Source organism: Dromiciops gliroides, chromosome 1 (genome assembly GCF_019393635.1).
Source record: "Dromiciops gliroides isolate mDroGli1 chromosome 1, mDroGli1.pri, whole genome shotgun sequence".
Taxonomy (NCBI): Eukaryota; Metazoa; Chordata; class Mammalia; order Microbiotheria; family Microbiotheriidae; genus Dromiciops; species Dromiciops gliroides.
Window position 1 is genome coordinate 670742108 of NC_057861.1, and position 63635 is coordinate 670805742.

A 63635-nucleotide genomic window follows, 5' to 3' on the forward strand; every position below is an offset into this window, starting at 1 on the left:
TGACATGCCCAGGATCACATAGCTAGTAAGTGTCTGAGGCCAGATTTGAATCCAGGTCTTCCTGATTCCAGGTCCAGCAATCTATCCACTGTGACATTTAGCTGCCACTTATTACCTGTGTCATCTGAAGTAAGTGACCTTTATTCTCTGGGCCTCAGCTTCATCTGTACAATGAGGGTGTTGGGCAGCACGACTTCTAGGTCCCCTTCCACCTCTAAAGCTATGATCCCAGGACTCAATAACTCTGTTAAAAATGGTAGCCTAAAACATTTTGTTGGGACAATCTTCCCTCCTTCTCTCACCTGGAACCTTATAATTAGGCCCAGACCTGTTCCAAAGTAGCCTGTTGGGGAACACAGACAGAGGACAGTGTTTGCTGGTTCAGATTCCAACTTTGTTCCTTGTTACCTATGAGAGTTTGGATTAATTATTTCACTTCATCATTAGATTGTAAGCTCCTTGAAGGTGGGGACTGTCTTTTGCCTCTTCTTTCAGCCCCGGTCCTTTAGCACAGTGCCTCTTAACGTAGTAGGCACTTAATAAATCTTTACTGGTTGATTGAAAATGAAGGGGTTGAGGGGACAGCTAGGTGGCACAGTAGATAAAGCACTGGCTTTGGATTTAGGAGGACCTGAGTTCAAATCCGACCTCAGACACTTGACACTTAATAGCTGTGTGACCCTGGGCAAGTCACTTAACTCTCATTGCCCCCAAAGAAAATGAAGGGGTTGGGCTATATAGGAGCTCCCTTTTAGATCTAAATTGATGATGATATACAAAGTGTCCCGAAAGGTTTTGTTGTTGTTGTTCAGTAGTATCTGACTCTTATTGACCCCACTTGGGGTTTTCTTGGCAAAGATACTGGAGTGGTTTGCCATTTCCTTCTCCAGTTCATTTTACAAAGGAGGAAACTGAGGCCAACAGGGTTAAGGGACTTGCCCAAGATCACACAGCTAATAAATGTCTGAAGCTGGATTTGAACTCAGGAAAACAAACCTTCCTGACTCCAGGTCTGGAACTCTAGCCACTGTACCACCTAGCTGTGCCTCCAAAACTCTTTGTTACTTTTAAGTTTTAGCTTTAAAAAATAAATAAATAAAAGGAAAAGGGGGGCGGGCTGCACTAAGACTTTTGGGATACCCTGCATGATTCTAATTCCAGAAGGTCCTTTAATCTTTCATATTCAATTTGTATCACTAAATGAACAATAAATTGTGGATTGACTCTTCCCCAGTGCTAAGCTCTGGTCAATGTCGAAGACTGTGATGTTATGATATTGTATATTACATAGTATTATAATATTAATCACGAATATGATGATAATGATGAACCATCGATTAAGCCTAGAGGTGTCACATGAGAACCGGCTCAGGGGAGACTTAGGAAGGGCAATTGACTGCCCAGTTGACACCACCCCAGCATATGAGCATCTTGGGGGGAAAAGTTTCCCCCTTTAAAAAGATAAACTAAGAACCGGGAGGGGGGGTGAAGAGAAGCATTGCTTTCCTAAATCATTTCCCCAGGGAATCAATTAATAAACGAATCAGCACGCAATCTAAAAGTGTTTTTGTTTCTAGAGCTTCGATTTACGAACAACTTTACGTGGCGAAAAACGAGGCCGACCGTCACCTGTCCTGGCCCACATAGAAGCCCCCGCAAAGTAGAGCAGGGAGCGCATGCGCAAACCGCGATCTTCAGGTGCAGGCTGGCTCGAGTCGGGGCAGAGGCCTGATATAGGCAGGGCTGGGAGAAAAAGAGGGGCACGCACGCGTGCGCATAAGAAAAGTGGAAAGGAAGGGAAGAGCATCCAGTGAGCGTGCGCATAAGGCGGAGGACGCGTAGGGCCCCGGGAGGAAGAGGAGTGAGGTAAGAAGGAGCCGACCGGGGCCCGAAAGCGCTTCGCCCGCAATCTAGGGGGAGGGAGGGGTCAGGGATAGAGAGAAGGGTGGGGCGGGAAGTAGAGAAGTGGGCGGAGCGAATTGGTGACGCAGCCCGCCGATTACCCAGCCCCCCTCACGGCCTTCCCTGGCACTGACGTGGCTGCCGTCGGGAGCCGCCATCTTGTGGGAGCGAAACCAACGCCTGGAGAGCCGATAAAAAGAAGGAGCGGCAGCCGCTCGCGGGTGAGGAGACGGGAAGCCCGAGGCTCAGGAGCGGGAAGGTAAGGCGAGGCCCCCCCCCTTCCACCCCGGTCCTCTGCCCTGTAGCGCCGCGCCCCTTCCCGGCGCCGGAGGCCCGAGCGGGGGAGGCGACGGGAGCGGGGCTCGAACAGGCCAGGCCCGAGGCGGCCGGGCCCAGCCGGGGCGGCCCGTAACGAGGAAGGCCGCGGCTCCGGCTGAGGGAGGCTCATGGGGTGTAGGCCTGGAGAGGGGGCGGGAGGGTAACCCGAAGCCTGAGGCCGGGGCCACAGGGATTGGGGAAGGGGGGGCAGGGAGGCCTGGAGCTTCGGGCCTCCCTCGACGCTGGGGGCTTGGGTCCGGAGGAAGCGAGAGGCCCGAGACGGAGAAGCTCCTTGAAGCGCCTCCTCTATGCGAGGCAGGAAGGCCGAGGGTCGCCCGCCCCGAAAGCCTCCTTTTCCCCCGCGAGCCCCAGGGTGCGAGTTGGGAGGAGGCGGTTGGAGGCTGGGGGTGTCTACGGACCTTTTGTGAATATTATTATAGCATCTGTGCGGAAGGGGGAGGGAGGAGACTTTTGAGGTCCACCCCCGCCTCCCACCGATAAGGAAACTGAGGCCAGAGGGATAGTAAGTGTCGGAGGCAGGGTTTGAACTCGGGCTTCCTTCTCCATACACTCTGCAAAGCTTCCTCCGTTCTCCTCCCCGCCCCCCTCCCAAAAAAGTCCTAATACAGGTTCCCCCCAGGGCGGAGACCGTGGATAAAATGCAGCTCCGGGTTAGGGACCTGACAGATCCCCTCTTGGGATCCTTTTATTTTAGAGGGGCCATGTTGAACTGAAGCCCAGGGCGGCCGAGGGCTCCCGGTGAGGGTCAGTGCTCTTCTTTTGGACAGGGAGCCTCCTTTTCCGCCTGCCCGGGCCCGATTCTGACGGCCAGAGGGGTGAGGCAAAGGTGGGGAAAGCCTTTCTCTTCCTGCCCACGGGCAGATTACAGTGAAATGAGAGGCCGGAGCGGGGGAATGAATCGGGAACCGGAGTGTTTGAGTCATTTTTGCGGTGGAGGAAGAAAGGGAGGAGGAGGAGGAGTTTTTACCAGCATATCCCAGTTTCTGTTCCTTATCAGGAGAATTGGGACTGGAAGTGCCCTCCCTGTTTAATAACGGCTCGCTTTTATCTATTTTATGGAGTGGTGTATAAACTCATTTTAACCTCACACCCCCTATAAGTTTAGTTAGGAAGACTTATCAGCCTTGTATTTTCGGATGAGCACACCGAGGACCAGAAAGTGAGGTGACTTGCCCAAGGTCACACAACCAAGGAACTGGGACTTCAACCCAACTTCTCGTTCCACTTTAAATTCTCACCCCTCTCTCCACCCTCATCCACCCCATTCCACACCTTGGGTAAAGGGAATTACCTTCAAAATTCATAGAAGAACCTAATTTAACAACACTTGAAAAGTAAATATCTTACCATAAAATTTAGTGTTTGGCCAGTAATATTGCAATCTGAGGCAGACCTTTCAGGGAATATAGGGAATATGGTGTGTAGGCTGTTGTCCTTTGCTGCTAGTTAGTCCTACAGTTTAACAGACTTTTTCTCCTAAATGTCAGAGCCCCGATGAGAGAGAGAGAGAGAGAGAGAGTGTGTGTGTGTGTGTGTGTGTGTGTGTGTGTGTGTGACCATTTAAGTGAATCTTCTTTAACCTGAATGTAAAGACAGGAATGAAGGAACAATTTTAGTCACTCTGGAGGCGAGCATTTCCTATTGCATAATCCTAGTTGTGAATAGCATGTAAAAATTTAATTCCAATAATAACTTAATTGCACAGTACTTAATATTAACTAATTTATTCAAACAACACCTTGAGCTAGGTGGCAATCTCTCCATTTCACAGAAGTGGAAAATAAGTCGGAATTTAAGTGAATTTGAAAATTCAGTAATATTTGAAATGTTTGCCGATGATTTTCAGATGCCACTAGAAATAATTCTTTACTTTATCAGCATCGAATTTTAGACACAAAGCAGTCGCTGTGATCATGTAGTCCAATTTGCTCATTTTATAAATGAACAACATTTAGTAGGGGAGTTGTGACACACCCAAGGTCATACAGCTAGCCTAGTGCTAGTAGTGGAACCATTGAACTGATGAAACAGTTTTCTAGTTGCTCTTTTAGAACAAGTCATCAGCAGTTTGTAAAATACTAATTTTATCCTCATATTTTCAACAGTGTTTCTAATCGAGTATAAAACATATGCACACATCTTAATGACTTGTCCTAGTCTTAGGTATCATGCTTTGCCTATGTCAAAATTAAGTTTTGACAGTTACCTTTAGTTTTGAGTAATAGTGGCTCAAACTGTTAGACCTTGAAATACCAAGTGTTAGTTGGGGCTAGAGTTAAAAATAATTTAATGGCTTAAGAATTCATCACAAACCTAGTTTATTTATCTTCACGTTATTGAAACATGTTATCTCAGGTACTTGGTGAATACACCTTTTAATGATCTTAAGGAAATATATGGAAAAAGTAGTCTATACATGTAACTTAGTTCACCAATTACAACTCCTGAGTCTTAAGGTATTTCTGGTTATCTTAAGGGATGTCACAGATTTCCCCCTTCTATTTTAAAAAAATTGTTTTGGCATACTTTCAGAAATATTATTCAGTCGGGAATAACCAAATTAAGGTTTTTAGTCAGCAGAACAAAAAGCAGTTGCCCTATACCCTAAAGTTCTGCATTTTAAATCATGTGATCTAGCCATTCACTTTACCTCTTACACAATATGACAAGGGCATTCCACACACCCTAGTACCTGCTAACTCATACTTAAGATAAGAGTAACTTGGAACAAGGAAAGTTACAATCCTAATTTTTTCGTTCCCCTCTGTAAGTGATTAACAATACATTTTGATTTGGAGGGGGGAGTACTTGCAAAAAAAAAAAAAAAGGTTGGTTACCTTGGTAAGCCTTTTTTTTTTTTAAAGACAAAAAATAAGCAGTTATATTGTGAGCTATGTTGTGTGCTTCTATTTTTGTTATAGGTGTACTTTTGCTTTTGTTAGAGACAGACTTGATAATTTTTTACATTTTGCAGGTAAATGGATGTTTTTCCCTTTTTATTCCTTAATTTTTTTGTAGTTTGACTTTCTTATCCTTTATAGTTACATTACTGAAATTGTGTACTCATGTACTCATCTGCATTTTCAGCTGTACCTCCTTGAGAAGGCATCGTTTTTATTAATATTCTAAAGTAATTTAGAAATCGAGGTCATAAAATGTAGACTATAATGTGAAATGAAAGAATTCTGTTATCAGTTAAGAGTTTTGACAATCTCTGTTGTACTTTTAATGCAGAGATGGAATTTCTGCAGGATACAATGTGGAGAGTACTCAGATCAGAATGAGAATTTTCATACTTAGATGGTTCAATTTCAAGAGCTTATAATCAGAATTTTAACTAAACTTTTACACTATTCTGACATTTGTTTTAACAACTGTATTAATCTCATAGTGAATTTCAGAGCTACTACAGTTACAAATCAGTTAATTCCCATTCAATCAGAGCCTGCCATCCTATTTGTATTGTGTGACTGACTACATGTTTGGAAATAGAAATAAAGACAGGGATTAAATCTCAGTTTTCTGGCTTTTTATATTATTAAAGTTTTATTGGAAGGGTATTTTAAAATTCATTCCTATTTTGGTTTATGAAATTTATTGTGGATTTCTTGTTACAGCTGTTCCCTATTAGCGTAGGTAATTGAGAGTTATGTTTTTCTAGCTTGCCTCTGTTTGAAAAATGAGCTTTTGGTATTTTAAAAAAACAAATTAAGATAGTACTTTGATTATATTATCCTTTCCACTTGCAGAAGTAAAAGTGTTTACAATAGCAGATTTTTAAACTCTCTTCCCAGAATTTGTAAATATGAAATACAACACTTGCTTTTACCTGATCCTAGGTTTACACGCATCTTCTAATTGTTACAGATGTTTTTATAATACAATAACATTTCACCTCTCCAGAAATATAAACTTGTGTTTGTGGATTTTATTTATAGGATAGACCCTCACACAAACAAAGATTGTTTTAACTTTACAAGAGATTCTAAATAGCTTTCTCTAGTATCCAGGATTTTGGCCAAAGTAGCAAATTGGGAGGGGAGGGCAGACCAGAAGTTATAGCCTGACAGTCAAAGAGGAGAATGAAATACTTTCTGAAAAGTAAACATAGAAACTGGAACAGCACAATTGTCAGGGGCCACTTCGAGTAGGGGCAAATACCTGTTCGTTATTATCAATAATTGATTACAATATAATCCTGAATCAGTGGTTGTATTACATTGTATGCCCTGCATGAGAAAGCAGGTAAATTAGTTAACATAGATTAATATAAGTTTTTCATTTTATTTTTTACAACATCCCTATGAAGTGAATGCTCTCTGTTTTACATATTAGCTCATTGAAGCTCAAATGTCCTTCAGCTTACAAATGAAACTGAGGCCAAGAGATGAAGTGACTTGCCCATGGATTATCCCTTAACACTACATAGTATTCCCCATTGACACAGCCACCACCTTAGTTCAGACCCTTATCACCTCTCACTTGGACTACTGCTGCAGCAAGTCTCCCTCTCCCCTTTCCAATCCGTCCTCCACATAGCTGCCAGTGATACTTCTTTTGTTTGTTTGTTTGAGGGTTAAGTGAGTTGCCCAGGATCACAGCTAGTAAGTGTCAAGTGTCTGAGGTCGGATTTGAACTCAGGTCCTCCTGAATCCAGGGCCGGTGCTTTATCCACTAAGCCACCTAGCCACCCCAGTGATATTTCTAAAGCACAGGTTTGATAATGTCATACTCGAGGCTCCTTATCTCTAGAATCAAATATAGACTCCTTTGTTCAGCATTTAAAGCCCTAGACAACCTGTTTCTTACCTTTTCCAGTTCTATATACACACTATGATCCTACCAAATTGGCTCTCACAAAAGAAATTACATGTTTCCAAGTAGCTGGTGGTGCAGTGGATAGAATGCTGGGGACTGGAGTTTAGGAAGACCCTAGTTAACATTGAACCTTGGAGCACTTACTAGTTGTGAGATTCTGAAAAGGTACAGTACCTATCTCCCAGGGTTGTTGTGAGGATCAAATGAGATAATATTTGTAACTTAGTACAGGTTTACAAAGCATCTTGATAACTGTGAGATAGGTTATAATTTTTCTCAAGGTAGAAATTATAAAACATGGTACATAGGATCTTAGATCCAGGATCTTGAAAACATGTACTGTGGTCATAAGATCTTAAATTCTTGAGCTGAAAGAGACCTGAGGCCATCTAGTCCAGCACCCTAATTTATGGAAACTTGTGACTTGCCTAAAGTCACATAGAAATAGAGGTGGTATTGACTCCAGAGCTGGTGCTTTTCCCTCTGTACCATGTTACTCTTTGTGTATTTAAATCTGACTACTAAATGTTTTCCTTTGACAGGTTTTCTTTAGATCTACCAATTTAAATGCATGGGTTTAGATAGAAAAGGCCAATTTTTCCCCCCTGAAAATGAAGCTGAATGCTAAAAATGCAGGTATAGTTATAAATGTGCCAACAGAAGAACAAAGAATGTTCTTTTAAAAATTGCTGTTAAAACAATTTTCCTATGAAGTAATAGCTTCTTACCTTTTTTTTTCCTTTTTTTTATGGGGCAATGGGGGTTAAGTGACTTGCCCAGGGTCACACAGCTAGTAAGTGTCAAGTGTCTGAGGCCGGATTTGAACTCAGGTCCTCCTGAATCCAGGGCCGGTGCTCTATCCACTGCGCCACCTAGCCGCCCCCTGCTTCTTACCTTTTGCAGATAAAAGAGAATACATCTTGGCATTTAACTGATTGAATCCAATAATTTATTTTTAAAATACTATGTCAGTTAGTAATTTAAGTTAACTTTTGGTATTTTCAACTTAGTTGAAGTGACATAATCTCTTCAAAATTATAGATATAGTTAAATGAAAATATGTACTTATTCAGCAGTTGATGGTGGCTGAAGCCTTTGCTTAATAACTTGGCTGCTTTGTATATTAGTAGAAAGTAGAAAAATCTTTCTTTGACATGTCTTAGGTTTGTCTAAAATACTTGCCTTAAGCAAAAAATATTAGACCTTGTCTAGGTATTTGTTACATATGCAAGAACATCAGTGCATTATTGAACTTAAGTTATCATTCTGGTAATGGTTAATCTCTTGTGTTCCTTGACAAAATTGTCTTTTGATAACACTGATTAGAAGCATGTATAGCTGGAAGGGACCTCAGATGCCATCTAGTCCAACTTTGTCATTTAAAAACATTTTTTAAAAACTACATAATAAAAGTTCAGTTTCACATACAGTCCTATTTTTCTGTTCTTTGTATACTAAAATTTTTTATGTAGTTTTGTTTGTTTTTTTAGTGAGGCAATTGGAGTTAAGTGACTTGCCCAGGGTCACACAGCTAGTAAGTGTTAAGTGTCTGAGGCTGGATTTGAACTCAGGTACTCCTGAATCCAGGGCCGGTGCTCTATCCACTGCACCACCTAGCTGCCCCTTTTATGTAGTTTTTTAAGGCTATATTTGAAGTTTAACAGGATACTAATAAATTGTCCTTGTCTGTCCCCCATTTTGGAACTTTTTGTATTTTAATATTTAATTGTTGGGGGTTTTTTTGTGGTTTTTTTTTTTTTTGCAGGGCAATGAGGGTTAAGTGACTTGCTGAGGGTCACACAGCTAGTAAGTGTCAAGTGTCTGAGGCCAAATTTGAACTCAGGTCCTCCTGAATCCGGGGCCTGTGCTTTATCCACTGTGCCATCTAGCTGCCCCAGTTCTTTTCTTTTTAATCATTGCCTACCAACTCTCCCCTCTTCATCCCCCCACAATATCTCCCTCTCAGACAGCCCTCTCTTATGACAAGTAAATATGGTCAAGCAAAACAAGTTCACTTACTGTCTGGAAATAATAGAAAGCTTGTTTCATCAGTGTCTTCTGACAAAGTATTTAAATTTTCCAGTTATTTGTTCTTCATATTATTGCAGTAATTGTGTAAATTGTTCTACTGATTCCACTTGTTTCACTCTGGATTAGTTGAATCTGCCAGGAAACATTTGTTAAGCACCTACTATGTACTAGGTTCTGTGCTAAGTTGCTGGGGATACAAAATGAGGCAAAAGACAATCCCTAGGGCAGCTAAGTGGCGCAGTGGATAGAGCACAGGCCCTGGATTCAGGAGGACCTGAGCTCAAATCCAGCCTCAGACACTTGACACTTAATAGCTGTGTGACCCTGGGCAAGTCACTTAACCCCAATTGCCTCACCCCAAAAAAACCAATCCCTGCTTTCAAGGAGCTTAGAATCTAAATAAAGTTCATACAGGTTATGTCTTAATGTGGGTGGGCACCAACTTTGTTTTTAGTTCTTTGCAACAGAATCTACTCCTATAAATATTTTTTTACATAAGAGCCCCTTTTCCCTAACTTTGACATCCTCAGAGTATGTGACTTGTAATAATATTGTTGAGTCAGTGTATTCATATTTAGTGATTTTTTGGGTCTACTTCTAATTTGCTTTCTAGAATGACACACCTTCCTCCCATTTTATAGATGAGGGAACTGAGGCCCAATGTGGGTAAATGTATGCTCACGGTCACACTAGTAGAATTGAGTATGGATTTGAACCCACATCCTCACTCTCCAAATCCAGGACTTTTTCCCATTGTACCATACATGTTATTATTCATTGACACCACTGTAATCTTTTATGTTTGGGAGCACATATAAACATAAATTCTCCTGTAATATTTTTACCAGATTTATTGGTTTGGCATCTCCTCGTCCTATTCTAATCTAATTTAAAAGAAAACATTTTATTGAGTGTCTTCTCTGTCAGGACCTTGGGCCTTGGGTTCTGGAAAGTAAGACAAGAGTGAAGAGTCTTTGCCCTCAGAGAGTTTGCATTCTACCTGGGGTACATATAGCATATATGAGTATATACTAGAGAGAAGAGAAAGAAAGCCCTAAACTAAAGGCATCTAAACGGGAGATGACCCTGAAGACAAGGAGAAGGAAATGTATTCTGAGTATTTGGGGAGCAGCCTCTAATATGAGAATATAGAGGGCTTAGAAGTATCCTGGTACATTGAGAAGGTATAGAATTCAGTCAGAGAATCTTGGTTCAAATCCTGGGTCTGCCATTACCAGTTACATTGGTTTAGGTCACTTAAACCTCTTTGGGCCTCAGTTCCTCCTCTGTAAAATGACAAGATTGGATTAGATTACCTCTAAGCACTTTTTTGGGGGGGGGTGAGGCAATCGGGGTTAAGTGATTTGCCCAGGGTCACACAGCTAGTACTTGTAAAGTGTCTGAGGCCGGATTTGAACTCATGTCCTCCTGAATCCAGGGCTGGTGCTCTATCACTGCGCCACACAGCTGCCCCAGCTCTAAGCACTTTTTAAACTCTAAACCTTGAATCTTTGAGTCCATCCCCAGATTTAACAAAATGCTGTGACTCTTTGTTATAGCTAAAGCCCTTTCAAAGAATGACACACCCCAACCCACCTTCTACACTTAGTTGGGGTTTTTTTTTTTTTAGCCATTTGAGGGTTCTGTTTGCTAAGCTCTTGTGACCCTGGCTACCTCACTTAAAAGCTCCCTGTGCCCCAGCAACTTTCTAAGAATATAAGTTGAAAAGCACTTTTCTCTCTACTTTGGCAGGGTGAATTTTCCCACTGGGATTTATCATTGTTTCAGTCTCCTCCCACCCCCAGAGGCCTTGGTGGTTCAACTAGCAAGTAGTTTGAAAGGGGAGGAAAGGCCATAATGATTTTATAGGAAAGGCACCATTCATTCTTCATAGTCTTTCTGGGTTAAATATTGCTCCAAAAAGATAGGAATACTTCAGTACTTCACTGTGGGTGTTTATTGGCATTAAAAGGATATAGAGGAAGAAATAAACTAAGACTACAGAAATCCTTTATGTTGAATTATGTGGAGTTTTGGGGATGGAGGAAGCTGATTAAAACTAACCTTGGGTTGCATCTTAAACTTGATTATTTTCTGTAGTCCTAGCAGCTCAATCTTTGCTTGCCTATTTTTTTTTAATTAAAAAAAATTCTTTTTCGGGGCTATGGTGGTTAAGTGACTTGCCCAGGGTCACAATAGCTAGTAAGTGTCAAGTGTCTGAGGCTGGATTTGAACTGAGGTCCTCCTGAATCCAGGGCTGGTACTTTATCCACTGCGCCACCTAGCTGCCACTTGCCTATTTTAATAATAGCTAAGATGACCCAGAATACAGCATGTTTGAGAGACCCTTAGGAAGAATTATTTCTCCAATCTAGTTTTCCCAGTTACTTTGGCGGGGGGGGGGGGGGGGGGGGCGCAATGGGGGTTAAGCGACTTGCCCAGGGTCACACAGCTAGTAAGTGTCAAGTGTCTGAGGTCGGATTTGAACTCAGGTCCTCCTGAATCCAGGGCCGGTGCTTTATCCACTGCGCCACCTAGCTGCCCCCTTCCAATCTAGTTTTTAGCATACTTTTGATGTTGCAAGTACTATACTTTTTCTGTTTGGTTGTCCTTAGAGTTGAGGATCCTAAAAGATCTTGATATTCTGTACAGTGCTTAAAAGAGAAGGAAAAGCATGTAGTATTAAACTTTGGTGCTCTTGTTCAGATAGACTGACTTCCTTCATGCTTTCCATTGGAAATGGCATTTTCACTTCCTTTTGTGTAAGTTCAGGTTTGTGTGGTGGTGTTAAATATTTGCCACCTTCTCTGGAGGAAGATGAAGCCGAATTCATTAAAAAGGTGTGGTTAGAGTGAACATGAATTTGAGACCCATAGAATACTAAAACTAAAGGGTCTCCAACTGAAGCTGAAGAACAAAGTTTTCAGGCAAATAAAAGAAAGTGCTATTTGTCAGTATGATATAGTAGGAAAAGTTTGGTCTCCTTTTGCAGATGGAAAACAGACCCAGAGGGAGTGACATGCCCATGGTCACACAAAGGAATGAGGGGGGAGAATTATATCATATGATCCTATCCAGTATTTCTATAAAGTTAAGAAATGAATTGAGATAGCTCTAGAGTCCTGAAATTCTTGATTATGTTATAGAGCAATTTCTGACAATATGTCTGAACATACCACTCTTAAAGGAGAAGGCTATATGAACCATTGGTGTGTTCCTTTGTGAAATTTGTTAAGATCCATTGACATGCTTTAAGGAACAAAGAGTAGAATTCCTTCCATAGACCTGATTCCTTTTTTGGGGGGTGGTGAACTAGTTGACCAAATGGACATAATAGAAACATGTAGGAGGAAAATGAGCCCAAATCCATAATGATGGAGGAAAATGCCTGGTTTGGGAAGACATTTCACTTGAGCTTTAGAACAGATTTTGAAACATTTGAGGAAAAAATAGTTAGCTTGTGGCCAGAGAATAAAAGAAAATGTGAGATGGATTAAAGGTTCTCAACAAAATCCTGATGGTTCAGTCGTTAGTGAGCCCAAAGAAGAAAAAATGTTAAACATGTTTAATATTACCTTTGTGACTTTACAGGGAGCTTTCCCGAGTGCTCAGATTTTAGAAGAACAGTTATAAAAATGGAAGCAGCAGGGCAGCTAGGTGGCACAGTGGATAGAGCACTGGCCCTGGAGTCAGGAGTACCTGAGTTCAAATCCAGCCTCAGACACTTAACACTTACTAGCTGTGTGACCCTGGGCAAGTCACTTAACCTCAGTTGCTCCCCTCCCCCAAAACAAAACAAAAAACCGGAAGCAGGTCATTTTAATCAAGGAAAGAATATAAAAGTGACCTATACTTGTGAAATTAGAGTTTGGAAGGCTAAAGCCCTGAATGAACTTATAGCTTCTGAAAAATGCTAAGTATAACAGGGTGTTTATTTTTAAAGTTGTTCAAAGCACGAAGATAAATTAAGTGGAATTATTTATCAACTGTTCTTTTGTTTTGATGTTAAGAATAACATTTCGTCTGGAAAATATAGAACATTGGAGAAATTGGATCCAAAGTATAGCAACTAGAGTTGCATGCACCCAACAAATCTTAAATTACTTAAGATCTAATGGCTTCAAAAAATAATATGGCAAGGTACCAAACCACCATTTGTGATCTTCATGGAATCTTGGAGAAATTTGAAAAGTTTTAGGAGATTAAAAACTTTTTGAGGCAAAGAGGAGTGGAATTAGATTATGTAAATCAAAGACCAGTAGACTTGATCCTGAGAAATTCTAGAGACTCTCAAACTGATAAATTGTGAGTATTAGAAGGGGATGTACCAAATCTTTCCAGATTTATTGTGCATCATTATTTCTGACAAGGTTACTACGTGAGGATTACTAGACCAGGAGACTCCTTGTAGCCATAGTATACCTCATGTTTGTGAATCTTAAGTATAACATCATTGTGGATAGGATGGAAGAACTGATGGGAAGAGGTGTTCAAACTTGAAAGTGATGAGAGAGTATGTGGGGGCGTGTGTGTAGAATCAGTGTATTGGTTTGTTCTGTTTAGCTGCAATTTGTTACAAAGGAGGGTTTTTTGGGGGGTGGTAGGATGGGGGAATAACTGATGTAAGGAAAAAAAACTTCAACAAAACGTGTTTTTAAAGAAAAACTTGTTAAATAATGGTCCAGTTAGATGGATTTGTTACCGTTTGACCAAATCCAAAGTATTGATTAATGGATCAGCTTCAATCTACAGGAAGGTATAAGGGTCCTGAGTGACATGCTAAAGAGTTTTATCTTTCACTCCATTCCTTTAGGGACTTTTATCAATGATTGACACATTGCTTGATGTCTCCATTCTCTCCTGATCTTTTAGTTCCCCACAGCCTTCAAACATGCCCAAATTCCCATCATTAAAACACCTTCACTTTTTCTTACCATCCCCTTAAGCTATTGCCTTGTTTTTCTCCTCCCCTTTTTTAAGCCAAACTCCTCAGAAAGGCTGTCTACATTCTTTGGAATGATAATGCTTAATCAGTTTGAAAATAGGTGTTGATTTCGGTGTCACAAAAACTTTTTTTTTAAGTGAGGCAATTGGGGTTAAGTGACTTGCCCAAGGTCACACAGCTAGTAAATGTTGTGTCTGAGGCCAGATTTGAACTCAGGTCCTCCCTACTCCAGGACCAGTGCTCTATCCACTGCGCCACCTAGCTGCCCCACAAAAACTTAATTGTACCCCTTCTTGATCCTTGTCCTTGTATTTTTTCAAGTTTATATAGATCTAGATCTATTTGACTTTTTTCTGTAGTTGAAATCTGAATACAGACCTAGTTTTGCTTTTTTTTTGCTTTGTGTTCATATAAATCTATATATATGTCCATGTGTTCATGTTTTTGTACAATCCTAAAATCATAAAAATAACATTATTACATTGGTGTTCCATAGCCACTAGCCATCCTCCAGGTTATTTTCAGTTTTTGTTCTTATATATAACAGTGCTTTAAATATTCTTCTATAGTTAACTTTATTCTTTTCTTTGGATTACTTTCTAGAAATAATATTTATTCCCATTAGTGGTATTACTTGGTCATAGTTATGACGTATGCTTTTTGTGGCTTCTATATTTCCACATAGCCTTCCAAAAAGAACATGCAAATAAATTGCCTTTTAAGCTTTAGTTTTATTTTCGTGCCTTTTTTTTTTTTTTTGTCTTATAAAACCAAATCAGTCACCTTGTCCCAAATAATTTTATCTATTGCTTTTTTTTGGGGGGGGGAAGGTAGGGGAGAAGTAATTGAGGTTAAGTGACTTGCCCAAGGTCAGACAGCCACCAGTAAGTGTCAAGTGTCTTCATTGCTTTGATAAAGAATTGTATTTCTACATTTGGGATAAGTATATGATGCTTTTCCTTTTTTTTTTTTTTTTTTTTTTTAGTTCTCTAGAATTTGACATGGTTATTGTGAGTATGGATATACATATTTTTTTCTCCATATTGCTTTCCCATTTTTTTCTTTGTGTTGGTCTAATTTTCTCAATGTATGCCTAGTGCCAGACTGTTTCGATAACTGGCCTTTCATAATTTAAAATTGGGAAGTTTGTAACCCTTGATCAACTCTTTTACCAGTGTGTCCTATGGTATTCTTATCTTCTTGGTTTCATGTTATTTTATAAAATATTATATTAATGTTTTAATATGGAAATAAATCCATAAATTGGAACTTTTAAAAACTCTCCTTTGTCATTAATGTCTAGAGTTTGGTAGGTGTGTATTTTGATATTGTAAGTGGGAACCTTGTTTCTTCTAGCTATTTGTTGCTATAATATAGGACCACAATTGGTGTTTAACAGGTTGAACATCAAAGTGCCTACTATATATATAGTGTCTAGCAGCTAACATTTGTGTAACACATGATATGCAAAATGTTTTACATATTTCTCTCATTTGACTGCTGTGAAGTGCCACCCGTTTTATAGATGAGAAAAATGAGGCCCTGAGAATTTGACTGTTATAAAACTGGTGTTAAAGGCAAGGTTCAAATCCTAATGTCCCCAGAAAGTGCAGTCCATTGTTCTTTTCACATTACCCCTTGGTCACACTGATTAACATTTTATTACAGGTTTTGAATTTACATGTTACAGAATTTTCATTTTAACAGACAATAAGCATCTACTATGTGTAAAGGGTGGGTAACTTTAACCTCTAGGAGCCTACAGGTTATCATTGGTAAAGACATGCAGTATGTACATAGATAAGTATAAGTAATGTTGGATGCAAATTAAAGACCCAGGCTGAACTATTATAGGGATATTTGAGAAGGAGAGAGTACTTTCATTTCGAGAGATCAAAAGTAGCACCTGAGGAGATTTGAATGAAGTGTGTGATCTAGAAGTTGGGAGGCAGATGTTGGGTTCAATTTAGGGATCAGCTAGTAGTATAATTTTGCCGGACTGTAGCATGTATGAGAAAGGAGGTAATGTGACAACATGAAAAGATAGATTGGAGCCTTAAGTGCCAAATTAAGAAGGTTTTGTTTTAATCTTAGTAAAATTTGGAGCCATTGAAGATTTTTGAGCAAGGAATTTTTAATCTGGATTTATTTTTATTGTAGTGATATAAAGAAACTACTTGTTGAAGGACTTTAATAAATCTCTGTTAAATTCATATAGTCTTAGTGGTCAGAGAGAATTTTAATATTTTAGCAATCTAATGTTGGGGTTATGAAATGCAGGGTTAGGTGATAGTAAGTAGTTAGGTGAATTTGTGGTTACTTGAAGTGCCTTCCCCAAAGAACAGAACAAGGAGTTTACAAGGAGCTCAATTTCAGTTCAGGATAAAGAAAAAATATCACTTTAAGAGCTCTGTGATTTTATCATTGTGGCTGTTCCTACCCTGGAGACTGGAAACCATCCCTTCACACATAAGTGAAATGCTTGTCCATATTCTTCCGTAGAGCCACTGTAGGGGATCTGTGCTTCTTAGAAACCTTCATCTAGGTGTTTTTATATTTTAAAGAGTCCCAGTGGAGCTAATAGGCTGTTCACCTGTTATTTCTGTGTACTCCCTCCCCCTCCCTTTCTCTCTCTTTCTCTCTTTCTTCAAGGCAATGGGGGTTAAGTGACTTGCCCAGGGTCACACAGCTAGTATAAGTATCAAGTGTCTGAGGCTGGATTTAAACTCAGGTACTCCTGAATCCAGGGCCGGTGCTTTATCTACTGCGCCACCTAGCTGCCCCCCCTTCCTTTTTTTCAATTCTGGGCCCAATTAATTTTCCATTTGTAGTGTGTATTTCAAATATGTATATTGATGTACTATAATTCAATGGGTTGCATTTTATAATCTAAACCAAAGCTTCTTAAACTGTGGGTCATAATGCCAAATGAGATCACATAACTGAATGTGGATCTTGCAAAAAAAATTGGCAGTAAACATTTGATATATAGACCTATTTTATGTACCTTTATGCCTAGGGTCGCATAAAAATTTCTCAGGTGAAAAGGGATTGTGAGTTAAAAAAGTTTAGGAAGCCCTACTCTAGACAATGGGCATTTTAAAATCCATTTAGTTTTTTTCTGTATAGATTGTTAGGCTCATCTTTTCTGAATAATCTTGAATCTCATTGAGGTACTCCTGTGAAAGTACATTCAGCATGATCTTCCTAAGAAGGAACTTCTAAAGGGCCTCACTGGTTGACCTCTGGTGGTGGACACCTTTTGAAAGTATATGTCTCAGTTGTTTTATGCCTGCTCTGCATTTGAACTATTCTTTTAAGAAAATCATTGAACAGTATAATCTGTGGTTGCATTTGTCAAAGAATATTTTATGGTCCAGCATATCTCTGAAGATTCTATTGGAGAAGAAACTTTAATACTGTTTTACTCTGGATCTAATGCTTTATTACAATCAGTTAATTCTGGGATTTTGTGTTTTATAATTTTCAGTCAGTTCAATGTCATTTGTAAAGAACTGATCTACTATGTACAACTGTTTCAAAGATGCTTTCTTGTTCCTTTCTCATACTTCCATCAAGCATACATTTGATCACTTCTAAAAATGAGACATTGGGCGTTTGGGCCACTAGTTATTGATATCCTCACCGTGTAGTATCATTTGTGATTTCTACTACCACCACTTCCATTATTTTATCATACCTTCCTTTAAATAAGTTGTGACATGATTCTTTAAAATCAGAACAGGTTTTCTCTTTGTGCTTGCTTAGTAAGTGCCATTTCTACTAGGAACATATACAGAGGGGAAAACTGCTAATATACATCCACCATAATTACTGTACATTGGCCACATCATAGCAAGAACAATAAACCCATAAGTTCACCAGAGACAGAATTTTTGTGTGTGTGTGTGTGTGTGTGTGTGTGTGTGTGGTTTTTTTTGGTGAGGCAGTTGGGGTTAAATGACTTGCCCAGGGTCACACAGCTAGTAAGTGTAAAGTGTCTGAGGCCGGATTTGAACTCAGGTCCTCCTGAATCCAGGGCTGGTGCTCTATCCACTGTGCCACCTAGCTGCCCCAAGACAGAATTTTTAAAAAAGGATTCAGCAATAAAACCCATTACCTCAGATTTCTACACACAAATGTACAAAGTTTGAGTATTAAGAAAGATGAGCTAAGAGGTCCTATGCAGATTTTACCTTGTGTTACTGGGACTTGGGATAAAATCCATGTCTGGAATATGGATCTGGAAAAGTATATCTCAGTCAAAAGTAAGATGATGGGGGGGGGGGGCTAGGTGGCGCAGTGGATAAAGCACCGGCCCTGGATTCAGGAGTACCTGAGTTCAAATCCTGCCTCAGACACTTGACACTTACTAGCTGTGTGACCCTGGGCAAGTCACTTAACCCCCATTGCCCCCTTAAAAAAAAGGAAAGAAAGAAAAAATTTAAAAAGTAACATGATAAGTAAATGGAGGTGGGGGGTAGGGTAGAATTATATAATATAAAGTTATACTAATCAAGGAAATCTGGGGATCAGAAGGAAGCAACTGTTTGGGTAGAAGATCAGAGGACGTGTAAACTGAAGCAATATTGAATTTGGAGCATACTACAAACCCCCTGCATAGAAAGAGAAAATTGAAGAGGAGCTTGGGAAAGTATCACAAGCTTGGCACAAAAACAATACAGTAGCAATAGGAGACTTCGAGTTTTGGACACCTGATGTAGCTCTCTGCCAAAAGCAGAGCAAACTGATAATTTGTTGACTTGCTTTGAAGATAATTTTCTCTTTCAAAAGATAAATACAAAACCAAAAAAGAGAAATCACTTTCTTGATATAATTTACATCAACAAAAAAGAATGACTTGCTGGGGTGGAAAAGATGGGAACTTTGAGAAGTGGCCTTTCCATTTTAGATTTTGATACAGGAGACTTAAGCTCAGCATAATTTGACATGTACCCCAGATTTTGGGAAAGCAGATTTCAAAGGGTTCAGAGAAAGAGTAGGTGGACTTGGTGTACTAAAATCCTACAGGCGTAATTAATTAGATGAGGAGGAATGGGAAACCCTTCAGGATGAAATTCTGAAGACATAAAAACCCAATTCTGATGAGAAGGAAGAAAGAAGACCCTTCTAAAGAGACCAACGTACAGGGAAGTCACCAATCAACTTAAATTTTTTAAAATGCATGTACAGAAAGTAGACTCAAGGGCTAATACAGAAGTATTATACAGGTCTGTAAGAACAGTATCAGGAGGCCTCATAGCTCCTGGACTGAAGTTGGTAAGGAAATCTAAGGATAACAGCAAGCAGGCTGGTTTTTCTTCTGGTTTTGTTTGTAAGCTATATTAGGGAGAGGGAAAGATCAAAGAAGGAATTAGATGCTTGGAGTGGGGAGGGATAATGATAACTGATGGTGAGACTGGAAAACTAAGCTATTCTTTATTTTCTTCTCTTTCCTCTGCCATAGATAATTTTTGGACTGGAAAGAACAGAGCAAATAATGGCTAATAGGTAGTTGACACATAAGATGAGTAAGGAGATAGTAGGAAAGCACCTAGCTTGCTGGCCCTTTGTGGGTTCAAGTCACCTGTCCCAAATGAACTATAACTTCAGGTAATGAAAGAACTTGTAATATGGAAGAGTGCTGAATTTGCAGAGAACTGTGGAAGTTTATTTTGATTTGGGGAGCCTACCTTTACGCTGATATTAGAAAACCTTAGGCCCTCAGGGTCTCTTCTGTGTGGGAGGGGCTGGTGCCCCTCCTCCTCTGCTTCAGCTGAGCCAAGAAGGCCCCGTACACGAAGGTCAGACAGCTGGGGGAAAAAAAAAACCTGAGCGGAGCTATCCGAGAGATCTCGGACTGGTCCAGGCCCGGCTCTGGCATAGCCTGAGGCACGTGAAGCTGAAGCGCCCCCCCCCCCCCCAGCCCTGGCTAGCGGATTAGCTTGGTGTGTGGGTGCAAGAAAGCCCCGAGATTTGAGTGGAGAGAAGAAAAGGTATATATAGACCTGGGAGTTAGACAGCAAGGGGGGTGGACAAGGACGGTTCCGTGGGGAGCGGACAAGAGAGGCTGAGAAGAGGTTCGGGGGGACAAGAAGAGGTCAAGAGGCAGCTGAGGAGACAGCAAAGATTGGAGACTAGAGACGGGTCTACAAGGACGCAGGAGAAGACAAGAAGGACTAGGAGCAGAGAAAAGAGAGGCCGAAGGGCAGACTGACAGAGGTCAGTGAGAGAGAAACGGGTTCAGCGGTGGCAGTAAGGAGGAGAGGAAAGTTAGAAGCAGGGGGATTTACAAAGTGAAAGGGTACCAGCAGAGTTAGAAGAAAGTAGCTGAGCAAGGAAAGTATAACGGGCTCTGAGGCTGGAGGCCACTAAGGCCCTTAAATGTATTTAAAAAGTTCAAGGCACAGCAGGTGGGAAAGGGACCCAGTGGAAAGAGACACACTGCAATGCAGTCAGGTTGTACATTTTATCTCATAAATAAACTCTGCATTAATTATTTAGTTGAGTCTTCTTAATCTTTAGTTTATCAATTTGGGAGTAGAGTAGTGTGGTGGAACTTTATAAACGGCCCATATTAAATTAAACACAGTCAGATAGCTAAACAGTCAGAGGTCCCCAGATTAGTCATCCACAGATTAGTCCCCCCAAAATTAGCCATAGTCATTTAAAATATCCTACAGAACTTAGATTCAAAACTTCTCTCTGACTGTGTGGCAATTTAATTTTCTTCACTTATAAAATGAATGGTTCTGACAGTGGCATCTAAAGTCCTTTCCAGCTCTCTGTCTTAGGTGAGAATTGAGCCCACTGTGTGTGTTTGTTTTTTTTTTTTTGCAGGGCAATGGGGGTTAAGTGACTTGCCCAGGGTCACACAGTAAGTGTCAAGTGTCTGAGGCCAGATTTGAACTCAGGTACTCCTGAATCCAGGGCCAGTGCTTTATCCAGTGCTTTATCCACTGCGCCACCTAGCTGCCCCCTGTGTGTGTGTGTTTTTTTTTTAAGTGTATCTTGTTCCACCACAAAACTCCCCTGACACCTGGCGCCCCCCCCAACTCGCCCAATAGTAAGAAAATTTTTATAAGTACCTAATGTAAAAAAGCAGTAGCAGGAAATAAAATTACAAAGGGGAACATGGAAGTCACAAAGATCAAAGGAGAGTATAATTTATAAATTGTAGCATGTAAAAATCACATGCTGTTAATAATGGTAGATTCAGAAGATAATTAATTGAGTATCTGTTGTCAAGGTTTTTGATCCTGTGATGTATAAATCTCAAGAAGAGTTTCATACATCCACAGAAGACCAAAAGGTATTGATAATTTTCACAGGATACGGACAGGTTAACTTGATAGTTTTAATAGCTACTTTAAGATGATTTGAATATGTTAATGAACTAATAACCTCAAAGTGGCACAGATAACAGTCTGTGTCCCTCAAAACCCTATAAAAAATGAGACCTCTAATTCCTGCTCCCTCCCCCAAGCACTCCTCCATCTCCATTGGGTACATACTGCCTAGTGCTCCCAACTTTAATCCATGGTTATATGAGTAATATTTTCTGCCTTTCCTCCCCATCCTTGTCCTCTTGCCCTCTGCCTCTGAACTTCTTTGACTGCTTTCTGTACTTTCTATTAAACACTGCCCCCCCCCCCCCACAACACACCCTCTGTGGTTATTTAAGTGTGATTACAGCTCCATGGTCATGGTCTTTTCCCTCCGAGTACGCAGAGAACTGGGTGTGCCTGCCCCCATTTCATAATTTCATAAATTAATTATCAATTCACACTTTGAAAGCTCCTGGATCATGAAGAACAGTACATAGTGAGCATCAAACATCGCCCCCAAACTTACTAACTTCATTAGGAATGACTGTTTACTGTTATGCCAGAATCAGGCTAGTGATATGAGAATTAGACTAGTTAGGGCAAAAAATCAAAATCAACATCAAACTGGTTAGCCTAGATTGTTTAACCCAGAGAACAGACCAAGAGTACCACTCAGCTTGGGGACAGCTGTCTCCAAGTACCTTGTTATGTAGAAGTGAAATTTTATTTGTTCATTTGGTTCAGAGGGCTGAACCAGAAGGAATGGGTAGAAATTGCAGACAAATTTAGCCTTCACATCAGAATCTCTGGGCCTTTTAGCTACAGCTAAAATAGTAGTGTAGTTAAACACTTTTAATAGTATATCAGGGAGCAGCTAGGTGGTGCAGTGGATAAAGCACCAGCCCTGTATTCAGGAAGACCTGAGTTTAAGTGCGACCTCAAAACACTTGACACTTACTAGCTGTGTGACCCTGGGCAAGTCACTTAACTCTCATTGCCCCACAACAAATAAATAAAAATTAGAAGAAATAGTACATCAGTTCCAAAAACTGATGCTTCACACCTGCCCTATTTCACCACTCTTCCACTACCACCCAACTGGGAATAGAAGCAGCCCATATAGGATCAAAGGCCATTGTTTGCTTTATGGATTGAGCTCACCAAATAATTCATCACATAGTATCCATATTACTGGTAATGAACCTCTCTGTCCTTAGCTGAGTTGGCCTTGGACACCAAGTTCAGTCTTGACCATATTTTGAGCATGGTAGAGCTAGCCAGATTTAAACTCTGATGGCCTTTGAGAACCATGGTTATCTCTGTCTTACAGAGAGGCACCAGATTAAGGTTTTGTAAGAGGAAATTTGACTGTTGGGGGGGGGGGGCTGTTGTGGGGAGAGGGTGCTGCCTTAAAAGGTAGTTTAACCAGTGTCTGGAAGCTTTGTAAGATAGATGGTTATAACATTTACTCTTTTTTAAAATTTTTTTTTTAGTTTTAAACTTTTTTTTAGACAAGATTTCCAGTTTCACATTTTTCTCCCTTCCCCCTCCCCTAGACAGCAGATAATCTGATATAGGTTATATCATTAAACGTATTTCTGCATTAGTCATGCTATAAGAGAAGAATCAGAGCAAAAAGGAAAAACCTCAAAAAAGAAAAACAACAGCAACAAAAACAAAAGAAATAGTATGGTTCAATCAGCATCCTTATTCCACAGTTTTTCTTTCCTGGATTTGGAGAGCCTTTTCCATCATGAGTCCTTTCTTGTACCGTTGAATTGGTGAGAAGAATCTAGTCTATCACAGTTGATCAACACATAATGTTGATGATACTGTGTATAATGTTCTGGTTCTGCTCATCTCACTCATCATCAGTTCATGCAAGTCCTTCCAGGCTTCTCTGAACTCTTCCTGCTCTTCTTTTCTTACAGCACAATAGGATTCCATTACATTCATATACCACAACTTGTTCAGCCATTCCCCAATTGATGGACATCCCCTCAACTTCCAATTCCTTGCCACCACGTAAAGAGCAGCTATAAATCCTTTTGTACATGTGGGTCCTTTTCCCTTTTTTATGATCCCTTTGGGAAAAATACCCCAAACTTACTGTAACTTAACACAAAGGCTTCCCAAACCATACATGTACCAGGGGTACCTTTAATGGGCTCATTTTTTTAATGTTGTCATATTGTCTAACTGCTTAGTCTAGTCAGAGGTGACTTACATTTGAATGGCTATAAGTAGGTGGGTTTTGTTTTTCTTTTGTTTTTTGCTATTTGGGGGGGTTTGCTTTTGTTGTTTTACTTGGACTAGTCCAATTTGGCTACTTGCACAATGCTACCTATCTTGCAAATGAACTAATTGAAGAAATCATTTTAAAGACCATAATAACTTCAGTTGTAAAGAAAAGGGAAGTAAAAATACAAAGCCACAAATCTGTTTTATTTGGTAATCTGCTTAATTTGTATATGTTAACATACTCTGGAATACCATCCCATGTTAATTTTCTGTGTTAACATTTGAGCTACAATAATCCTGAAAAACCCTGTTGTAATAATATCTCTGTAGGCATTTTTAAAGTTTACACACAAAGCCCTTTCCCAGAACTTTTTCCACTCTACAACTTTCCTTTCTGATCTGAACAGATGAGGAAACTGGGCCTCAAAAACTACAAGTGATTTTCCATAATCACACAACTAGTAATTGTTGGGGCAGGGGGTTCAAATCTGATACTTCAAACTTTATTTTCAGATGTGTGAAAAATTTTGGCCAAAGTTTTGAAGGAACGAATTAATGGACTTAGACATGGTATGCCTGTAGTAGAATTTCATTTGTCATAGGATTTTGGTTTGTTGTATGGTTGTTTGATGTGGTGAACGTCCATTCTTACCAGTGCCCACCATTCTTATATGCTCATTTTGCTAAGTGTGCTTTTTCTCTAGGTCCTGGAATGTAATATGAATAAAACTAATTTGTGACTTTTTGAAACACATCAATTTAACTATTTCTGCTGCTGGCAAAAATGAATCACAAATTATAGAATCTTACAATTAAAGCTAACCTATTTTAGGAGAAATGTACAAAGAAAATGCTTCTATCATTTCAGTCCTTAATGGGGGACTGAAAATTGTGCATTGATGCGCATTTTGAATATTCTGCAAGTTTTCTGATCAAAGAATTTCTATTGTGAATCTAATTTGTTTTTCTTTATGTATGTTCAGGATTGCTTAAAGCTAGATTAATCTGTGTAATAACCAGAAACACTAGTCTCTGAGGATTTTGGTGGGAAGGGTCTTTGTCTCACACCCATCCATAACTCTCATACAAAACTGTTGTAATATTTGTTCAGAGACAGGATATAATTACAGCAAATGGATACAGGTAAAGGTCAAAAGTTTATTTAGATCACAGGTACTTTTTTTTTCCAGCAGTAAAACCAGTTAAGTCAGATTTCATCTATTCAAGTGAAGCAACTATGAAAGACATCCATACACAGCATCCATACTTATGAACAAGTAGATTGCCATAACAGACAATGCTGTCTCCCCAGAGCTAGATTATTTAAAGTGTTTCAGTTTTTCATGGACTAAACTTCCAAATGAAAGGAAACACTGGTGCACTTTACCAAAAATTTTTTAAAAACCAATTTCATGGACTCTGGGTTAAAAGTCCTTCATCTAATCTAATCTCTATCTGGCTAAGAATTCCTTCTAACACTATGTGCAATATTTGCTTAAATTAATCAACAAAGACCCAATAAAGTTAGCTTTGTGTTGGCTTTAATTGTTAGGAAGTTTTTCCCTTGCACCTCAACAGTATTTGTGTTGGGTTTTTTGGTTGTTTTTGTTTGCTTTGCAATTTCCATGAATTCCTAGTTCTTCTCTTTTGAACCATGGAGAATAAATAATTCTTATTAATAATGATAATAATAGTTTATGTTGTGTTTTAAGGTTTGCAAAGTACTTTACATGCTTTTGATTGAAAATCAAATAAATTTTCAATGATACTGTGAAGGGTATTGTTATCCCTATTTTACAGATGAAAGAACTGAGTCAACAAGCATTATTAAGAGCTTGCTATGTGCTGGGCATTGAGAATATGAATATTATCTAGAAGACTGTCCCTGCCCTTAAGGAGCTAAAAAGGACTGGAATGGGGCAGCTAGGTGGCCCAGTGGATAAAGCACCAGCCCTGGAGTCAGGAGGACCTGAGTTCAAATTTGGCCTCAGACACTTGATACTTACTAGCTATGTGATCCTGGGCAAGTCACTTAACCCTCATTGCCCCACAAAAAAAACAAAAAACAAATAAAAAGGATTGGAGGGGGATGGAAGTATTCAGAGTAGAGAAAGTACAGGGGAGTCCTCCTCAGTGCAACCTGCAGAGGAATGATGATCATGGCTGTTCTGGGCCTCCTTAAAATAGGTTCCTAGCTGGACTCAACCACTCAGAAAGGAGGAGCCAGAGGTTGAAAGGTAATTTCAGTGTGTGAGGTCCAAAAGTGGAGGGACCTTCCAGGGTGAAGAGATTTCTGAAGCTTTGCAGAGGACTCCTGAGAGGTAGGAGCAGTGGAGCCTCTAGAGAAATGAAAAGATTGAGTGATTTGGCCAGAGTCATACAGATAGTGAGTTTTTGAAAGAAGATTTAAAAATGAGGCCTTCCTGACTCCCAGGTTAGCCCAGGCCATCACAGCACCTAAATGTACCTGCCTTATCCCGCATTGGAACCTTTGAGAGCATCACTTGTTACTAAGGGCTTAAAGCCTGCAGAGAACTTTCTCTGCAGCTTCCCAGTGTGGTGAGTGAGTACACTGACTGTGTACTCTAATTTAACTGTCCCCCAGTGCCTTTTACCAGTCCTCATAACATGATCTTGAGCCTTTTCACCTTCTCAGTCAACTCCAAAAGCAAGTCCTGCTAATTAAAAAGGGGCTGGGGGTGCATGTGCTCAGAAAGGAAACATTTTTTTCTGTTTTCTTCTGTTGACTTGCTCAAATGTGAAAAAGGATAGTCAGAACTTGAGGTTCTTGTAAAAATAGTAATTTGCACAAATATGCCATTTTTGTGACTTCCATTCTCTTTTGTCAGAGGATTTCATTTGATGCCTGGCATCAGATGTCCAGGTGGGAGAGGCCCTTTGGAAAATCAGAGAGTTCCCTCTCCTGACTAATATATAGGGTGATTAAATTGAGCTAGAAGTACCGGTTTCCACAGTAAAGTAGATCTGATCATGATGAAGGAGAGGATGAAATAACAGCATCTGGGCTGGGCGTCACAAGACAAGCCCAAGCCTGTGAGAGACGGGAACGTGTCCTGAGAGAGGTGGTCGGAGGAGGACCTTTCTCTTCTAATAAAACATGTCGCATTAGTTGATCTGAAGGAGAAAATTATGTTCACACGGACAGCGCTGCAAATATTTTCCTGGGGAAAAATGCGTTTCCCTGCCAGTTGGATAAAAATGTTTGGCTTTGGAAGTAGGGACATATTGAAGTAAAAAAGACAGCTTGGATCATGTTTGTGGATATGAAGCTATAATCAGTTTCCATAAAGATCATAGGCTGTAGCAGAAACCTGATCAGCATGAGAGTTTTGTCTTTACTAGTCAACATATTTTCAACTTGGGACGGGGTAAAGGAATATGTGAACAATTTAAATAACTTCCCAATTAGGAATGTTGCCTATGTCTCCAGAAAAGGAAACTATTATTTTAACCACTAACTTTTGGGAAAGTACGAAGCTGAGTAATAGGAGGTGCCTCAGAATGATGAGTTTGTACTCATCTTCATGAAGCAAGCCACTTGAGTGGCAAGGTGAAGTCTAAGAAGACCCATAAGAAGAGTACCTGGGATTTAATGATACCTTTCACTGAAATTGAAACTTGCCAAGCCAGTGTAGACCATATTTGACCTGGCAGGGAATGTTCTTGTTTAACAAGCAAAACGAATGCATTCAAACTTAAGGTTTGGCTTCTGTGGGGAATCATATGGAACAGTAAACCCTAGGGACTTGGGGGAAGTTTTATGTATGATATCGTTGTGAAGAGTTTTAGAATTATTTTTTTTTCATTTTTTGTTTTTTTTTAAGTGAGGCGATTGGGGTTAAGTGACTTGCCCAGGGTCACACAGCTAGTGTTAAGTGTCTGAGGCCGGATTTGAACTCAGGTACTCCTGACTCCAGGGCCGGTGCTCTATCCACTGTGCCACCTAGCTGCCTAAGTTGTAGAATTATTAGAAATATGAAACAATCGTGCTTTTTTCCAGTCAGTCAGTAGACATTTATTAAGATGTGCCAGGCACTGTAGTAAGCAAGCACCAGAGATAATGTTGTAAGTAAGTTGGGGGGAGATACTTGGCTGGAGTTGGAGAAGTGGCTGCGAAGGAAGTGGTGGCTGGCCTGGGTGCTGTTCTTGGGTGGAGGTTTGATGAAAAGCTCTTCACTCTGCCCTGTAGTCCTCAGGGACAGAGGGTACTGGTGAGGTGTGTGTACTAAGGCTGATGCAATTTTGCAGGATGATGAGGTGATTCCAGAGAATCATTACACAGTTGGGGAAAGATGGATTCTTTAGAAAAAAAGAAAAAGAAGAAATTGAAAGTTGGTCTATACCATCAAGTGTGGATTTGAGCCAGAAGTGGTCTCATACCCCGGAAAACTGTTGACTCTTTTGCCTCTCATTGCTTTTTACATGGCTCTAAGAAAGAGATTGTCATCTTCTTGTACTTATCCACCACAGGGCCTTGCATGAAATAGGCCATCAATATCTATTTGAGAGAGAGAGAGAAAGAAATGAAGAAAGGATTCCCAAGGTGAAAGCTGAGGAAGAAACACTGAAGGAAAAGGCCCATATATTTATAGCAGCTTCTTGGAAGGAAAGTGGTAGAATCTCTCCACTCCCACTCCACCCTTTTTAAAAATTAAAAAAAAAAAACAGAAGAGACAATTCTTTGCTGTTAGGGAGGTGTTTCCACTCTGATAACTAAAGGAATAATCTAAGAGGTTATTTCCCCTTGAGTTTCTGGTTTGTTGGGGTTTTTTTGGTTTGGTTTTGTTTTGCTTTTCAATGAGGGTTAACTGACTTGCCCCTGACAGCTAGTTGTCAATTGTCTGAGGTCAAATTTGAACTCAGGTCCTTCCTGAATCCAGAGCTAGTGGTGCTTCATCCACTGAGCTACCTAGCTGCCCCCAAGTTTTTGGTTTTTTGATTAAAAAGTGCTGACTTAGAAAACTCTTTTAAGAGAAAAGAAAACAAAACTCTGGTCATACCTGAGAGTACTAAGGTGGGGGAGGGAAGGCATTGAAAATTTTAAGCAGATATATGTGTACTCTTTTCTAGAAATGGCTATCTACTCTGTGAGTGTTTATATAGTGTTTCCAACAGTGCTTTCTGTTACAGTGAAACTATTTTACAAATAAAATTTACAACTTCTGTTGTTGAATGTTTCCTTTGTATTTGCTGACAGAAATATTCTCAGACATTTAACATATCTGAAAATTCTCTTTAAAAAGCAATAGTATAGGGGACGACTAGGTGGCGCAGTGGCTCCTGGAGTCAGGAACACCTGAGTTAAAATCCTGCCTCAGACACTTGACACTTACTAGCTGTGTGACCCTGGGCAAGTCACTTAACCCCAATTGCCCCCCGGAAGAAAAAAAAGCAATACTATATAAGTAAAATAGTTTCTGACAGGGGCAGCTAGGTGGCACAGTAGATAGAGCACCGGCCCTGGAGTCAAGAGTACCTGAGTTCAAATCCAGCCTCAGACACTTAACACTTACTAGCTGTGTGACCCTGGGCAAGTCACTTGACCCCAACTACCTCACTTAAAAAAAAAAGTCTCTGACAGTATAATCAAGGATTGGAAGGATTATAATTTATTTGGTCTGTATCTGTATATATAGCAAGAAAAATAAAACTGCTACATAATTTAATGGTCTGGCTTCATAGGCTCCTGGTAGATACTACTATCTGTTCTCGTTGTTGCTGGAATAGCCATACATTGGAGGTAGAATATTCAGACAACTCTTTTCTAACCTATTATTTTAGGGGTGTGTGTGTGTGTGTGTGTGTGTGTGTGTGTGTACATATTTTCCAATAAATACAGATGATCTATCTAGTCTGTGATTTTTAAAAATATGCTAAATTCATACCTACCAAGCCATTTGAGATGTTACTTAAATCCTAAGAAACTTGAGCCTGCAGGCTTCAGTTTCCTCAGTGATAGTGTGATTCCATTCTGTTTCCTACAGTAGTGGTAGATATATTTGGATATAGTTGGATATATTTAAGGCTTTGTTTCTAGGTAGTTAGATTTTGGGTTTGGAGTTTAATCATAAACTATAAATTGAGACTTGGAAAGGACCTCATACCACCTGTCATCAACTTTCTCATTTTATAGGAGAGGAATTGAAGGCCAGAGAGGCCCAGTGACTTTTGTCCAAGGTCATAAAGTTAATCATCAGTAGAACTGGGATTCAAACCCAGGTGGTCTGACTCTAAAATCCAGCTTACTTTTCACTGTCCCATGCTGTGTCTCAGAAACCAGTGAATCAGTTGGGGTAAATAAATTGAAATCTGTGAAAGTACAATATTGTCATTTTTTCCCTCAAAACAAACAAACAAGCAAACAAAACAAAACAAAAAAACCTGCATGTTTGGAGAAAGTGAGCTCTTTAAAATCAATCATATGGGGCAGCTAGGTGGCTCAGTGGATAGAGCACCAGCCCTTGAGTCAGGAGTACCTGAGTTCAAATCCGGCCTCAGACACTTAATACTTACTAGCTGTGTGACCCTGGGCAAGTCACTTAACCCCGGTTGCCTCACTAAAAAATATATAAAATCATATGTGTTTAAGAACATGATATAGGAGAACAGTGGACTTTGGACATAGAAAATTTAGGTTCTGTCCCTGCTCTACTACTCACTGTAACTTGTTATTTCCGTAGTGTAGGCTTCAATTTACACATTTGTAAGGTTAGCATAAATTGATAGACAATTGCAAAAGGACCAAGAAATCATCTAGCTCAACTTCCTTGTTTTACAGTTGAGGAAACTGAGGCCCACCTAAGGAGATTAGGTGACTTTTCCAAAGGCAGAAAGTAGCAGAACTGAAGTTTAAACCTTTTCTACACTGAGTCCAAATCCCCAGTGCTTTTTAGTGCCTGTTCAGTTTGAGAATACTTTGTCTTAGTGGTTGTTGCTTGTTTCTCATTAAAGGAGTGGAATGCTAAAAGACTTGTCCTCCCCTCTGGGTTTTTGTTGTTGTTGTTTTCATTTTATTTTATCATCTTAGTTCTCTGCCTTCTCAACTACTTTTGCCTTCATTTGATATGCATTTGGATACCTTTATTTAATAGATGGACAAGGCTTTTTTTCATGTAATTTTAAAATACTCTCCTTATTTTTGCAGGTTTCTTTTGCCAACGTTCAAAACATCAAACTCGGAACATGGGGAATATTTTTGCTAACCTCTTCAAGGGGCTTTTTGGCAAAAAAGAAATGCGGATTCTAATGGTTGGTCTGGATGCCGCAGGAAAGACAACTATTTTGTACAAACTGAAGCTGGGTGAAATAGTAACTACTATTCCCACTATAGGTAAGCAATTAGCATTGCCTAAGTAAATGGCAGTTCTGTGACCTGGGTCAAATGAAGACTCTTGAATTGGAGCCTCTACCAGAGGCAGGCAATTTTCCTCTTAGTAACAACAACGGGAAGGGAAGAGAAAATTGAGCAATACAGCTGGGAGCTTTGCTGAAAAGGCAAGGGAAGAGTTTAAGAGAAATTGAAAAGGCCCTCAATAACTTTGAGCAGCTGCTTCGTAACTGGGGAGCCAAGATTGAACATTATCCTTCCTAGCAGTTGGTTTTCTTCTATAAAGTTAAAGAGGCTGCTCTGAATTTTTTAAAGAAAAGGGAGTTCTTTAAAAAGGCTTCCAGTTTTTGAGGGGGCAAGGGGTACAAAAAGAAAGAAAACTTTGAAGGAAAAGCAGGAAAAGACCATAAACCAAGAGGGATACAGAAATTACTATAGTAACTTGATAATCCATTCTTAAGCCACGTTTCTCCCTCATGTTAGATCATTTCACTGGAGGGCTCAACTAAGTCTCCATTCGTTAGGCCAAAATTGTTGGAGGAAGTGCAGAGGGGAACAGTTCTCCGTCAGTTCTGGTGTGGTGAATCAGATATGAAAGATTACTAGCATTCTCTTTCCTTCAGTTCTTAATGCAAGAGTGTCCAAGTTTTTTCTGAGTGATCCATGGCAGAACTTCATATAGATGTAGACTACATCATTTAAAAGTAAAAATAGAGAATGGACAGTAATCTGTTAACTATTCAGAAATGTTGGGGTAGGGAAGGGGTGGTTAATTTTGTGCAGTATTTCCCAAGAATCCAGAAAGGACCTTTATTCATACATTTAACTTTATTAATACAAAAATTCATAATTTCAGATCTGCTAATAGTAATGGATCAGGGGTTTTTTTGTGGGGCAATTGGCGTTAAGTGACTTGCCCAGGGTCACACAGCTAGTAAGTATCAAGTGTCTGAAACCAGATTTGAACTCAGGTCCTCCTGAATCCAGAGCCAATGCTTTATGCACTGCATGGATCAGTGTTGATCCATGTCAGTCAATAGACATTTATTAACGTGCCAGCATTTTGTGCCAGCATTGTATTAAGTGCTACTTTAGCAAGGAGCTTAGAGGCTAATGGGGGAGACAATACAGAAGACGCCATGTATAAACAAACTATATACAGGATAAATTGGAAGTAAACAACAGAGGGGAGGCACTAGAATGAAAGGGTATCCGGCATTAGGCAGGGCTTCCTCTAGAAGGTGAGATTTTAGCTGGCACCTAATGGAAGCCGGGAGGTAGGGATAAGGTGGGCATGGGGATTGAGTAGAGGGCTGTGAAAATTCCTAGTCTGGAGAATGAAGTGTCTTGTGAGTAATAACAAGGAGAGGCCATTATTACTGGATTGCAGATTGGGGGAAAAAAGAGACTGGCAGGTGTGAAGAATGGGAGGATAGAAAGGGGCCAGGTTATGGAGAGCATTGAACATCAAACAGGATTTTATATTTGATCCTGAAGGTGATATGGAGACACTGAAGTTGATTGAGTTGGGGACAGGGGTGACATGTGACCTGCACTTTAGGAAAATCACTTTGGCAGCTGAGTGGAGGATGAATTGTAGTGGGGAGAGACTTGGAGTTGTGACAGCCACCTATAGTAGTCTACTGCAATGTCCAGGCCTGAGGTATACCAGATTAGTGGTATTGTCAGAGGACCAAAGAGGGGCCTCTACAAGAAATGTTACTAAGTTACAATTGAAAGGCCTTGGCAACAGATTAAATATGGGGGCTGAGAAGAGAGTGAGGATGATACCTAGGTTACCAGCCTGAAGAACTAGGAGGATGGCAGTTCACTCAATAAATAGGAAGTCAGTGACAGTGTTGTATTTAACAGACTGAATTATTCAGTGTTTATAGATATTTGTTAGATGTGTGAGATCTGTTCAATAAGGGCATACCTCAGTTCTAACTGTATAAATACCCAGAATTTGGCTACACAACCAGAAATTTCCGGTGGTTCTAAGATAGCTAATTTAGTGCTGGTTTTTTGTTTTTTGTTGTCTTTTTTATTTTTTTTTTAAGTGAGGAAATTGGGTTTAAGTGACTTGCCCAGGGTCACACAGCTAGTAAGTGTTGTGTCTGAGGCCGGATTAGAATTCAGGTACTCCTGAATCCAGGGCCGGTGCTCTATCCACTGCGCCACCTAGCTGTGCCTGGTTTTGTTGTTGTTGTTGTTGTTGTTTTTTATCCACACCTGTGATTTCATTATTATAGGAAATGTCAGTGAGGAAAACTCCCTCTATCAGTGGAGATCAACTGGCCTTCAACATTGAGATTGCCCAGGGCATTGAGGGAATAAGTGACTTGGTAGCACAGTCGGTGTGGATCAGAGACCAGACTTAATAACCTAAAACTTTCTGACTTGGCCTGACTTTGTATCTTATACTAATTCATGTTTTCATTTAAAAAAGAGATTTGGAAAATAGCGGATTGAATTGTTGTGAAGTTTCATTTGTTTGAAGCTTTATTGGTACTATTTGTTATTTTCAAGATGTCAGTTTATAATGGTTCCAGCTAACTACTGAATGAGCTCTACAAAAGGATATCCTACCTCTGTGATTTTCCTTTGGGGCTTAGGGTTCATAATCAGGACATTACACAGACTAATGGGTTGTATTATAACATCATTGTTGCCTTTAAATTCTTATAGGTTTCAACGTAGAAACTGTAGAATACAAAAACATTAGCTTCACGGTCTGGGATGTAGGTGGCCAGGATAAGATCCGACCCCTATGGCGCCATTACTTCCAGAACACACAAGGTGAGTCATAGATTTGGGTCCTTTTAAAAGCCCCACTGCCCAAGTCAATTGATGTGCTAGATCTTGAGAGGGAAACAAGGCTGTAGGCCTCTGCTCTTCATACTGAAAGTTAATTTTATTGAGCACTTTGAGACTTATCAAATGTTTTCCCACAAAATCTTAAGAGTTAAGTAGTATAAATACTGTCCATTTTACAGGGCAATGAGGGTTAATTGACTTGCCCAGTGTCATAGAGCTAGTAAGAGTCAAGTGTCTGAGGCTGGATTCGAACTCAAGCCCTCCTGAATCCAGGGCTGGTGCTTTATCCACTGCGCCACCTAACTGCCCCAAGCATTAGATTTATTATAGAATCTTGAATGGAAAGCTTTTGGTGACTGATTCTTTTTTTCTTCAGATATATAACATTCTGGGGTGCCAGAAATTTTTTTGATAGTCATCCTATGATGGTATATATCAATAAATACTTCATTTACCCTGCCCTCCCAGCTATGCTAGTTGGTATTTATAGGACAGTTAGATCAAGTTATCTTAAAGTGACAGACCTTTAAGAATGTCTTATTACCTTCCTGAAAAACTGCTTTCTTATTTTGTAGGACTGATTTTTGTGGTTGACAGTAATGACAGAGAACGAGTGAATGAGGCCCGAGAAGAACTGATGAGAATGCTGGCAGAGGATGAGCTTAGAGATGCCGTCTTATTAGTGTTTGCTAACAAACAGGTATATGCTTAAGGAATGTCCAAAAATGTTTGCCTTACTCAGTTTCGTGGGTGACCAGAAAGTGTGAGAGTTGGTATTCATTGTTTACATGTCATTAAGTCTTAAATTGTCAGAACTGGAAAGGACATTTGAAAGCATCAGATTTACCCCCTTTATTTTACAGAGGAGGACACAGGTCCAGAAGAGGTGATGTAATATACTTTAGTTACAGAGTAGGTCAGTAGTCAAGTCACAGCTAGAGACAAGGTCCAGAGTTATTGTCCATTTCAAGTGTTATTAAATGTACCAAGAGTACTGTGCCCCATTCTAGGCTCACATTGAGAGGGTAGTAAAGAGGATTGCCACCTGTGGTGGGCCAAAAATGAAATTGCTGAGGAAATGAAGGTCCAATCTTCCAAGCATATCGCTTTATTGAGCAGCGTATGGCAGTTGCCCCCAAACCAGGACCAGACCTCCTTACCTTCGGCCTGAACTCTGATTATAGGGGGAGACAGATTTATACATTAAAAGCAACTAAATAAGGCCAGTTAATTAAAAGAAAACAAACAACATTAGGCAATCTGTTTTCCAATTGAGGGAAAGATCAGGGACTTTCCAAGTTGGGGTGGGGGGGAGATGCAGGTCTCTGAATTCAGAAAAAGAGGTCTCTTCTCTCCCCCCCCCCCAAAAAAACCCCCACAACAATCAAAAGAACATGGAAACAGTAACTGGTGCAGAGTAAAGTGAGCAGAACCAAGAGATCAACTTGTGCAATAACAACAGTATTGAAGAGACAAAGATCTTTGGAAGAATTAAGGTCTCCAGTCAGTGAAATGACCAGCCTTAATTTAAGAAGACTGATGATCTAGGCTATCTACCTGTTGACTGGCAATAGATTTCAAGATGCAGGATGAGACATAGTGGGAATTTATTCTGCTTGACCAGGCAGTTTTGTTTTCATTTTAAATTGGGGGAGGTAGAAAGGCAAGAAAATATTTGTTCATTGAAAAAGAAATGAAACAAGGTATGGGGTGGTGCAAAAAATGGGTTCTGGAAAGTGAGGCTAGGAGGAAGGGGTGTGTACAAATCGGAGGTGGTCTGGGGAAGAAGGTTGAGGGCTGACTGACCAGTCAGTAGGAATGATTTGGGTTCTATTTGTGGAGGTACTTCTCTAGACAGGTTAACTGCAAATAGGTTGCCATGGGAGACTATAGAAAAGGTACCAGATCTAAGAATAGCAACTGTCTCTTTGGGAGTTGGGGTGGGGGCAGGCTGGCCTAGAGTAGTCTTGCCTGGATAACAGAGGATTTAGACTCTTTAACCCTTTGAGCTCATATGGCCTGTGTTCTTCCATCCTGAAAACCACTTTTCTCTCTCTCTCTTTCTCTCTTTTTTTTTAAAACCAGGATCTTCCCAATGCCATGAATGCAGCTGAAATCACAGATAAACTTGGACTGCATTCTCTTCGTCACAGAAACTGGTACATCCAAGCGACCTGTGCCACTAGTGGGGATGGGCTCTATGAAGGACTGGACTGGTTGTCCAATCAGCTCCGAAACCAGAAATGAAACAACAAAAAGTTCCTCCTCCCTCTTTCCTTCTCTCCCTCTTATTTCCTCCTATTCGCCCTTCGCTTTACTCTCATGTGGCAAACTGTGCTACTTTGTGGTATTGAGTGCCGGAAGCTGTTTTTTCCTACCCCTTGTCACAGTATGTATTGCACCATGCTGTAAATGTGGCAAATACAGGCCTGAAAACAGGTTTCTTATTTAATGTAAATAGTTTTTGTTTCCAATGGGGCAGTTTCTGGCACTCCTATGCAATATTACTCAGCTTTTTTTATTGTAAAAAAATCAACTCACCGTTTAGTACTGGGAAGGGATTTTAAGCACATTGACACTTAGGTTGCTGGGGGTTAACGTGCAGCAGCAGAGCCGAATGCTACTCCTACTGGCTTGTGAGATCTGTGTTGAGATCCATTTTGGTGGTTGGTTTTTAACCTGAACTCAGTGTATTTTTTTAAATAGTAAAAAAATAAAAAAAGACAAGTCAAACACTTGAACACACAGAACAGAGAAATATGCTTAGTGTAGGTTTTGCAGTAACAACTTGAATACCAGACCATTGTAATTGTCTGCGGTTTCTCTTTTGAAACTTGAGAAATGATAAAAATCAAACAAGTGATCAATTTTGCATGGTTAAAATAGAGATCCATGTAATGCTATGTCTTTGGATCTTTATGTATTTCATAGAGTTTGTGCTTGTATTTGTGCTCACATGGATACTTAGGAAAAAAAGCTTTGAGGTTGTGGTTCAGAGCAGGCTGCACATTGAGAGCATTAGATCTTCAATCATAAACAGTTTATAACTAGACCTCCTTCCCCCTTCCCCCCCCCCCCTCCCTGCAGTTCAGGTCAGGCTGTGATTAGTTCTCCATCACACTTGAGTTACTCTTAGGAAGGACACAATGATGGCTGGTTATAAACATTGAGAAGAGCCTTTGACACATTCGGACAACAAAAAAACCAGCATTTTAATTTTTGTCAAGTGTGTGGTGCTTCTGTTTGAAACCTCTCCACAGTAAGCACAGCCTACGTTAGCCCCCAAAACTTGGTTGGAGATAATTGAAAAACACAGTCAAGAATACCAGGCATTTCTCTGTGGTGTCTAGGTTTTGAAAGAAAGTAAATTGAGCATGAGAGCTTGGGGAGTCATTCCATTCTAGAAGTATTCGGTCCCATTTTGGAACAATCCCCCTATCTGTATATGTGTGAAATGTCCTTTACTACCCCTCATTACTACAAGGGTCAGATTTGCCATCTGAAAAAAAAGATCTTTACTTTTTTTTTTCTTTTGTATTTTGATAAACACTGAAGAAGCTGGAGCTGTTAAACTTTATCTCGGGAAAAACTCAGAACTGGTTTGTTTGGTGTTGTGGAAACTCTTACTGCTTTCAATACACAATTAGTAATCGACTGTTTTGTATACTTGTTTTCAGTTTTCATTTGACAAACAAGCACTGTAATTAAAGCTATTAGAATAAAATCTCTGAACTATTTCATGGGGTTTTTTGGTACCTTAATACTGCCCGAGTGAGCCGCTAACAACTATGCAGTAATGATTAAGCAAAAGTTTTCCCTCCAATTCAGACTGGTCACTGCAGGCTGATCTGTGGTGCTAATAATAGACAGCCACAAATTATTTTCCAAATTAAAGACTCCTGGCCTTTTTGATGATGGTGAGGCCTTGGCTTCATGATACTTTTCCCACAGAATTCAAAGCTCTTAGTGGTAGTCACATCAATTCTAATGCATGGTATGATAGAACATTTGAATCCTGTGATGCTTAGTATGACCTTGACTAAATCACTTAACTTGGACCTCAGTGTCCTTATCTGTAAAATAAAAGTTCAACTAGATGGACTCTGTGTTCTCTTGTAACTCCAGGTCTTTGATTCAGCAGGCAGTTACTGGCATTATTTCCAGTTTACTAATGGGGAAATAGGTTGTTGTTTAACTAAAACATAGAAAGCCAGATTCAACTTGAAAGCTGCTTTCCTAGTCCTTCACCCCTATCCCCACAGGACCTAGAGCTGGAAGAGACCTTACATGTAGTCTGAGTTAGAGGAGAAAGGTAAGGCAGTAAATTACAGAGCTGGCATTAGAACCCAAATCATTTGACTTTAAATCTTAGGGTGCTTTCGGCTATGTCACGAATGCCTTCTCAGTGATTCCTCATTTCTAGCATGGGTGCCTAGGTAGCTGGCACATTTCTCTGTCCTGGGGATTTTTGATATTACATGGAAAAATAGACTTCCAAAGCTGGTTTTACTTGACTTGCAGGCATACTCTCACAGAGTACTTCACCTACCATGGTCATTTTGGTAATGCTTGTTAATAGTGTCATCAAACTCACGTGTGACTTGGCCATGCCTGTTTAGAATCGTGTTTCTATGGCCTATCTTCTTGATATCCTTTTCCCTTAACACGATGTTAATGGAACAAGTTAGTGGGGCATGCCCATGCTCTGAATTAGTAAAAGATGGCCACATCTCTTCTTATCACTTACTTTTCAGGTATTTGCTGGAACTATCACCCTCGGTGGTAAAATTAGACTTCCTTGAAGATAACCTGTTCGTCAGAGAGATTAACTCAAGAACATTTCTCCAGTGCTCTAGTCTCCCAACTGCAAAGAGCAGAGCAGTGGGTGCCTTCTCTCTTACACTGAATTTGGTCCCTTACTATACAACTCTACTTTTGGGCCTGTGTTCTTCCCATATACACTATTCTGTATCCACTATGTGTATTTTCCTAGTTCCTGCTTTGTGCTATTTAAATGTCCCTATGCATCTCTGTTCATCTTCAAATTTTACTCTGTTGCAGTAATTACATCCATGGACCACCATTGTTTAGCCATTCCCTGGTCAATGGGCATCTAATTTTGTTTCCAGTTAACTTGCTATCACAAAAAGTGCTGTTCAGTATGTTGGGCTATAGGGCCTTCTTAGCTTTGACTTTCTTGCATATAAGCCTTGAGGGAGATCTCTGGGTCAAACAGTATGGACGGTTTAGTCACTTAACGTCATCCTAAATTGCAAAGCATTCTACAGCTTACCCCTGATCTTGCCTTCGAAGGGACTTCAGATGCCAGGTCACAAAAACCGCCACAGCCCAAGTGCTTTCTAGCCATAGCGGGGCCTTCACTTACTTTGGGGGTATGACTATTAGGAAAAATGTCTTTGCAGCACACCTGACCTAAATATGTCCATGTAGTTTTTACCCATGGTACCCATGGCTTCTCTGGAGGCAAGCAGAATGAGTCTGCCCTTCAAATATTTGAAGACAAACATGCCCTGAAGTCTTTTCCAAGCCAAGGAGCCCCAGTCTTTTTAACTGAGAGCATATGGCACAAACTGGAGTCCCTGCTTCCTAGTTGCCCATCTGGACATTTCATCTTATCGAGGTCTTTCCAACAAAATGCACTGATTTGTCCATGAAGACAGTTGGGCTTTGATCTGAAACAACTTAACCATCAGGCCAGTTCCAGGTCCACTCTTTGTCCAGAAAAAAGAAGAGGCTAGCATTGCCTGCTGTGGATGAAACCATTGCTGGCCCTTTCCTAATGTTCATTTGTCTTCCCTTCATGTGTCCGATAATTTTTCCAGGAATGAACTGTCACTGACAGTGATGAAGCAGTCCCATTGGCCAGTTCTTTCTGTTGGTAAGGGGGTAGATCCTCTGGGCTTTGTGACTTGAACATATGAAGAGTGGCTAAGTCCACTCTCCCTAGCTTTCTGCCGCACCTTCTTAGCCTTGTCCCATGGGGACATCTCAGCCTGTATTGTACATTCACGTACTACTTAGGATCCTAAAGTAGTGGAATGAATGCCTCTCCTTTCTGCTGCACTTAGCCAACGAGTTAAGTCCTGTCAGGCTTGGGGTAACTCTGTGACAAATGTTTTGGGTTGTAGGTTGTTTTGGTCTGGGAGGGAGGAGACCTAGACTGCAAGTCCAGGCTGTCTTTTCACGTCTCTGTCACTTTGCGAACCCTAGCTCAAGGACAATAGTAAAGATTCATTATCGGGATTCCTTGCCCACCTCAGACTGCCTTGTCCATATTATTGAGTTTTTTGTTTTGTATTTTTTCTCATCTGAAACATCAAAATTGAAAACATCAATTATTTAAAATAAAGCAGAGACTCCAGCGGTTATCGCTATGTGTTTACCAACCAATCACTATAAATCATCATAAACATTTATTTTCTAATAGAAGTCTCCTATATTTGCATTGTAGGCTGAGGCCAAACTTAGCACTGTACATTATGAGTGTTCAGAAATGGTTGAGAAGGTGCCAGTCTATCAGCTGAATGAGGTGTATTGAACCCCTCAATAGGGAAAGGTGGCAGCAATCCACTCAGGAAAGAGGTAGGAAGCAGAAAAGGATAGAACGTAGCTCCCAGCACATTGTGCTCGTTCATTCCCGTGCTGGTCCAGTACTCCCAGGGGAGAGGGAAGGAGAAGGATTTCTGTAATGGCTTTGTCAAAGCATGTTGGATGTTTATCTACAAAGACACTGGTTAGTCTTATTTGACCAGTTCCCGGTCTTCCTCTCATGTACCTGACCCCATGCTCTGGAAGGCTATGCCAGTAGAGGCCAAGCTTTGCCAGAGCAGAGCCTCTTTATCTTGTCTAAGGACCAGACCTAACTTATGTACGGAGTGGCTGAACATCCAAGTTGGCCACAGCACTTCAGACTATATAGAGGGATGCAGAGGTTGACGGGGATTTTGAAGGTGGAGGGCCCCGTGGAGATGACTTGGCCAACCCCCTTCTCTCATTTTAAAGATAGATCAGGAAATCATAGCCCAGAGAGAGAGGAGGAATTTTCCCCCCAGGATCATATAGCTAATAAATAGCAGAGGTGATATTGCTGCCTACTTGTGTGAGTGAAAGGAATATGCACACTGCTGAAATGATTGATAGAAATAAATTCTACTCCATAGAAATGAAAAGAAGTACTAGCTGACACACAGTACTTTGGGATTTGCAAAGCACTTTGCATAAATCTCCCCATTGAGCTTCAATTCTGACAGGTAGGTGTAGTTATTCCCATTTTACAGATGAAGAAATGATTTGAACTTGTCCATTGTCACACAGATAGTAGTTATGTCAGATTACGTATATAAACTTAGATTTCCTGACTCCAGCTTTGGCCATGATTTGTCTCAGTATAAAATTTGTCAGAGTACTAGGCTAGCTAGGAGCAGAGAGAGACTCATCCACAGAAATGCATGTTTTTGGCCACAGCTGTTCGATGGCCACATTCACACTGAGGGACTGTGACCCACGCTAACAAGGGAGATGGGCAAGTCGGGTGGCACGATGGGTAGAACTCCTGGATTGGAGTCAGGAAGACTCATTTTTCTGAGTTTAAATTTGGCCTCGGACACTTGCTAGCCGCGTGCCTCGGTTTTCTCTGTAAAAATAGCTAGAGAAGGAAATGGCAGACCATTCCTGCATCTGCCGAGAAAACACATGGCGTCATGGAGAGTCGAACAGGACTAAAAACAAGAAAGATATTGATGATATTGGTTAACATGGGGAGGTCAAATAATTGGTACGGCCCATTTGTTGCTGACTCTTAGCTCCAAGCCTAAGCATAATACAATCTCTTCAATCTCTTCTCCCTCACCCCCAGGGCATAGTCACCCTACAACTGAAATGCTTCTCTTGGTCACTTGATCAAAGTTTCTTCCTTAACTTAGACAAAATCTATTTCCTTCAAACTTTGACCCATTAATTCTAGTGCTGCTTTCTATAGGACTTTACATAATGCTCCTTCTTCCACAGGCCAGCCCTTTGCTTAAGTTAATGATTATGTCCCTTTAATCCTGTTTTTTTTTCCAGGTTTAAACCCCTCCCCTCCTATCTCTTCCTTGGGGACTCAAAGATAGGCAGTTGTCACTTCGTAGATAGCCCTTGGCACTGATGGGTGGTGTGTCTGGCATAATAAGCTTTAATGTTTAGCTGGACCTCTCCTGTTGGTTGTGCTGCCCTTCCTGATATGCTTGCCTCCCTGATAGTTTGGGGGTCAGACAAAGGCAGGCGAGTCTGTTGGCCAACTGAGTCACTGAATGGACATCTTTTTTTCCCTGTGCCATCATCACCCCTGCTCTGGCCTTTCCTCTCTTCAAAATCGTGACTACAGTGCTACGGAACACTAGAGGAGGTCACACCCCTGGGCTGCTGCATCCACTAAACCTTGCTGCCAATTTCACGTAGGCCCTCACTGCTACATGCCAATCCTTTCTCTTCCTTATACTCCCACAGCACTTGTTTCAGACTTCTCATGCTCTGTCATGGTCTTTGCTCCCACCAGGACTTTGTCTCGTACTTCGCTGAAAAAAATTAGGCCAGCCATAGTAAGCTCCCCCCCACCTCCCCCCAATTTCACATTTCAAATCATTTCAAAGCCATCCTCCATTGATCCTATCCCCTTCTTTTTCCAGAATCTTGCCTTTTGGGTAATTTTGATCCGATTTTCAGTCTCTATCCTTCACTGCTGCTTACAAACATGCCCTAATCCTATCCTTAAAAAAAAAACACCTTCATTTGAGCCTGTCATGCCCTCAAACTATCTTTCTATTTACAACCGAACTCCTAGAAAATCTAAGCTTATTACTTTCCACTTCTCCAATACTGTTTCCTGCCAAGGTCACCAATGTTGGCTTTCTGGTCAAATCCAATGGCCTTTTCTCATCGTTTACCTCTGCAGCTTTTGGACAATGTTGGCTATCCCCTCTCATACTTTCTTATCTGGGTTTTCATGCTGCTGCTGCTGCTCTGTGTGTGTGTGTGTGCATGAATTCAACAATGTTCTATGCAGCAGATCCCATCTCTCTCTTGAACTCAATTGAGTCCATTATGTCTAACTTCATGCTCCACACAGATGCCCCATAGATATATAAAACTCAGCTTGGCCCAAAACTAAACCCATTATCTTTTCCCCTAAACTAACCCTCCTTTCTTTAGCTTTCTCACCACCATTCTTCCAGTCATACAGGCCTACAACCTAATCCTCACATTTGCATTCTCCTTCACCCCTGCAAATAGAATTGTTGCTTCTGTCTCCGAGCTCTTTCTCTTTTCCATCTTCCTGTCCCCTAGTAAGGTATACAGACCCTTTTAGAGCTGCATGGCCTCCCAGTTGGTTCCTTTCCTCATGTCTGTCTCTTTTCCAATCTGTCTTCCACACAGCTACGAAGTCCTGAAACACTCACCTGACCTTGTCACTCCTTTGTTCCTTTTTGTCTCTTAGAATAAAATACAAACTCCTCTGTTTGCAGTCTGGCTTCTGCCTATTTTTTCCCCAGATAATTACACAATACTACCTTTTCCCGCTAAGAATGATCTGGCCCAGCTCTCCATCGTCTGCCTCTGTCATCCACTAGGCTCTTTTCTCACTCCGTGCTCCTCTTCAAGGCTCAGCTGGTGCCATCATCTCCTTCAAGAAACCCTTCCTAATCCCCCCAATTTTTACTGCCCTGCTCCAATACTGTTTTTATTTTGTATATAGCCCTCTGTTTAATGATCTGTGAACATATTCTCCAGGTACAATGTGAGCTCTTTGAGGGCAAGGATCGTCTCTTGTGCTCACAGGTATCCCTGGGGTTTAAGTAGAGTGCTTAAGCACACTACAGACAGGTACGATCTTGGCTTTGCCCCCAAGTTGATCTAGGAGCGGCCTGGCTTGTTCTGGTGATCAATCGTGCCTCCATCCTATTTCCATAAACCATAAGGGAATGCAACTCTCAGATGCAGTACAGAATTCAGAGTTGGAATTCCGACTTCACGTAGGAGATGAAAAATTCTCATGACCCCAGTGACACAAGGTGTCAGTGGCAGAACCAGAACTGAAACCCAAGTTTGGGACTTGTACTGCTAGGTCCTTTCCACACCAGGCCCAATAAGCTGAGTACCAGCAGCCAAGGAAGCTTCCTGCCGGAGAGCCCTGGATTGGCCCCAGTGCTGGGGATGAGGCCAAGTCCCTTAGACATCAAGGATCTTCACTCAAGTTTTTCCCACCCCCTCCAACTTTCCTTTCAAACATCTCCCATGATACAACCCCCTGCCCGTATTCTAACCCAACTGGATAACTGGCTGGCTGTTGCATTTGACTTCGTAGACGTGGACCTGGATTCTGTGATTCAGTTCTCATCTCCTTCCCCCCAAATTGAAATCTGACTCCTTTTGGACGGGTGTGCACACATATGAGGTAGTGCAGCATGGGCAGGAGACTTGTACAAGTCCCAAACCGTGTGGCCTTTGCAATATGGGCTAACACTTGCATCCCCCTCCTAAAGAACCATGGTGTTATATGTCTTGTGTGTGCACATTCTTCTGTATGTTTGCGGAGCACTCACTTTAGTCACCTCACGGCCCTGGGAAGTTGTTATTGTGGATAATGCTCACATAGCTAACAAGTATGAATCAGGATCTGAATGAACTCTCTCCATGCCAACGGGCACCGTCCAGACACCTGGACTGGCGCCCGGCGCCCTCTACTGGGGAGGAAGGGAACAGCAGGCTCCATCCCAGGTCAGACGTCCAATACTCTCCAGTGTAAAAGCTGGTGCTAGAAGTCGGGGACTACACAGTAAATCACAAAGGAGTTCCTGTTTTCAAGGTACACGCATTATTGTGCACAGAACAACTTTAGTCAATCAAATATTTATTAAGCACTTACTATGTGCTAGACAGGATGCAAAGCAGAAGGGATATGAGCAAAGGCAAAGCATGATCCCTGCCCTCGGGGAGCTCACATTCTAACAGGAGAGACACCATGCAGACAACAACCCACCCAGCAGACACAGTGTAAAGGGAAGCTGGTCCTAGACCGAAGGCACTGGTAGTAGGGGAGCCTGGAAGACCGCCTAGGGAAGATGGGATTCAACCTGATGGAGTTTTGTGTTCAAAGAGAAGCAAGAAAGCCGGGATCGCTGGACCCTTAGCCCATGGAGGTAGGTGTCAGAGCTGGAGAGGAATGGGCAAAGTTGTGTTTGCTCCTAGAGGTAATAGGGAGCCATTAGAATATGGGCAGAGGGGCAGCAAGGTGGCCCTGGAGTCCGGAATCCCAGAGTTCAAAGCCAACTTGACACCAGCTATGTGACCCTGGGCAGGTCACTTAACCTTGACACCCCCCCCTCCCCCCATGTCAATTTGACAGCTGAGTGGAGGAGGGAGGGAGAGACTTGAGGCCGGCAGCCATTACAATGCTTCAGGCAACTTAGTAGCTGCGTGACCCCGGGCAAGTCACTTAACTGTCATTGCCCTGCACCGGGACAGTGGGGACATCAGAGGAGAGATGTTGGGAAGGCAGAAAGTGAGATCTGTTTGGAAGGGAGGTGGGTTTTGGAGTGAAAATGATTTGTTGGATATACCAAGTCAGAGCGGGTACCTGAAATGGGAGCTGAGGAGAGGGGCATAGGCTGGATCTATAGATGGAAGAATCATCTGCATAGAGATAATAGCTGTTAATAGTGAGACAATATAGAGGGAGGAGGCCCACGATGGCTCCACTGAAGCAAGACCTGAGCTGAACCTTGGCAAAAGTGGACAGTGTAAGAGGCAGAAACAAGTATATCATGAAAGGCATGGGGAGATAGCTTCTAATGATGTTCTGGGAATAAAAAACCAATTATCCAGTTGGGTTAAAACACAGACAGGCAATAGTATAACAGGAGATACTTGAAAAGGAAGGTGGAGGCCAATTGCGAAGGACCTTAAAAACCAGGCCATGAAGTTCATACTGGGTATTATCCTATAGGTAATAGGGAGCCACTAAAGGTTTTTGAGCAAACCTGTGCCTCTATGTGAAAGGCTGGCAGGAAGGGGGAGATGGAGCATGGAGGCTACTTGGGAAGCTATTTCAGTACTCCAGACAAGAAGCAAGGGGAACGGCCATGAGGGTGGAGAAGGGACAAGATGCCAAAATGTCATGAAGGAAGCATGAACCCAAGCCGGCAAGAGACTGCCCGAGAGCTGAGAACGCCTTCCAGCTCCACCTTGGGTGACTGGGAGGGCAGCACTGTCTGGAGTAAGGGCAAGATAAAGGTAGGAGAGCTCAATGGTTTGGGACACAAAGTTTGGGGGGCCAGCAGGACACCTGGATGGGTCACTGAGAGCCTGAAGGGGCCTTAGGGAGGAGGCCCACGGCAGCTTCCTGATTTCACAGATGAAGGCACTGAGGTGCAGGGAAGTACCACCACTGGCCCAGGATCACAAGGCGGGGTCATCCAGCAGACAGCTGGTGATGCTGCACTGGCATTCAGGACAGAACTGGGCTGATACATAGACATGGAAGTCGTGTGCTGGGGTAGAAGGTGGAGACAAAAGGTGCAGTACAGGGCCTTCCCCCATGGGTAACCGCTAGTCTTTTGTTAGGCATTTGGTGGCACCCACTACAGGTAGGGCCCCGGGGCTCTCAGCCAGGGAAAGGAGCCGATGCTTAAGACAAATACCACTGAGAGTGGGGAGGCTCATCCCCATTCTGTTACTGTACCCAACCAGCACTTCTGGACAGGTCCCCTCCACACCCACCTCTTCATCTGCCCATCAGGGGAGATGCCCCTTGCCCTGCCTACTTCCTGGCACTGGTGTGAAGGATAAGGTTTACAGATAGCAGATCAAGGTAAGAAGTGCTCTTGGGGACAAGCAGACCCTGCAGTAGTGGTGGTAGGGGAGAGGAGATGGAGACAAATGAGCACTGGACAAGTCACACATAAGAGGGACAGATTGCTCTGTGGAGTCAGAGAAGGGAACCACCATTTCTGGCAGGGAGAAATCAGGGAAGGCTTCCTGGATTTTCTCATCTGTAAAATGAGTAGGTTCGTTTACTTTGCAAATTCTTATTAGACACCCTCTCCTTCTTCTGAGCTAATGAAAGCCCACTCATGGGGAGACAGAATTAAGGCAAGACTTGGGAGTCACAAGACTTGGATTCCAACCCCTGCTCTGTGACCTTGAACAAGGAAAGCTCTTTGGACTTCGGTTTCCTTCTCTGCAAAATCAAAGGGCGAAATAGATGCTAAGGCCCTTCCACCTCTCAGCCCTACGATCATTCTGGGTGGCATCCCATCAGTCACTTCATGCAGGTCCTTCCTACTCCTTCCACGAGGTTCCCACAATCCCCCTCCTCTCCTCGAACCCTTCCCCACAGCTCTCAGTGCCTGGACGGGCAACAAGGGCTCAGCAGGCTTTTACTTCCCCTGTTCAGGCCTCTCTAAAAGGAGGGGACTGGACTAGAGCAAGAGTTCTTAACTTGGGCCCCATACATAGATTCCAGGGGTCCGTGAACTTGGATAAGGAAAAAAAATCATCCTTATTTTCACTGATTTCTGAACTAAAATTGAACATTTCTTTCAATGACGATATTATTAAACGTTAACCACTATTCTTCACCAGATTGTCAAAGGGGTCCATGACCCAAAATTTGGACTCAAGGCACTCTCAACCCCACAATCTTACTGGGCCACTGCCCTTACCCTTCTGTTAAGGGCACTGGCTGACCCCTCAGTGCCTCCTAGAGGCTACTTCTCCTTTCACACCGCTGTTCCTGATGCCAGTGGTCCTCGGAAATCCAATGGAGGACCCACCTACCCCTGCACCGCTCTAGCACTCAGTCCAATGTGCTTCCCATTCGTGACCCTCTTCCTCTGTCTCCAACCTGCCCCACTACTGCTGCTGCACCTAGCCTGGCTTGGTCTTCCAGAAGCTGAAGAACAATGCTAGGCCAGATGGGCCCCAAGGGAGCCTGAGGTGGCTCCTCCTAACACACCAGAGCTTGTGAACAGTGCCTCTCCCCCCAAAATTTTGTCTCCACATCTACCAGACTCACTGATGTTTTGTTCTTTATAAAAACTCAAAGCCACCCTTGAAGAAAAAAGGTCTGTTGCCAGCAAAGAGCTAGAACCAAATAGACTGAGGTTGTCACTGAGAAGAGGCTGTAGGTTAAGTCTTGAGACTTGTATCTGAATCTGAGCTGTTGTAGTTACTATGTGACCTGGCCAAGTTACTCCTCTGAATGTTTCCTTATCTGTAAAATGGGTCTAAAAAAGATAAATGGGGATAATAATACCCCAGAGCTGTTGTGTAGAAAAGTGTTGCTGCAATGGAAGCCATTATAAACATGCACAAGCAGGTGTGGAAGGCCAGACTCCACTGTGCCCCAAATGAGGCCAGAGCAATGACCGCCTTCTTGAAAGCAGCAGTCTCACGGGGAGCAATATTCACTTGGATTTATAAGGCCCAGTGGTGGTTAAAGCAGGCTGTCCAAGCTGGAAGACCTTAAAACATGAAACATTAGTGAAATCACAGCCACCAGGTCACTGTGTAACCCTGAGTCCTCGAATGTCCTCATCTGCATAAGTAAGAAAACAGAGGCCACCGCGAGGACCGGACTTGTCCCAGGTCACACGGTCACTTATTAGTTTACCTTTCTATAGTTCTTCAAGGTTTATAAGGCACTCTCTTCACTCCCACAGCGCTGTGAGGAGTAAAGGAATCATTATAGACCGAAAAATGAAATCTTAGGGCAGCGAGGTGACACGTCTACAGTCAAACACTTTTGGGGAGGTAAAGTCAGGATCAGAACTCGGCTTCCTGCCTCCCAGGCCTAGGTCTGTTTTGCTAAGCAAGGAATGAGTTAGACTCTTTCCCTCCTGTGAATTGAGCTGATCTCATCTCTGGGGAATCGATCTGGGATGGCAGACCCAAGGCCCAGACCTCTGTTCTTCCCTCTGCCTGGGCCGTAAAACTCCCTGAGAAGCAGGGACACAGGCAGAAGCTTTATTGGGAGGACTGCCCTGAGGAGGACTGGGAAGGGGGGGAAGGGATCAATCCTAACAGGGGCTGGATAAGAGGTAGCGTCCCTTAACACAGACAAAGACACATCAGCCCCACTGAGGGAAGGCCCCAGCGTCTCTGCTCTGCCCCCGAAACAAGGAAGCCCTGTTACTCCGGAGGCATTGGCGAGCTCAGGCTCCTTCAGAAGCAAGGTGAGGGCTTTGGCCTTTCAGCCCGGGGACTCAAGGGGTCCCTGTCTGTACCATCTGCTTTCCGGGGACGAGGTTCAGTCATCTGAGTCATGCCGCTGCCTCTTGTGCCGGGGCTGAGCCTCAGGGCTCCGATGCTTTCTCCTGTGGCTGGGGGAAGAACGCCCACCATCCAAAGAGTCCGTGTTGTGCCTGCTCCTAGGTGCTTGGGACCGAGAGGAAGGGCAGGGGGAAGCACGGTGTTGGGTGGTCCTGTGCCTATGGGAGACACACACAGATGGTGAGAACAGAACTGAGGCCTAGTTACTGTAGAAAAAGGACAGGGAATCAGGAGGCCTGAGTTTCACTTAATCCCTGGACATGTCTCACCGTGCGACTCTGGCCAAACCACTTCCCTCTCTGGGCCTCAGTTACTGTGTCTCTACAATAAGTAACAATCTTCATGCTACCACTTCACCAGGCAGTTGTGAAGAGAAAGCTTCCTGTAAACCCCTAAGTGCTGGAGATGAACTGAAGTTACTATTATTACAGCCCAGGGTGTCGGTTCTGCCTCCGTCACATCTCTAGCACCCCTTATCTCTTCTGAAGATGACATCCATCCCCTCATGCCGGGACTATGGCAATACTGCCGGTGGGGGCGCCTGCCTCGAGTCCCTCTTCCAGCACTCGGCCGGGCAGCTGTTCTTCCACATCTGGATGGCTTGTAAAGCCCTGCATACTCCAGCCCCCTCCTAACCTCTCCATTCTGCTTAGGCTCTGGCCCCCTCTGCACACTCTATGATCCAGGGACACTGGCCCCCTCTCTCCTGACCCTGTATCTTTATAACGACTGCTTCTGTGACTGGAAAGCTCTGCCCCCTCACCTTGACTGTCTCCTGAATGCTCTCTTAAGGAAGACTCTCCCAGCCCCCCTTAATGCGAACACCTTCCATCTGAGATTACCTACAATGTATCCTCTGCCCATTGTTTCCCCATCTGAATGTTAAGTTCCTCGAGGGGAGGGCCTGTTTTTGTCTTTCTTTGTAACCCCAGTACTGAGCACAGTGTCTGGCACAAAATAAGCAACTAATAAATGGTTGTTGACTGACCAACTGACCAGTGCCAAGAGCTGATCGTAAACATACGATCCGGTAACAAAGGTAAGGAGAAGACTCTGTGCTCTTCCAAACTCTCCCTCTCCTGGGAAGGTGTTCTCTCTTCTTTTGGCCTCTGCAAACAAGCTCCATCCCTTAAGGCCCCATCTCCTTCGGGAAGCCTTCTCTAAGCTCCCCCTGCTCACAATGGCCTCCTGCTTTTCCGAACTACATCATTTTAGTTGTTGAGGAAAGAACAAAGAACGGGACAGTAGTGGCACCAGCTCTGCCACTGACTCATCTCTGGGTCTGCGGTAAGATGAGGGGCTGGTGGATCGGATGATCCCGAAGGCCCCTTCCAACTCTCCTTGGGCAGATGAGGGCTTGTAATGCTCTCTGGGAGCACCTACAAGAGCAGGGTCTGGTGTGGCTGCTTCTCATCTCCCCAACAACACGCGACAAATGCTGGATGCGCTCTACCTGTCTGGAGAGGGGGAAGGTGACGATGAGCTGGAGCGCCTCTTAGAGTGCTTTTCTTTCTTCTTCTCTTTCTTGTGCTTCTTCTTTTTCTTTTTCTTCTTCTCTTTTTTGACTTTCTTGTGGCTCTCAGGCCTGTTGGGGAAATGAGAAGGAGGATCAATGGACCACGACTTCTGGTTTTCTTTTGGATGCAGGGACTGCACTAGACAAGAGGAAGCAAGAACCTAAGGCTTCCTCCCCCTCTGCCAAGGGAAAGTCTTTCCCCCTGAGGTCCTGGGTCCTGGGTCCTGGGCCTGAGACAGGTCACACGTGACCACAGCCAAAGCTGGAGGCGAGCACTGCTAATGTCAGGGACCCGAACGCAAAGTGCAGATTCTGCCCCTTCTCCCCTCCTCGGTCCCCCTGGATCTGTGGAGCCTGAGAGAGCGTCGGTCTCTACAGCTCAGTCTGGCCCACAATGTAAGTGGAGAAACACCACATGATAACAAGGGAGGTGGCGCGGCTGGTGGAAGGAAGGTTCGACTTGGAGGCAGAGAAGTGAGGCTCCATCTCCTTCTTTCTAGCTGTGCCTGTGGGACCTAAACCCTCTTGTCCTCAGGTTTCTCATCTGGCATGAGGAGGCTGGGCTGACGCCCTCCGAGGTCCTTCTAGCTCAGTCTATTACAAGTCTGGAAGACCGGTAGGACAACTGTCCCTCTAACTAGCCTGCTTGTTAACACAGAAGAAAGGGAGACCTGAAGGACAGACTGCGGGGATACGGCTGCAGGGAGCTGACACGTTCTGCCATTTACAGAGGCTGCCGTTAAAATCAGCCTCTGACGACGTTCCCCTGGGAGGGGTGCCAGGGACTGAACTCATCCCATTTCTACAGCAAGCTACGGGATGGGAAACTGGACAACAAGGCAGGGACGACTGTCAGGGAGGAGAGAGCTTCCTCCTCGACATCTAGCAGTCTCCCCGGTCCCACCAGCCATCGCCACCCCTCCCCCTGGCCCGGTGCCACACATTGTGCCCGTGACTGGCTCCATGCCCCTTCCTTACCTCGGCTCGGCTTTCCTCTTGGCTGCTGGGGGTGCCGACGGCTCGACTGTGGCGCTGCTCTCCACCTTGTGATGCTAGGGGTCAGAGGGTCACAGATTTAGAGGAGGAAGGAGTTTTAGAAGCCATCTAGGCTGAACCCTCATTTCACAGATGAGCGGCCAAGAGACTTACCCATGGGCCCACAGGCTGGAAGGAGCAGAGCCAGGATTCAAACCCAGGTCCCGACTCCAACATTAGTGCCACAAAACACTGTGTCGGTACTAGGGTGACTAAGCTCCATCTGACATCAACCAGTCATGTGTGAGCAGTGATTGAAAGAGGAGAAAGGGCCTGACAAAGATGACCTCCCAGGGCGGAGGCTAGCTAGCCAGGGACCTCAGGAGGACCCTCAGCAGCACCCTGAGGACATTTCCCAGTCATCCTTAAAAAGCATGGCGGAGGGCAGCTAGGCGGCCCTGCAGTGGACAGAGCACCAGCCCTGGATTCAGGAGGACCTGAGTTCAAATCCGGCCTCAGACACTTGACCCTGGGCAAGTCACTTAACCCTCACTGCCTCCCCCCCCAAAGCATGGTGGAATAGAAAGAACTTTGACCTTAGAGTCAAAATTGAGGGGAGAGAGAGGAGAGATAAAGAACAGAGGAGAGAGGGGAGAAAGAGGCAAAGAGACAGAGAAAGAGAATACCACCTGTGCCTCTCCTAGAACTGTGAGAAAAGCTCTGAAAACCCGAAGCCGCTACAGAATGGCAGCCAGAGTCTAACAGCACCCCAAGAGTCAAGAAGCACACCAGTGAAAGTGACCTTAGAAATTAACTTGTCTAATACCCTCATTTTACCGCAGAGGCCCAAACAGAAAAAAGACTTGTCTGAAATCACAAAGGGATTGAAAGAGGAAGCAGGAACTCAAACTCAGGTCTTTTGACTTCAAATCCAGTGGCTTTTTCCAATATACTAACCACCACCCCTTCTGCCCCTGTAAACCACGCCACAACTGTCATCCTATTGACCCCATTCTACCAGTACCAGCACATCCACTCCATAGCCACTACCAGGACTGACGGCTGACCTTTCTCGCTCTTGGGTTTGGAAAGTGTTTCAAACATTTTCTAATTAAAGCCTCACAATAACCCTGGGGAGCAGGTATTAAATCACAAATGTGCACAAGGGGGGATCTGTGCACCACCTGTACAGGAGGGAGCACAAACCTCGTGCCAACACATCTAAGCGAAGGCTGTGATCTGGATAGGACCTCAGGGAATAGAGTCCAAAGCCCCTGAGCTAGGGCTCAAGGGGGGCTGGGTTTGTCTCTGGAGCACAACCCTCCTGTCCTCTTTTGGAGAGGATCTGGGTGCTGGATAAGTCAAATCTTTGTGCCTCTTATCACAATCCTCCAAGAGAGAAAGACGGAAGAGGAGAACAGCCTGGCCTAGTTGGTCCTAACTTCTGTCCCTGCTTTGTGTTACAACAGAACAGATCCCAAGGAGAGGAAGAAGGTGTGGCCTTCAGGGGCCACAGGAGGGAGAGAGGGGAGGAAGCTTTACCGTAAACACGGAGAGCCCCAGCTTGGCAGCTTCTTTGTCCTCTTTGGAGAGCATCACCCGGCCGGCCGAGCCACTGCAGGATTAAACACACAAGTGCCACAGGGCATCAACTTCTAGTCACTGTCATGACAGCTTGTATTTCAATCAGGCTTTGGGGTTTAGGATAAGATTCAGAGCTGGAAGAGCCTTCAAGATCATTCTGCAGACATGGAAATGGAGGCCCAGAGAGGAGAGGGTCCTTCCCCATCGTCACCAGCTAGTTAATTTCAGAGCCAAGAGACCTGAACGCAGACTTCTCTCTGCCAGCCCAGCCCAGCTCCCACTCCACTCCCGTGCTGAGCCTCTGCTCCTGACCTGGTCAAGCCCCAGCTCAGGCTTTAGGCAGTTTGTGAGTGCGGAAGCTAAAGCGAGAATGCTGAGACCAGGGCTACTCCATCATACCACACAGCCTGCCAGGAACAGATCAGGCATCTTGCTGCCGGGCCATGAACAGGTAAAAATCCCAAGTCCTCTCCCTTCCCCAGTACCTGGAGCTCCCCAGGCCTGACAGCTGATCCACATCCTTCTCCTCACGATCAGTCCCTTCCCGCTTGCAGATTTCCACGAAGTCCTAGAAGGGAAGCAGAGACATTGGCTTCAGTGTGAGCAATGGGGAGACAATTACATGTGGCAGGGGTTAGCTCAGCACCTTCAGTGCTGCAAGGATATTAATTCTACACAAAGGGCCCAAGAAGGCTAGGTTTCAGATGCACTGATTTATGAGGATGTTGTTGCCAAAGCGGAGGGGAGATGAACAAGAAGAGACGGGTTTCTTAATGAACCCCTAGGGACAAAGGCTAGCTCTTAAAAAAGCCTGCCCACAATCAGGTTTCTTGACTGGCTAAGAGTGAGTCTGGCATTGTAAACCAACCAAGAAGCCCAGGTGGGCCAGAATCACAACTAGCATTTATTTAGCAATTTAAGGTTTGCGCAGCTCTGTACAGAGACGATCTCATTTGATTAGCACAAGGTGCTTAGGCATGAAGGATTGAGATTGCAGTCTGAGCACAGCACAAGGGATGGTGGCTCCGGGGAAGGAAAATAACGATGGTGGTCGTGATACTTAGGAAAGAAAAGGTTGGCTCAGTGTGGGGCTTCCCTCCACTGATGCAGACTGCAAATGTCCTGTGCCTCCGGACATGGTCCTTGTGAGCTGCCACAGCTGGATAATCAACCACCCTCTCATCGATCCAGTAAGTTAGCCAGGCTGGGCCTTTAACCTGGAGCCGCCACAGTTTCTAAGTCACTCAGCCTATGTGAACCCAGTGACTTGTCTTTTTATTTATTTTTTTTTATAGGGCAATGAGGGTTAAGTGACTTGCCCAGAGTCACACAGCTAGTAAGTGTCAAGTGTCTGAGGTCATTTTGAACTCAGGTCCTCCTGAATCCAGGGCTGGTGCTTTATCTACTGCGCCACCTAGCTGCCCTAACCCAGTGACTTGTGAGGCCAAGTGGCCACCTTCTCTGGGGAATCAGTGGTGACTCCATGCATCAATGAAGCCTCCAAGCACAGTATTATTTATTTATTTATTTAGTTTTTGGTGAGGCAATTGGGGTTAAGTGACTTGCCCAGGGTCACAGCTAGTAATTGTTAAGTATCTGAGGCCGGATTTGAACTCAGGTCCTCCTGAATCCAGGACCGGTGCTCTATCCACTGGGCCACCTAGCTGCCCTCTCAAGCACAGTATTCATAGGGATGTAAACCCAAGATGGTTCAGCTGTTGACAGGAAAAGAAATGGGATCTGAGAAGCTCTAGGCATCCTGATCTCCATCATGTAGCCCTAGAACAAAGTGATTTCTCCTTTCTCAAATCAAAGGATCATAGATTTGGGGGAGAAGATACCTTAGAGAGCAATAGTCCAATCACCTCATTTGCTAGAGGTGCAAACTGAAGCCCAGCAAAGATAAGTGACTTGCTCAGGGTCACATAGAAAGTAAAGAGCAGAGCCAGGGCTGAAACCAAGATCATCTGACTCAGAATTCAGTGTTTTCCACTACACACCATACAATTCTAAAACAAGGATTAAGTCCAGTCCAAAAGGCAGGTCTGAGAATAGAGCAAAGGGCTGGTGTTCAGATCTGGGCACTGTGAGGGGAAGGCAAAACTAATCAAAATTTAGGGCCTGATTTCAAAGAGCTCAGTCACTTAGGCTGGAATTAACTCAAGAGGATCCCTTTTCATTTCCAACTGGACAGCTTCTCTTGGGCACCAGAACAGGTCCCTTAACCCAAACCCCCATTCAAGGCCTTCCTTGCTCTACTCCATCTTCTCTTACCTTCTTTAAAAATGTTTTCTGTTCTGAGCCACCCCCATTTCTATTCCCTCCACCCTCCTCCCCACCCACATTCCCTGCACACTGTATTCCTCTACCCCAGAGCTATGCAGTCTGCTCAGGCAGGAAGACAGATAAGGTCATTCATCCTCATCTTCTCCAGCCCCAACACTTGTCTCATCTGGAACTCACATTTCCTGGCTTGTTTAGCCAGATCTCACTCTGCTTCATCATGGTCACTCCACCTCCCTTATGTAATTGAGCAGATGTATACACTTGCAGACTGAAAAGTTCTTCCACTTTGTACCAGATTAAGGTCTGCCCAAAAGTGAGACCGCCCATTTGCTGTAGAAACTCACTGCTTACAAGTGCTCCCTTTCCCAAACCATGGAGATGGATGGACAGGCAAAAGCCCTGCCCCCAAACTCCCCCCAACCCAGAATTAAATGGAAGCGTTCTCCCCTGAGAAGAGACCCTCTGGCCCCCTGCTCCTCCCAATTTACCTCTTTGCTCAGTCCTGTGGGCTGCTTCCTTACATTCTTGTAGCCTCTGGAAGGAATCAGGGTGAAAAAATTAAAAAAAAAAAAGGAATCACAGAATTCTAGTGTTGCAAGGGACCTCGGTGGCCATCTTATCCAACCCAGAATCAAGAAAAGAATCCCACGACCACATACTCACTAAGTGGTCATTCGGCCTCTCTTTAAAGACCCCCCCCAGTGAGGTAGCTCCCTCCACTTCTGGTCAGCTCACACTCTTAGCAAGTCTTTGCTGACATCAAGCCGAAATCTGCCTTTCCCAAGAAGGCAGAATGAGGAGGAACCAAAAAGAGTCTAATCTCCCTTTCCTACAGCAGTCCTTCAAAGGCTTGAGGACAGCCACCACCTTCCTCCTGGCCGTTCTCTTCTCTGGGCCACACACTCCCATTCCTTTTAGCTCTCCTCATGTGGCAGGGAGTCTAGACCCCTCACAACCCTGGGGCCCTCTTCTGGACACGTTCTGGCTTATTACTGTCCCTCCTAAGTGATGGTGCCCCAAGCCAGACCCAACATGCAGCTCCGGTCTGGCCAGTGCCGAGGCTCGTGGGACTAGCACCTGCTCATTCCCAGGGCTCTGCCTCTCTTAACAGAGTGCAGGGCCATCACCTTAGTGCTCTGGGCTGTCGCATCAAGCTGTCAACATACTGATTAAGTCCGTGAGCCCCCCAGCTCTTTCTCAGACAAACTATTAACTACATCTCCCCCATCCTGTACTTCATATAAAAAATGATTTCACAAGCATAAGATGTTATCTTTCTTCTAATTCAATTTCATCTTATTCAATTCAGTTCCCTGTGTTAGTCCATAGAGAGCTTTTGGGGCCCTATGTGTCATCCAGGTGAACCTTCCCAGCTTCGTGTCATCTGCAAACCTGCCAGGCATGGCAGCTGCACCTTTATCCAAGTCACGGATGAGAAACAGAACAAGAGCCAACCCCACTCCCCGGGGCCTCCACTGCAGATCTCCTGCCACAGTCCCAAGAAGCCATTAGGGGATGATGACTCCAGTCATTCAACCAATTCGGAATCTATCTTATCTTATTCTCACCCACATTCTCATTCCCCACAATAGCAGCATGAAATCCTTTATCTGGTGCTTTTGTAATAAGTAAATGACACCTAAGTGACTTGCTACCTAGAGCCTCCCCCGGACCAGTTTAAGTAAGTATCAGAAAAGGAAACAAGGGGAATCTGGCACAACTTGTTTGTGATGAAGCTGTGGTTTCTTTTGTCTATGTTCACCAAGCATCTCTTTAATAAGAAGTTCTAGGATCTGTCCAGGAACCGAAGTGAAGCTCAGTGATTAACACAGCAAATGATCCTCTTCCCTTCTTGGAAGACCATGACACCTGCCCTGCTCTAGTCCTTTGTTGCCAATTCTGTTCTCTGTGATCTCTCACAGATCCCTGGCGGTGGCCTAGAAACCCCATCTACCAACTCTTGCAGTCCCTCAGGACCGCTGAGACCCTGGACCAGGTAACCTGAATTGATCAAGGACAGCTAAGAGCTTTCTGATGTGCTCCTTATTCATACTGAGAATCTAATTCCTGCCGCACTGTCCTTTCTAGCCCAAGTGCTGGGCAGGTTCCTTGGCAGAGAAAAAATAAGTAAAACAGAAATCAAGAGGCTTTGTTTGTTCTCATCTCTCCGTCCACCCCCAGCAGCGGTCCTACTCCGATCCTCCCCTCTTCCCCAACACAACTTCAAAACAGCCCAACTCTGGATTAAACAAACTTGCTAATGTTGACAGAACTATAAGGAACACCGCATGAATAATGTCATAACTAGAAGGGACCTTGGAACATAAATGTCAGAAACCAAAGGGACGTGACAGCACAGACAGTAGCAGATGGAATGGACTTGCAGATGCAGGGTCCGAGTCTCCTGATTTCCAAGGCACAGCTCTTCTGCTACAGTGAGCACGCGCACACACACACACACACACCCCTCTCCCCGATGCACAACACCCACCCATTTCCAGGGCCCAGAACTCACAAAGCAGCCAGGAGGGCCTCCTGCTCAGCCTGGCGCACTGCTGCTAGCTCTTCTTCTCGGCTCAGGGTCACATCCCCTTTCTTGCCTTTGGCATACCAGGTGAGATCACGGCCTTTTTGCCACCTGCCCACAGGAGCCATCAGAGAGTTCCCTGCGAAGAGAGAAGCTCTATTCAGAGTCCATGAGAAAAGTGTCAGCTCTCCTACCATGCGAGAGAGCAGCTCTCACCAACTCCTGCTTCATTTCCCCTTCCCCTCAGTGACTGGCCCCTTTTCTCCCACAAGATCCCCTCTATTCCATTCAGCCAACACTGCCCCGCCCCCACCAAGGCAACAGAAACACAAAGCAGCCCAAGACACTCTCCTTGCTCTGGGGGGGCCTCAGTCTAGCTGGGGGTGGGGGAAAAAGAAACACAGCCCTGAAAAATTAACAGAAAAACCCAGGGTTATAATCAATGTCAAATGAGTGACAAGAAGAACAACAATGGTTACAGGCAGAAGTGATCTAGGAAGGTGCCCCAGAAGGCATGAGGCTTCCACTGGGTATCAGAGGGAAGAGCAGTGCCATGGCTGTGAGCCAGCCTGCCTCTGGGTTCAAGATCTGGCTCTGCCACTTTTTAGGTCCGTAACCAGGGGAAAAATCACTGCCTCTCTTTTGGCCAGCTTCCTAATCTGCAAAAGAAAACCAGACAGGATTTCTAAGGCCTCATTTGGCTCCAAGGCCTAAGATTCTGTTCTGTAGGAGTGCTTTAAACTCCTGGGTGTCTAGCAAAACTACAAGACACCTGGGGCTGGCTTGGCAGCCTTGAAATCGGTGCTTGGTGATCAGGCTTTCTTCCCTGCACGGCAGCAGTTGTGGCCAGGGGCTCTGAGGAAGGTACCAGCATTTCTTGTTGGCCAGCACAGAACAGCTGGGAGGTCAGCTCTGGCTGGGGTGTGAAAGCATTGGGAGGAGAGTGTGAAAACAAGAGCCTAGGAAGAGTAAGCAGAGTGCAGCAGCACATGTGTAGTCAGTGGTCTGGGGCTTTGGGGTATTGCCATCTTTAGAAGAGGCAACATGGTATCCCAGAAAGATCACTGGTTTGGGAGTCAGAAGATCTGGGTTTGAGTCCTGTCACCAAAAGCAAATCACTTCACCTTTCTCAACCTCGGTTTCTTCATCTGTCAAAGGGGGTAATACCACCTACTTTATTTTATAGGATTACAAAAATGCCTCATCAAAACGCTATAGGAATGGGGCAGCTAGGTGGTGCAGTGGATAGAGCACCGGCCCTGGATTCAGGAGGACCTGAGTTCAAATCCAGCCTCAGACACTTAACAATTACTAGCTCTGTGACCCTGGGCAAGTCACCTAACCCTCATTGCCCCCCCCCCCATTTCTATGGGACATCCAATTTGCAAGTGTCTAAAAGGCAGTTGGAAATGTGAGAATGGCATTCAAAAGAGACATCAGGGTTGGACAAGTAGAGCTGAGAGTCGTCTGCTACAGATGACAACTGAATCCATGGGAGCTGATGGGGTCACCAAGTGAAACAGGAGGGAGAGCAAAGACAAGGGGGCCCAGGGCAGAGCCTTTGGGGACTCTTAGCATGTGTCAGAAGCAGGCCTTGAATCCAAGGCTTCCTAACTCAGAGGCCTCTCAAGTGACACCAAGCTGGGCCTACTCTTCTGCCAATGGGGATTTTCCCCAGCATGGCTGCACTGCTCCTAAATCCTGACAAGACCTTGCCATGCCAGAGGCTACAGTTCAGATTAGTCAGAGGCAAGCAGCCAACTGTATCAGTCGAGACCTAGTCCCCACTGACCTTCTGCTACTTCCCTAAAGGGAGTGGAAAGAGGGGTTTTTTGTTTGTTTTTTTGCTGGGCAATGAGGGTTAGGTGACTTGCCCAGGGTCACACAACTAGTAAGTGTCAAGTGTCTGAGGCCAAATTTGAACTCAGGTCCTCCTGAATCCAGGGCCTGCGCCACCTAGCTGCCCTGTGGGAAGAGTTAATATCCTACCTAGACAATGAGCTCCCTGAGAAAGGGGGCAGGTACAGATTTCTCTCCCTCACCCATGCTGAAGAGTCACAGTCACTCCGGCCCAGGGAGTTGGGTTGGGGGGAGCTAAGGCTGTCTCCTTCACAGGTCCTGGGCCATTCCTTTATTCCTCCTACGTCTTACTCCTGCATGTGTGAAAACACGACTATCTTACTTTTCTACTTGTATCTCCAGCTCTTGGCACAGTGCTCTGCATATCTTCATTGTTTTTGTTGAGTCGTTTCAATTGGGCCCGAATCTTTGTGACCCCATTTGGAGTTTTCTTGGCAAAGAGAGTGGAGGGGTTTGCCATTTCCTTCTCTAGTTCATTTTACAGATGAGGAAACTGAGGCAAACAGGATGAAGTGCCTTGCCCAGGGGCACCCAGCTACTAAGTGTCTGAGGCCAGATTTGAACTTGGAAGATGAGTCTTCCTGATTCCAAACCCAGTGCTCTCTTCACTGTACCACCTAGTCACCCCTGCTTTGCATACAGAGAACTTAATAAATGCCTTATTCATCCAAAATAATAATAAAGTGACTTTTCTGGGCTCATGTGGCCAGAATGAGGCCCAGCACCCTGAGTCCCAATAACCCAGGAATAGCAGTGCCCTCCAGATCATAGCCCCTGCAACCAGCATCAGAGAACCATCTTTTTGGAAGAGCCCACTATCTCCAACCCCGCCTTTCCATCTACCACTGGTAAATCCCTGAGTTTGTGCAGCACCTCCCAGACTGCCAGTCCTACCTTCAGCCATAGTTCAAGGACACTTTCCTTGTGGACATGCAACCTGGTAACCTTCCCTGGAGGTGCCGCAGACCCTGCCTATTCAGCAGCCATACCTACTGAAGAGCCAGCAAAACACCCAAGTCTTTGAACCGTCAAATGTTTCAGCATCGGAAGTCAGTAGGGTTTTCAGTCTTAGAAATGACACTAAAGAAGATGCATTCCCATCCCCTTTGCTGTTCCACCCTCAGGACCATGCAGCCTTCCCATTTGTCTTGCAGCTGAAACCTCCTATGCACACGTGCTGCCTTTCCCCATGAAAATGTGAGCCACTTGGAAGCAGAGCCCAGCTCTGATTGTCTAGGTGAATCCCCAGCTCTTAGCACAATGCTTTGCACACGGTAAGCACTCAATTGATGCTTTTTTCACTCATTCACAAATATACTGTAAGCTGCCAAAGCATTTTTTTCATCTCTTTCCTGTATAACATAATTTTGTATACCTTCTATTCCCCTATGGCATCCCCCTCATCCCCCAATCAGGAGCAGTGGTCAGCTTTTCTTCTTCCTAGGTCCCTGCCATAATGTGGTGCTCAGCCCACTGACAACACCAAGTTTCTGACCGCTTGACTTACCCAGGTAGTTCTCTCTCTGTTTATCAGTCTTCACATCTTCCCAGTTGAACTGGTCTTGTCCACCTCGCACACCCCCACGTGAAGAGCCAAACATCTTTGGGAGCAGTCTGTCAAGCCAGTCACCCTAGGGAGAGAGAAAGCCAGAAACTTCTCACACTCAACTCTGTTCCTTCTATAGAAGTAGACAGTATAAGCCCTTTTGGCTCTTTTCTCCCACCGAAAATCCCTAAGGGGAAAGAATCGATTCTTTATGGTCTCCCCTTATCAGGCCCAGAAGAGGGCCAAAGGACAGTAGCCTATCATTTGTGCTCTATAGACCTGAGTTTCCCTAACTGTGAGATGGGAAGGATCAGAGAATCTGAGATGGAAGGGACGTCAGAGGTAATCTAGTCTAACCCCTATCCAAGAAGAAGCCCTCATACAAAATACCGAACAAGGGTTTATTCAGCCTCTCCATGAAGACCCCTCCAAGCTGCTCACTGCGGTTAGACAGCTCATAATGTTAGTATTTCCTTCATCAAGCCTGAATGTGCCTGGTCCTGCCCTCTGGGCTCCCATCTCTCTTCCACAGGACGGTCCTTCAAATACCTGAAGAGAGCTGTCAGCTCTCCCCCCCTCCCACCCCAGGCTGCTCTTCTGTAGCCTAAGTACCCCCAGCTCCTCCAGCTGATCATCCTATGCCACAGCCTCACGGCCCTTTCCTATCCTGGCTGCCCTTTTCTAGCCATGCTCCTCCTATCATGTGGTGCTCAGAATGGAGCACAACAGTCGTCGGTGATCTGTCCGGGGCACAGGACGGTAGGAGAACCACCTCCTTCTTCAGGGAAGCTATGCCTTTCTCCATGCAGCTGGAAATCTTAGCTTTTTCAGACCATCTCCTCCCACTGGGGACTCTTCCTGAACTTTCAGTCTATCAAAAGCTCTGGATGGTTTTTCAGACAAACTACCATTGAACTGTATGCCCCACATCTTGTACTTGTTATTTCTGAACTTGAGTATAAGATGTTACCACTTGTCCTTATCCAATTTCATCTTATCGGAATCAGCCCAGTGTTCTAGCCGGTCAAAATATTTTTGGATCCCATCATGTTAACTAGTATGTTAACCAGTGCTCCCAGTTCTGTATCATCTTCCCACCTGATAAGCATACCATCCACATTTTTATCTGTTCCTCTTTGAGAAAGGACAAACAACACCACTTTTATCCAAATAAATCATCTCCTTTCTCCTAAGCATCACCAACCAGAAATAATCATCACCATGACCATCATCCATTTCTACAGTGCTTTCCCAACAAGAGCCCCGTGAGTTCGGTACTGTGAGGATTATTAGCCTAATTTTACATGAAGAAACTGAGGCTCAGAAAGGGTTAGATGACATCAGAATGCAAGTTCTTTGCCATTAGGGATTGTTCCATTCATTGTACTTGCATCCCCAGGGTGGCACCTGGTTAAGTGCTTAATTGCTCCTGCTGATTGACTGGGAGCTAGCAGTCAGAACTCAAAGCCAAGCCTAGCTCCAGGATCTCCCGAGCTGGTGTTCTTTTCACTATACCATACTGCTTTCAGTTCATTCCACCTTCTCACAAAGAGAAGGGAAGATAAGAAGATGGCTTTCCAGATCTTTCTCCTAACATCAACTTTTCCTTCTCCAGGACAAATGACCCAGATAGAGGCCACAGACCAAGTCCAGGGCCCATCGCTCTATAGAGGGCCAGCTCCCCAACTAACCACCCCCTCCTTCTGCTAGAGAAGAGGAAGGAGAGGTAACGGCTGGATTTCTGTTCAGCCTTCCCATCAGTGAAGAGCTCCGAACTTCTAAAAGCCCGAGTATCCAAGCTAGAGTTTTGGAGGAAAGAACAATCAGGGCTTGGGAAAGCAGCCTGATGACTAAAAGAATCTGAGATCAGGCAGCAGTAGATCTGGCTTGTCCATTGACTCACTGTCACCTTGGCCAATTCCCTTTCCCTCTCTGGCCCAGTCTCACCTGTAAAATGAGGGGGATGAGTAAGGTGATGTCAAAACTCCCCTCCAGCTCTAACATTCTCTAATTCTACATTCTGAGATTCATTCTTCATGTTCCAGAGTTCTATGGCATTAGACCTCTAACTCAGAGAGTTCTTTGTCCAATAAGGGGTACCCTGTCTGAAGACAAAATGACCCGTTCGCCAGGGTCCTCCCCTGATCTGAAATACTAACAGTCATAGACTAGATAGCCCAGGAGACAGAAAGGGCCTTCTGAGCAGAGGACATCAGAGCCAAAAGGGATCTACGAGATCACC

General features: G+C 43.6%; 2 protein-coding genes across 3 annotated transcripts in view; one reads left to right on the forward strand and one right to left on the reverse strand.

Annotated features, from left to right (window-relative positions):
- Positions 1-1638: 1638 nt before the first annotated feature.
- On the forward strand, positions 1639-37507 carry ARF1 (ADP ribosylation factor 1). 2 transcript variants are annotated; one of them, XM_043984929.1, is made up of 6 exons: positions 1639-1866; positions 2008-2161; positions 30770-30955; positions 33641-33751; positions 34345-34469; positions 35855-37507. In XM_043984929.1, exons 3-6 carry the CDS (start codon positions 30808-30810, stop codon positions 36014-36016), a joined length of 546 nt encoding a protein of 181 aa, XP_043840864.1. In that variant the 5' UTR covers positions 1639-1866; positions 2008-2161; positions 30770-30807; the 3' UTR covers positions 36017-37507. The 2 variants fall into 2 exon arrangements, with proteins under 2 accessions (XP_043840864.1, XP_043840871.1); XM_043984936.1 differs by lacking the exon at positions 1639-1866 and having other exon boundaries at positions 1961-2161.
- A 7154-nt stretch (positions 37508-44661) lies between these two features.
- C1H1orf35 (chromosome 1 C1orf35 homolog) overlaps positions 44662-63635 on the reverse strand; it is a 21093-nt gene continuing 2119 nt past the window's right edge. The window contains exons 2-9 of the mRNA XM_043978607.1: positions 61355-61478; positions 57976-58126; positions 55949-55994; positions 53660-53742; positions 53133-53205; positions 51594-51667; positions 50553-50684; positions 44662-49257 (exon numbers count right to left, since the gene is read on the reverse strand). Of these exons, the coding sequence (XP_043834542.1) occupies positions 49077-49257; positions 50553-50684; positions 51594-51667; positions 53133-53205; positions 53660-53742; positions 55949-55994; positions 57976-58126; positions 61355-61448 (834 nt within the window). The 5' untranslated portion in view covers positions 61449-61478 and the 3' untranslated portion in view covers positions 44662-49076. The remainder of the gene's footprint in view (positions 49258-50552; positions 50685-51593; positions 51668-53132; positions 53206-53659; positions 53743-55948; positions 55995-57975; positions 58127-61354; positions 61479-63635) is intronic.

Excerpts from the sequence above, each read along its gene's own strand:
- ARF1 (XM_043984929.1), top strand. The coding sequence starts at position 30,808 with ATGGGGAATATTTTTGCTAACCTCTTCAAGGGGCTTTTTGGCAAAAAA. Across the intron at positions 30,956-33,640 it reads AACTACTATTCCCACTATAG|GTTTCAACGTAGAAACTGTA; the intron begins GTAAGCAATTAG and ends AAATTCTTATAG. Across the intron at positions 33,752-34,344 it reads TTACTTCCAGAACACACAAG|GACTGATTTTTGTGGTTGAC; the intron begins GTGAGTCATAGA and ends CTTATTTTGTAG.